Source organism: Phalangium opilio, unplaced genomic scaffold, assembly GCF_054372755.1.
Source record: "Phalangium opilio isolate 3A_F unplaced genomic scaffold, DU_Popi_V2 ptg000003l_1, whole genome shotgun sequence".
NCBI classification, from domain to species: Eukaryota; Metazoa; Arthropoda; class Arachnida; order Opiliones; family Phalangiidae; genus Phalangium; species Phalangium opilio.
The window spans coordinates 774030-846118 of NW_028324145.1; the positions used below are offsets into that span (position 1 = coordinate 774030).

At 39.6% G+C, this 72089-nt stretch overlaps 4 non-coding genes across 4 annotated transcripts; all 4 read right to left on the reverse strand.

Moving 5' to 3' along the window:
- Positions 1-12904: 12904 nt before the first annotated feature.
- TRNAD-GUC (transfer RNA aspartic acid (anticodon GUC)) lies at positions 12905-12977 on the reverse strand. Its single transcript has one exon. It is a non-coding gene; the product is annotated as a tRNA-Asp (tRNA).
- Positions 12978-13933: 956 nt separating this feature from the next.
- On the reverse strand, positions 13934-14006 carry TRNAD-GUC (transfer RNA aspartic acid (anticodon GUC)). The gene has a single exon. It is a non-coding gene; the product is annotated as a tRNA-Asp (tRNA).
- A 2131-nt stretch (positions 14007-16137) lies between these two features.
- On the reverse strand, positions 16138-16210 carry TRNAN-AUU (transfer RNA asparagine (anticodon AUU)). Its single transcript has one exon. It is a non-coding gene; the product is annotated as a tRNA-Asn (tRNA).
- Positions 16211-17601: 1391 nt separating this feature from the next.
- On the reverse strand, positions 17602-17674 carry TRNAD-GUC (transfer RNA aspartic acid (anticodon GUC)). Its single transcript has one exon. It is a non-coding gene; the product is annotated as a tRNA-Asp (tRNA).
- Positions 17675-72089: the final 54415 nt, after the last annotated feature.

The following is a 72089-nucleotide window of genomic DNA, read 5'->3' on the forward strand; positions in this document are numbered from 1 at the left end:
CAACCTATTGGTTAACAGCCGAACGCGCTAAACATTGCGCCACGGAAGCCCAAAAGTTAAATGCTCGTCAGGTATTGTGTAAACACCTTGACTTTTTACGTCACATCTGAGACCTCACAACACCGCTCCCGGATGGGCTCGAACCACCAACCTATTGGTTAACAGCCAAACGCGCTAAACATTGCGCCACGGAAGCCCAAATGTTAAATGCTCGTCAGGTATTGTGTAAAAACCTTGACTTTTTACGTCACATCTGAGACCTCACAACACCGCTCCCGGATGGGCTCGAACCACCAACCTATTGGTTAACAGCCGAACGCGCTAACCATTGCGCCACGGAAGCCCAAAAGTTTAATGCTCGTCAGGTATTGTGTAAAAAACTTGACTTTTTACGTCACATCTGAGACCTCACAACACCGCTCCCGGATGGGCTCGAACCACCAACCTATTGGTTAACAGCCGAACGCGCTAACCATTGCGCCACGGAAGCCCAAAAGTTAAATGCTCGACAGGTATTGTGTAAAAACCTTGACTTTTTACGTCACATCTGAGACCTCACAACACCGCTCCCGGATGGGCTCGAACCACCAACCTATTGGTTAACAGCCGAACGCGCTAACTATTGAGCCACGGAAGCTCAGAAATTAAATGGTTGTCAGGTATTGTGGAAAACCTTGACTTTTTACGTCACATCTGAGACCTCACAACACCGCTCCCGGATGGGCTCGAACCACCAACCTATTGGTTAACAGCCGAACGTGCTAACCATTGCGCCACGGAAGCCCAAAAATTAAATGGTCGTCAGGTATTGTGGAAAAATTTTGGCTTTCTACGTTACATTTGAGATCACACAACACCGCTCCCGGGTGGGCTCGAACCACCAACCTATTGGTTAACAGCCGAACGCGCTAACCATTGCGCCAAGGAAGCCCAAAATTTAAATGCTCGTCAGGTATTGTGTAAAAACCTTGACTTTTTACGTCACATCTGAGACCTCACAACACCGCTCCCGGATGGGCTCGAACCACCAACCTATTGCTTAACAGCCGAACGCGCTAACCATTGCGCCACGGAAGCCCAAAACCTAAATGCTCGTCAGGTATTGTGCAAAAAACTTGACTTTTTACGTCACATCTGAGACCTCACAACACCGCTCCCGGATGGGCTCGAACCACCAACCTATTGGTTAACAGCCGAACGCGCTAACCATTGCGCCACGGAAGCCCAAAAGTTAAATGCTCGTCAGGTATTGTGTAAAAACCTTGACTTTTTACGTCACATCTGTGACCTCACAACACCGCTCCCGGATGGGCTCGAACCACCAACCTATTGGTTAACAGCCGAACGCGCTAACAATTGAGCCACGGAAGCTCAGAAATTAAATGGTTGTCAGGTGTTGTGGAAAAACTTTGGCTTTCTACGTTACATTTGAGACCCCACAACACCTCTCCCGGGTGGGCTCGAACCACCAACCTTTCGATTAACAGCTGAACGCGCTAATCATTGCGCCACGGAATCCCAAAAATTAAATGCTCGTCAGGTATTGTGTAAAAACCTTGACTTTTTACGTCACATCTGAGAACTCACAACACCGCTCCCGGATGGGCTCGAACCACCAACCTATTGGTTAACAGCCGAACGCGCTAAACATTGCGCCACGGAAGCCCAAATGTTAAATGCTCGTCAGGTATTGTGTAAAAACCTTGACTTTTTACGTCACATCTGAGACCTCACAACACCGCTCCCGGATGGGCTCGAACCACCAACCTATTGCTTAACAGCCGAACGCGCTAACCATTGCGCCACGGAAGCCCAAAACCTAAATGCTCGTCAGGTATTGTGCAAAAAACTTGACTTTTTACGTCACATCTGAGACCTCACAACACCGCTCCCGGATGGGCTCGAACCACCAACCTATTGGTTAACAGCCGAACGCGCTAACCATTGCGCCACGGAAGCCCAAAAGTTAAATGCTCGTCAGGTATTGTGTAAAAACCTTGACTTTTTACGTCACATCTGTGACCTCACAACACCGCTCCCGGATGGGCTCGAACCACCAACCTATTGGTTAACAGCCGAACGCGCTAACAATTGAGCCACGGAAGCTCAGAAATTAAATGGTTGTCAGGTGTTGTGGAAAAACTTTGGCTTTCTACGTTACATTTGAGACCCCACAACACCTCTCCCGGGTGGGCTCGAACCACCAACCTTTCGATTAACAGCTGAACGCGCTAATCATTGCGCCACGGAATCCCAAAAATTAAATGCTCGTCAGGTATTGTGTAAAAACCTTGACTTTTTACGTCACATCTGAGAACTCACAACACCGCTCCCGGATGGGCTCGAACCACCAACCTATTGGTTAACAGCCGAACGCGCTAAACATTGCGCCACGGAAGCCCAAATGTTAAATGCTCGTCAGGTATTGTGTAAAAACCTTGACTTTTTACGTCACATCTGAGACCTCACAACACCGCTCCCGGATGGGCTCGAACCACCAACCTATTGGTTAACAGCCGAACGCGCTAACCATTGCGCCACGGAAGCCCAAAAGTTTAATGCTCGTCAGTTATTGTGTAAAAAACTTGACTTTTTACGTCACATCTGAGACCTCACAACACCGCTCCCGGATGGGCTCGAACCACCAACCTATTGGTTAACAGCCGAACGCGCTAACCATTGCGCCACGGAAGCCCAAAAGTTAAATGCTCGACAGGTGTTGTGTAAAAACCTTGACTTTTTACGTCACATCTGAGACCTCACAACACCGCTCCCGGATGGGCTCGAACCACCAACCTATTGGTTAACAGCCGAACGCGCTAACCATTGAGCCACGGAAGCCCAAAAGTTTAATGCTCGTCAGTTATTGTGTAAAAAACTTGACTTTTTACGTCACATCTGAGACCTCACAACACCGCTCCCGGATGGGGTCGAACCACCAACCTATTGGTTAACAGCCGAACGCGCTAACCATTGCGCCACGGAAGCCCGAAAATTAAATGGTCGTCATTTATTGTGCAAAAACTTTGGCTTTCTACGTTACATTTCAGATCCCACAACACCGCTCCCGGGTGGGCTCGAACCACCAACCTTTCGATTAACAGCTGAACGCGCTAATCATTGCGCCACGGAAGCCCAAAAATTAAATGTTCGTCAGGTATTGTAAAAAACTCTGACATTTTACGTTACATCTGAGACCTCACAACACCGCATCCCGGATGGGCTCGAACCACAAACCTATTGGTTAACAGCCGAACGCGCTAATCATTGAGCCACGGAAGCCCAGAAATTAAATGGTTGTCACGTATTGTGGAAAAGTTTTGACTTTTTACGCTACATCTGAGACCCCACAACACCTCTCCCGGGTGGGCTCGTACCACCAACCTCTCGATTAACAGCTGAACGCGCTAACCATTGCGCCACGGAAGCCCAAAAATTCAATGTTCGACAGGTATTGTGGAAAAACTCTGACATTTTATGTTACATTTGAGACGTCACAACACCGCTCCCGGGAGAGCTCAAACCACCAGTCTTTTGAATAGCAGCTGAACGCGCTAACCATTGCGCCACGGAAGCCCAAAAGTTAAATGCTCGTCAGGTATTATGTAAAAACCTTGACTTTTTACGTCACATCTGAGACCTCACAACACCGCTCCCGGATGGGGTCGAACCACCAACCTATTGGTTAACAGCCGAACGCGCTAACCATTGCGCCACGGAAGCCCAAAAATTAAATGGTCGTCATTTATTGTGCAAAAACTTTGGCTTTCTACGTTACATTTCAGATCCCACAACACCGCTCCCAGGTGGGCTCGAACCACCAACCTATTGGTTAACAGCCGAACGCGCTAACCATTGAGCCACGGAAGCTCAGAAATTAAAGGGTTGTCAGGTATTGTGGAAAACCTTGACTTTTTACGTCACATCTGAGACCTCACAACACCGCTCCCGGATGGGCTCGAACCACCAACCTATTGGTTAACAGCCGAACGCGCTAACCATTGCGCCACGGAAGCCCAAAAGTTAAATGCTCGACAGGTATTGTGTAAAAACCTTGACTTTTTACGTCACATCTGAGACCTCACAACACCGCTCCCGGATGGGCTCGAACAACCAACCTATTGGTTAACAGCCGAACGCGCTAACCATTGCGCCACGGAAGCCCAAAAGTTAAATGCTCGTCAGGTATTGTGTAAAAACCTTGACTTTTTACGTCACATCTGAGACCTCACAACACCGCTCCCGGATGGGCTCGAACCACCAACCTATTGGTTAACAGCCGAACGCGCTAACCATTGCGCCAAGGAAGCCCAAAATTTAAATGCTCGTCAGGTATTGTGTAAAAACCTTGACTTTTTACGTCACATCTGAGACCTCACAACACCGCTCCCGGATGGGCTCGAACCACCAACCTATTGCTTAACAGCCGAACGCGCTAACCATTGCGCCACGGAAGCCCAAAACCTAAATGCTCGTCAGGTATTGTGCAAAAAACTTGACTTTTTACGTCACATCTGAGACCTCACAACACCGCTCCCGGATGGGCTCGAACCACCAACCTATTGGTTAACAGCCGAACGCGCTAACCATTGCGCCACGGAAGCCCAAAAGTTAAATGCTCGTCAGGTATTGTGTAAAAACCTTGACTTTTTACGTCACATCTGAGACCTCACAACACCGCTCCCGGATGGGCTCGAACCACCAACCTATTGGTTAACAGCCGAACGCGCTAAGCATTGCGCCACGGAAGCCCAAAAGTTAAATGCTCGACAGGTATTGTGTAAAAACCTTGACTTTTTACGTCACATCTGAGACCTCACAACACCGCTCCCGGATGGGCTCGAACCACCAACCTATTGGTTAACAGCCGAACGCGCTAACCATTGAGCCACGGAAGCCCAAATGTTAAATGCTCGTCAGGTATTGTGTAAAAACCTTGACTTTTTACGTCACATCTGAGACCTCACAACACCGCTCCCGGATGGGCTCGAACCACCAACCTATTGGTTAACAGCCGAACGCGCTAACCATTGCGCCACGGAAGCCCAAAAGATTAATGCTCGTCAGGTATTGTGTAAAAAACTTGACTTTTTACGTCACATCTGAGATCTCACAACACCGCTCCCGGATGGGCTCGAACCACCAACCTATTGGTTAACAGCCGAACGCGCTAACCATTGCGCCACGGAAGCCCAAAAATTAAATGGTCGTCATTTATTGTGCAAAAACTTTGGCTTTCTACGTTACATTTCAGATCCCACAACACCCCTCCCGGGTGGGCTCGAACCACCAACCTATTGGTTAACAGCCGAACGCGCTAACCATTGAGCCACGGAAGCTCAGAAATTAAATGGTTGTCAGGTATTGTGGAAAACCTTGACTTTTAACGTCACATCTGAGACCTCACAACACCGCTCCCGGATGGGCTCGAACCACCAACCTATTGGTTAACAGCCGAACGTGCTAACCATTGCGCCACGGAAGCCCAAAAATTAAATGGTCGTCAGGTATTGTGGAAAAATTTTGGCTTTCTACGTTACATTTGAGATCACACAACACCGCTCCCGGGTGGGCTCGAACCACCAACCTATTGGTTAACAGCCGAACGCGCTAACCATTGCGCCACGGAAGCCCAAAAGTTAAATGCTCGTCAGGTATTATGTAAAAACCTTGACTTTTTACGTCACATCTGAGACCTCACAACACCGCTCCCGGATGGGGTCGAACCACCAACCTATTGGTTAACAGCCGAACGCGCTAACCATTGCGCCACGGAAGCCCAAAAATTAAATGGTCGTCATTTATTGTGCAAAAACTTTGGCTTTCTACGTTACATTTCAGATCCCACAACACCGCTCCCAGGTGGGCTCGAACCACCAACCTATTGGTTAACAGCCGAACGCGCTAACCATTGAGCCACGGAAGCTCAGAAATTAAAGGGTTGTCAGGTATTGTGGAAAACCTTGACTTTTTACGTCACATCTGAGACCTCACAACACCGCTCCCGGATGGGCTCGAACCACCAACCTATTGGTTAACAGCCGAACGCGCTAACCATTGCGCCACGGAAGCCCAAAAGTTAAATGCTCGACAGGTATTGTGTAAAAACCTTGACTTTTTACGTCACATCTGAGACCTCACAACACCGCTCCCGGATGGGCTCGAACAACCAACCTATTGGTTAACAGCCGAACGCGCTAACCATTGCGCCACGGAAGCCCAAAAGTTAAATGCTCGTCAGGTATTGTGTAAAAACCTTGACTTTTTACGTCACATCTGAGACCTCACAACACCGCTCCCGGATGGGCTCGAACCACCAACCTATTGGTTAACAGCCGAACGCGCTAACCATTGCGCCAAGGAAGCCCAAAATTTAAATGCTCGTCAGGTATTGTGTAAAAACCTTGACTTTTTACGTCACATCTGAGACCTCACAACACCGCTCCCGGATGGGCTCGAACCACCAACCTATTGCTTAACAGCCGAACGCGCTAACCATTGCGCCACGGAAGCCCAAAACCTAAATGCTCGTCAGGTATTGTGCAAAAAACTTGACTTTTTACGTCACATCTGAGACCTCACAACACCGCTCCCGGATGGGCTCGAACCACCAACCTATTGGTTAACAGCCGAACGCGCTAACCATTGCGCCACGGAAGCCCAAAAGTTAAATGCTCGTCAGGTATTGTGTAAAAACCTTGACTTTTTACGTCACATCTGAGACCTCACAACACCGCTCCCGGATGGGCTCGAACCACCAACCTATTGGTTAACAGCCGAACGCGCTAAGCATTGCGCCACGGAAGCCCAAAAGTTAAATGCTCGACAGGTATTGTGTAAAAACCTTGACTTTTTACGTCACATCTGAGACCTCACAACACCGCTCCCGGATGGGCTCGAACCACCAACCTATTGGTTAACAGCCGAACGCGCTAACCATTGAGCCACGGAAGCCCAAATGTTAAATGCTCGTCAGGTATTGTGTAAAAACCTTGACTTTTTACGTCACATCTGAGACCTCACAACACCGCTCCCGGATGGGCTCGAACCACCAACCTATTGGTTAACAGCCGAACGCGCTAACCATTGCGCCACGGAAGCCCAAAAGATTAATGCTCGTCAGGTATTGTGTAAAAAACTTGACTTTTTACGTCACATCTGAGATCTCACAACACCGCTCCCGGATGGGCTCGAACCACCAACCTATTGGTTAACAGCCGAACGCGCTAACCATTGCGCCACGGAAGCCCAAAAATTAAATGGTCGTCATTTATTGTGCAAAAACTTTGGCTTTCTACGTTACATTTCAGATCCCACAACACCCCTCCCGGGTGGGCTCGAACCACCAACCTATTGGTTAACAGCCGAACGCGCTAACCATTGAGCCACGGAAGCTCAGAAATTAAATGGTTGTCAGGTATTGTGGAAAACCTTGACTTTTAACGTCACATCTGAGACCTCACAACACCGCTCCCGGATGGGCTCGAACCACCAACCTATTGGTTAACAGCCGAACGTGCTAACCATTGCGCCACGGAAGCCCAAAAATTAAATGGTCGTCAGGTATTGTGGAAAAATTTTGGCTTTCTACGTTACATTTGAGATCACACAACACCGCTCCCGGGTGGGCTCGAACCACCAACCTATTGGTTAACAGCCGAACGCGCTAACCATTGCGCCACGGAAGCCCAAAAGTTAAATACTCGTCAGGTATTGTGTAAAAACCTTGACTTCTTACGTCACATCAGAGACCTCACAACACCGCTCCCGGATGGGCTCGAACCACCAACCTATTGGTTAACAGCCGAACGCGCTAACCATTGAGCCACGGAAGCTCAGAAATTAAATGGTTGTCAGGTGTTGTGGAAAAACTTTGGCTTTCTACGTTACATTTGAGACCCCACAACACCTCTCCCGGGTGGGCTCGAACCACCAACCTTTCGATTAACAGCTGAACGCGCTAACCATTGCGCCACGGAATCCCAAAAATTAAATGCTCGTCAGGTATTGTGTAAAAACCTTGACTTTTTACGTCACATCTGAGACCTCACAACACCGCTCCCGGATGGGCTCGAACCACCAACCTATTGGTTAACAGCCGAACGCGCTAACCATTGCGCCACGGAAGCCCAAAAGTTTAATGCTCGTCAGGTATTGTGTAAAAAACTTGACGTTTTACGTCACATCTGAGACCTCACAACACCGCTCCCGGATGGGCTCGAACCACCAACCTATTGGTTAACAGCCGAACGCGCTAAGCATTGCGCCACGGAAGCCCAAAAGTTAAATGCTCGACAGGTATTGTGTAAAAACCTTGACTTTTTACGTCACATCTGAGACCTCACAACACCGCTCCCGGATGGGCTCGAACCACCAACCTATTGGTTAACAGCCGAACGCGCTAACCTTTGAGCCACGGAAGCCCAAATGTTAAATGCTCGTCAGGTATTGTGTAAAAACCTTGACTTTTTACGTCACATCTGAGACCTCACAACACCGCTCCCGGATGGGCTCGAACCACCAACCTATTGGTTAACAGCCGAACGCGCTAACCATTGCGCCACGGAAGCCCAAAAGATTAATGCTCGTCAGGTATTGTGTAAAAAACTTGACTTTTTACGTCACATCTGAGATCTCACAACACCGCTCCCGGATGGGCTCGAACCACCAACCTATTGGTTAACAGCCGAACGCGCTAACCATTGCGCCACGGAAGCCCAAAAATTAAATGGTCGTCATTTATTGTGCAAAAACTTTGGCTTTCTACGTTACATTTCAGATCCCACAACACCGCTCCCGGGTGGGCTCGAACCACCAACCTATTGGTTAACAGCCGAACGCGCTAACCATTGAGCCACGGAAGCTCAGAAATTAAATGGTTGTCAGGTATTGTGGAAAACCTTGACTTTTAACGTCACATCTGAGACCTCACAACACCGCTCCCGGATGGGCTCGAACCACCAACCTATTGGTTAACAGCCGAACGTGCTAACCATTGCGCCACGGAAGCCCAAAAATTAAATGGTCGTCAGGTATTGTGGAAAAATTTTGGCTTTCTACGTTACATTTGAGATCACACAACACCGCTCCCGGGTGGGCTCGAACCACCAACCTATTGGTTAACAGCCGAACGCGCTAACCATTGCGCCACGGAAGCCCAAAAGTTAAATACTCGTCAGGTATTGTGTAAAAACCTTGACTTCTTACGTCACATCAGAGACCTCACAACACCGCTCCCGGATGGGCTCGAACCACCAACCTATTGGTTAACAGCCGAACGCGCTAACCATTGAGCCACGGAAGCTCAGAAATTAAATGGTTGTCAGGTGTTGTGGAAAAACTTTGGCTTTCTACGTTACATTTGAGACCCCACAACACCTCTCCCGGGTGGGCTCGAACCACCAACCTTTCGATTAACAGCTGAACGCGCTAACCATTGCGCCACGGAATCCCAAAAATTAAATGCTCGTCAGGTATTGTGTAAAAACCTTGACTTTTTACGTCACATCTAAGACCTCACAACACCGCTCCCGGATGGGCTCGAACCACCAACCTATTGGTTAACAGCCGAACGCGCTAACCATTGCGCCACGGAAGCCCAAAAGTTAAATGTTCGTCTGGTGTTGTGGAAAAACTCTGACATTTTACGTTACATCTGAGACGTCACAACACCACTCCTGGGAGGGCTCGAACCACCAACCTTTCGGTTAACAGCTGAACGCGCTGACCATTGCGCCACTGAAGCCCAAAAATTAGATTTTCGTCAGGTATTGAGGTAAAACCTTGACTTTTTACTTCTCATCTGAGACCTCACAACACCGCTCCCGGATGGGCTCGAACCACCAACCTTTCGGTTAACAGCCGAACGCGCTAACCATTCGCCACGGACGCCCAAAAATTAAATGGTCGTCAGGTATTGTGGAAAAACTTTGGCTATTTACGTTACATTTGAGATCCAAAAACACCGCTCCCGGGTGGGCTCGAACCACCAACCTATTGGTTATCAGCCGAACGCGCTAACCATTGAGCCACGGAAGATCAGAAATTAAATGGTTGTCACGTATTGTGGAAAAGTTTTGACTTTTAACGCTACATCTGAGACCCCACAACACCTCTTCCGGGTGGGCTCAAACCACCAACCTTTCGATTAAGAGCTGGACGCGCTAATTACTGCGCCAAGGAAGCCCAAAAATTAAATGTTCGTCAGGTATTGTGAAAAAACTCTGACATTTTACGTAACATCTGAGACGTCACAACACCGCTCCCGGATGGGCTCGAACCACCAACCTTTCGGTTAACAGCCGAACGCGCTAGCCATTGCGCCACGGACGCCCAAAAATTAAATGGTTGTCAGGTATTGTTGAAAAGTTACGACTTTTCACGCTACATCTGAGACCCCACAAATCCTCTCTCGTTTGGGCTCGAACCACCAACCTTTCGGTTAACAGCTGAACGCACTAACCATTGCGCCACGGAAGCCCAAAAAATAAATGGTCGTCAGATATTGTAGAAAAACTTTGGCTATTTACGTTACATTTGAGATCCAAAAACACCGCTCCCGGGTGGGCTCGAACCACCAAGCTATTGGTTAACAGCCGAACGCGCTAACCATTGAGCCACGGAAGCTCAGAAATTAAATGGTTGTCACGTATTGTGGAAAAGTTTTGACTTTTTACGCTACATCTGAGACCCCACAACACCTCTTCCGGGTGGGCTCGAACCACCAACCTTTCGATTAACAGCTGAACGCGCTAACCATTGCGCCACGGAAGCCCAAAAATTAAATTTTCGTCAGGTATTGTGGAAAAACTCTGACATTTTACGTTACATCTGAGACATCACAGCACCGCTCCCGGATGGGCTAGAACCTCCAACCTATTGGTCAACAGCCGAACGCGCTAACCATTGAGCCACGGAAGCTCAGAAATTAAATGGTTGTCAGGTATTGTTGAAAAGTTACGACTTTTCAACCTACATCTGAGACCCCACAAAACCTCCCTCGTTTGGGCTCGAACCACCAACCTTTCGGTTAACAGCTGAACGCGCTGACCATTGCGCCACTGAAGCCCAAAAATTAAATGTTCGTCAGGTATTGTGGAAAAACTCTGACATTTTACGTTACATCTGAGGCGTCACAACACTTCTCCCGGATGTGCTCGAACCACCAACCTATTGGTTAATAGCCGAACGCGCTAACCATTGCGCCACTGAAGCCCAAAAATTAAATTTTCGTCAGGTATTGAGGTAAAACTTTGACTTTTTACTTCACATCTGAGGCCTCACAACACCGCTCCCGGATGGGCTCGAACCACCAACCTTTCGGTTAACAGCCGAACGCGCTAACCATTCGCCACGGACGCCCAAAAATTAAATGGTCGTCAGGTATTGTGGAAAAACTTTGGCTATTTACGTTACATTTGAGATCCAAAAACACCGCTCCCGGGTGGGCTCGAACCACCAACCTATTGGTTAACAGCCGAACGCGCTAACCATTGAGCCACGAAAGCTCAGAAAATAAATGGTTGTCACGTATTGTGGAAACGTTTTGACTTTTAACGCTACATCTGAGACCCCACAACACCTCTTCCGGGTGGGCTCGAACCACCAACCTTTCGATTAAGAGCTGGACGCGCTAATTACTGCGCCACGGAAGCCCAAAAATTAAATGTTCGTCAGGTATTGTGGAAAAACTCTGACATTTTACGTAACATCTGAGACGTCACAACACCGCTCCCGGATGGGCTCGAACCACCAACCTTTCGGTTAACAGCCGAACGCGCTAGCCATTGTGCCACGGACGCCCAAAAATTAAATGGTTGTCAGGTATTGTTGAAAAGTTACGACTTTTCACGCTACATCTGAGACCCCACAAATCCTCTCTCGTTTGGGCTCGAACCACCAACCTTTCGGTTAACAGCTGAACGCTCTAACCATTGCGCCACGGAAGCCCAAAAATTAAATGGTCGTCAGGTATTGTAGAAAAACTTTGGCTATTTACGTTACATTTGAGATCCAAAAACACCGCTCCCGGGTGTGCTCGAACCACCAACCTATTGGTTAACAGCCGAACGCGCTAACCATTGAGCCACGAAAGTTCAGAAAATAAATGGTTGTCACGTATTGTGGAAAAGTTTTGACTTTTTACGCTACATATGAGACCCAATAACACCTCTCCCGGGTGGGCTCGAACCACCAACCTTTCGATTAACAGCTGAACGCGCTAACCATTGCGCCACGCAAGCCCAAAAATTAAATGTTCGTCAGGTATTGTGGAAAAACTCTGACATTTTACGTTACATCTGAGACGTCACAACACTTCTCCCGAATAGGCTCGAACCACCAACCAATTGGTTAACAGCCGAACGCGCTAACCATTGAGCCACAGAAGCTCAGAAATTAAATGGTTGTTAGGTTTTGTGGTTAAGTTATGACTTTTTACGTTACATCTGAGACCCTACAACACCTCTCCCAGGTGGGCTCGAACCACCATCCTTTCGGTTAACAGCCGAACGCGCTAACCATTGCGCCAAGGAAGCCCAAAAATTAAATGGTTGTCACGTATTGTGGAAAAGTTTTGACTTTTAACGCTACATCTGAGACCCCACAACACCTCTTCCGGGTGGGCTCGAACCACCAACCTTTCGATTAACAGCTGAACGCGCTAACCATTGCGCCACGGAAGCCCAAAAATTAAATGTTCGTCAGGTATTGTGGAAAAACTCTCACATTTTACGTTACATCTGAGACGTCACAACACCGCTCCCGGGAGGGCTCGAACCACCAACCTTTCGGTTAACAGCTGAACGCGCTGACCATTGCGCCACTGAAGCCCAAAAATTAAATTTTCGTCAGGTATTGAGGTAAAACTTTGACTTTTTACTTCACATCCGAGACCTCACAACACCGCTCCCGGATGGGATCGAACCACCAACCTTTCGATTGACAGCCGAACGCGCTAACCATTGAGCCACGGAAGCTCAGAAATTAAATGGTTGTCACGTATTGTGGAAAAGTTTTGACTTTTTACGCTACATCTGAGACCCCACAACACCTCTTCCGGGTGGGCTCGAACCACCAACCTTTCGATTAACAGCTGAACGCGCTAACCATTGCGCCACGGAAGCCCAAAAATTAAATGTTCGTCAGGTATTGTGGAAAAACTCTGACATTTTACGTTACATCTGAGACATCACAACACCGCTCCCGGATGGGCTAGAACCTCCAACCTATAGGTTAACAGCCGAACGCGCTAACCATTGAGCCACGGAAGCTCAGAAATTAAATGGTTGTCAGGTATTGTTGAAAAGTTACGACTTTTCAAGCTACATCTGAGACCCCACAAAACCTCTCTCGTTTGGGCTCGAACCACCAACCTTTCGGTTAACAGCTGAACGCGCTGACCATTGCGCCACTGAAGCCCAAAAATTAAATGGTCGTCAGGTATTGTAGAAAAACTTTGGCTATTTACGTTACATTTGAGATCCAAAAACACCGCTCCCGGATGGGCTCGAACCACCAAGCTATTGGTTAACAGCCTAACGCGCTAACCATTGAGCCACGAAAGATCAGAAAATAAATGGTTATCACGTATTATGGAATAATTTTAACTTTTCCCGCTACATCTGAGACCTCACAACACCTCTCCCGGGTGTGCTCGAACTACCAACCTTTCGATTAACAGCTGAACGCGCTAACCATTGCGCCACGGAAGCCCAAAAATTAAATGCTCGTCAGGTATTGTGGAAAAACTCTGACATTTTACGTTACATCTGAGACGTCACAACACCGCTCCCGGGAGGGCTCGAACCACCAACCTTTCGGTTAACAGCTGAACGCGCTGACCATTGCGCCACTGAAGCCCAAAAATTTAATTTTCGTCAGGTATTGAGGTAAAACTTTGACTTTTTACTTCACATCCGAGACCTCACAACACCGCTCCCGGAAGGGCTCGAACCACCAACCTTTCGATTGACAGCCGAACGCGCTAACCATTGAGCCACGGAAGCTCAGAAATTAAATGGTTGTCACGTATTGTGGAAAAGTTTTGACTTTTTACGCTACATCTGAGACCCCACAACACCTCTTCCGGGCGGGCTCGAACCACCAACCCTTCGATTAACAGCTGAACGCGCTAACCATTGCGCCACGGAAGCCCAAAAGTTAAATGTTCGTCAGGTGTTGTGGAAAAACTCTGACATTTTACGTTACATCTGAGACGTCACAACACCGCTCCCGGGAGGGTTCGAACCACCAACCTTTCGGTTAACAGCTGAACGCGCTGACCATTGCGCCACTGAAGCCCAAAAATTAAATTTTCGTCAGGTATTGAGGTAAAACCTTGACTTTTTACTTCTCATCTGAGACCTCACAACACCGCTCCCGGATGGGCTCGAACCACCAACCTTTCGGTTAACAGCCGAACGCGCTAACCATTCGCCACGGACGCCCAAAAATTAAATGGTCGTCAGGTATTGTGGAAAAACTTTGGCTATTTACGTTACATTTGAGATCCAAAAACACCGCTCCCGTGTGGGCTCGAACCACCAACCTATTGGTTAACAGCCGAACGCGCTAACCATTGAGCCACGGAAGATCAGAAATTAAATGGTTGCCACGTATTGTGGAAAAGTTTTGACTTTTAACGCTACATCTGAGATCCCACAACACCTCTTCCGGGTGGGCTCAAACCACCAACCTTTCGATTAAGAGCTGGACGCGCTAATTACTGCGCCACGGAAGCCCAAAAATTAAATGTTCGTCAGGTATTGTGGAAAAACTCTGACATTTTACGTAACATCTGAGACGTCACAACACCGCTCCCGGATGGGCTCGAACCACCAACCTTTCGGTTAACAGCCGAACGCGCTAGCCATTGCGCCACGGACGCCCAAAAATTAAATGGTTGTCAGGTATTGTTGAAAAGTTACGACTTTTCACGCTACATCTGAGACCCCACAAATCCTCTCTCGTTTGGGCTCGAACCACCAACCTTTCGGTTAACAGCTGAACGCACTAACCATTGCGCCACGGAAGCCCAAAAATTAAATGGTCGTCAGGTATTGTAGAAAAACTTTGGCTATTTACGTTACATTTGAGATCCAAAAACACCGCTCCCGGGTGGGCTCGAACCACTAAGCTATTGGTTAACAGCCGAACGCGCTAACCATTGAGCCACGAAAGATCAGAAAATAAATGGTTATCACGTATTATGGAAAAAGTTTGACTTTTCACGCTACATCTGAGACCTCACAACACCTCTCCCGGGTGGGCTCGAACCACCAACCTTTCGATTAACAGCTGAACGCGCTAACCATTGCGCCACGGAAGCCCAAAAATTAAATGCTCGTCAGGTATTGTGGAAAAACTCTCACATTTTACGTTACATCTGAGACGTCACAACACCGCTCCCGGGAGGGCTCGAACCACCAACCTTTCGGTTAACAGCTGAACGAGCTGACCATTGCGCCACTGAAGCCCTAAAATTAAATTTTCGTCAGGTATTGAGGTAAAATTTTGACTTTTTACTTCACATCCGAGACCTCACAACACCGCTCCCGGATGGGCTCGAACCACCAACCTTTCGATTGACAGCCGAACGCGCTAACCATTGAGCCAGGGAAGCTCAGAAATTAAATGGTTGTCACGTATTGTGGAAAAGTTTTCACTTTTTACGCTACATCTGAGACCCCACAACACCTCTTCCGGGTGGGCTCGAACCACCAACCTTTCGATTAACAGCTGAACGCGCTAACCATTGCGCCACGGAAGCCCAAAAATTATATGTTCGTCAGGTATTGTGGAAAAACTCTGACATTTTACGTTACATCTGAGACATCACAACACCGCTCCCGGATGGGCTAGAACCTCCAACCTATAGGTTAACAGCCGAACGCGCTAACCATTGAGCCACGGAAGCTCAGAAATTAAATGGTTGTCAGGTATTGTTGAAAAGTTACGACTTTTCAAGCTACATCTGAGACCCCACAAAACCTCTCTCGTTTGGGCTCGAACCACCAACCTTTCGGTTAACAGCTGAACGCGCTGACCATTGCGCCACTGAAGCCCAAAAATTAAATGTTCGTCAGGTATTGTGGAAAAACTCCGACATTTTACGTTACATCTGAGACGTCACAACACTTCTCCCGGATGGGCTCGAACCACCAACCTATTGGTTAATAGCCGAACGCGCTAACCATTGCGCCACGGAAGCTCAGAAATTACATGGTTGTCACGTATTGTGGAAAAGTTTTCACTTTTTACGCTACATCTGAGACCCCACAACACCTCTTCCGGGTGGGCTCGAACCACCAACCTTTCGATTAACAGCTGAACGCACTAACCATTGCGCCACGGAAGCCCAAAAATTAAATGGTCGTCAGGTATTGTAGAAAAACTTTGGCTATTTACGTTACATTTGAGATCCAAAAACACCGCTCCCGGGTGGGCTCGAACCACTAAGCTATTGGTTAACAGCCGAACGCGCTAACCATTGAGCCACGAAAGATCAGAAAATAAATGGTTATCACGTATTATGGAAAAAGTTTGACTTTTCACGCTACATCTGAGACCTCACAACACCTCTCCCGGGTGGGCTCGAACCACCAACCTTTCGATTAACAGCTGAACGCGCTGACCATTGCGCCACTGAAGCCCAAAAATTAAATGTTCGTCAGGTATTGTGGAATAACTCTGACATTTTACGTTACATCTGAGACGTCACAACACTTCTCCCGGATGGGCTCGAACCACCAACCTATTGGTTAATAGCCGAACGCGCTAACCATTGCGCCACTGAAGCCCAAAAATTAAATTTTCGTCAGGTATTGAGGTAAAACTTTGACTTTTTACTTCACATCTGAGGCCTCACAACACCGCTCCCGGATGGGCTCGAACCACCAACCTTTCGGTTAACAGCCGAACGCGCTAACCATTGCGCCACGGACGCCCAAAAAAAATGGTCGTCAGGTATTGCGGAAAAACTCTGACATTTTACGTTACTTTTGAGATCCAAAAACACCGCTCCCGGGTGGGCTCGAACCACCAAGCTATTGGTTAACAGCCGAACGCGCTAACCATTGAGCCACGAAAGATCAGAAAATAAATGGTTATCACGTATTTTGGAAAAGTTTGACTTTTCACGCTTCATCTGAGACATCACAACACCTCTCCCGGGTGGGCTCGAATACCAACCTTTCGAATAACAGCTGAACGCGCTAACCATTGCGCCACGGAAGCCCAAAAATTAAATGCTCGTCAGGTATTGTGGAAAAACTCTGACATTTTACGTTACATCTGAGACGTCACAACACCGCTCCCGGATGGGCTCGAACCACCAACCTTTCGGTTAACAGCCGAACGCGCTAGCCATTGCGCCACGGACGCCCAAAAATTAAATGGTTGTCAGGTTTTGTTGAAAAGTTACGACTTTTCACGCTACATCTGAGACCCCACAAAACCTCTCTTTTGGGCTCGAACCACCAACCTTTCGGTTAACAGCTGAACGCGCTAACCATTTCGCCACGGAAGCCCAAAAATTTAATTTTCGTCAGGTATTGAGGTAAAACTTTGACTTTTTACTTCACATCCGAGACCTCACAACACCGTTCCCGGGAGGGCTCGAACCACCAACCTTTCGATTGACAGCCGAACGCGCTAACCATTGAGCCACGGAAGCCCAGAAATTAAATGGTTGTCACGTATTGTGGAAAAGTTTTGACTTTTTACGCTACATCTGAGACCACACAACACCTCTTCCGGGCGGGCTCGAACCACCAACCCTTCGATTAACAGCTGAACGCGCTAACCATTGCGCCACGGAAGCCCAAAAGTTAAATGTTCGTCAGGTGTTGTGGAAAAACTCTGACATTTTACGTTACATCTGAGACGTCACAACACCGCTCCCGGGAGGGCTCGAACCACCAACCTTTCGGTTAACAGCTGAACGCGCTGACCATTGCGCCACTGAAGCCCAAAAATTAAATTTTCGTCAGGTATTGAGGTAAAACCTTGACTTTTTACTTCTCATCTGAGACCTCACAACACCGCTCCCGGATGGGCTCGAACCACCAACCTTTCGGTTAACAGCCGAACGCGCTAACCATTCGCCACGGACGCCCAAAAATTAAATGGTCGTCAGGTATTGTGGAAAAACTTTGACTTTTTACTTCACATCCGAGACCTCACAACACCGCTCCCGGATGGGCTCGAACCACCAACCTTTCGATTAACAGCCGAACGCACTAACCATTGAGCCACGGAAGCTCAGAAATTAAATGGTTGTCACGTATTGTGGAAAAGTTTTGACTTTTTACGCTACATCTGAGACCCCACATCACCTTTTCCGGGTGGGCTCGAACCACCAACCTTTCGATTAACAGCTGAACGCGCTAACCATTGCGCCACGGAAGCCCAAAAAATAAATGTTCGTCAGGTATTGTGGAAAAACTCTGACATTTTACGTTACATCTGAGACATCACAACACCGCTCCCGGATGGGCTAGAACCACCAACCTATTGGTTAACAGCCGAACGCGCTAACCATTGAGCCACGGAAGCTCAGAAATTAAATGGTTGTCAGGTATTGTTGAAAAGTTACGACTTTTCACGCTACATCTGAGACCCCACAAAACCTCTCTCGTTTGGGCTCGAACCACCAACCTTTCGGTTAACAGCTGAACGCGCTGACCATTGCGCCACTGAAGCCCAAAAATTAAATGTTCGTCAGGTATTGTGGAAAAACTCTGACATTTTACGTTACATCTGAGACGTCACAACACTTCTCCCGGATGGGCTCGAACCACCAACCTATTGGTTAATAGCCGAACGCGCTAACCATTGCGCCACTGAAGCCCAAAAATTAAATTTTCGTCAGGTATTGAGGTAAAACTTTGACTTTTTACTTCACATCTGAGGCCTCACAACACCGCTCCCGGATGGGCTCGAACCACCAACCTTTCGGTTAACAGCCGAATGCGCTAACCATTCGCCACGGACGCCCAAAAATTAAATGGTCGTCAGGTATTGTGGATAAACTTTGGCTATTTACGTTACATTTGAGATCCAAAAACACCGCTCCCGGGTGGGCTCGAACCACCAACCTATTGGTTAACAGCCGAACGCGCTAACCATTGAGCCACGAAAGCTCAGAAAATAAATGGTTGTCACGTATTGTGGAAAAGTTTTGACTTTTTACGCTACATATGAGACCCAACAACACATCTCCCGGGTGGGCTCGAACCACCAACCTTTCGATTAACAGCTGAACGCGCTAACCATTGCGCCACGCAAGCCCAAAAATTAAATGTTCGTCAGGTATTGTGGAAAAACTCTGACATTTTACGTTACATCTGAGACGTCACAACACTTCTCCCGGATAGGCTCGAACCACCAACCAATTGGTTAACAGCCGAACGCGCTAACCATTGAGCCACAGAAGCTCAGAAATTAAATGGTTGTTAGGTTTTGTGGATAAGTGTGACATTATGCTTTGTATTATTAGTAGGCCAGTTTATGAACAGCCCCATATTAGCTTAATGTCTATTATTTATCTAATCTCTCGTGTATAAAAAGGCCCCCTCTCTGTGTTAAAAATTCAGTCTATCTCGGACCTCGATCATGTATAAATCATTGTAAATAAAACCATAGTTTTAAAGTATCAACTCCTGTGTAGTCGTACAAACACACAACATGGTGTCAGAAGTTCGTTAATGTGGTATTTAGTCGCGCGATATCACGGTTAGCTTTAATTCGTTAATCAGTAATCGACTAGATTTGCGGTCTACCTCGACACGGAAAATGCAGAACGCCGCAGCCTTTCAAGTGCAACCGCCTTGCCAATTCAACTTTTCGAATTCCAATGAGTGGCCCCGATGGAGGAGGAGGTTTGAGAGATTCAGATCCGCGTCCGGTCTTAGTTCCAAGACAGGAGAGGAACAAGTCAACGCGTTAATATACATGATGGGCGACAAAGCTGATGACGTATTCTTGTCATTTACGTTTGCCACCGATGCAGAGAAGTCTGACTTCAATGTCGTTATGAATAAATTCGAAGGACATTTCATTCTCCGGAGGAACGTTATCTACGAGCGAGCAACCTTCAACTCACGAGTTCAGCAAGATGGCGAACCGGTAGAAGAGTTTATCACCGCGTGTCGAGCCCAGATTGAGAAATGTGCCTACGGAACTCTCCAAGACGAATTGCTGAGAGACCGAATAGTAGTCGGGGTGCGAGACAAAGCCCTGTCGGAAAAAATGCAATTAGACGGAAACCTTACACTGGAGAAAGCGATCTCAACCGCCCGCCGTGCCGAAGAAGTTCGCCGACAACAACAAGAATTAAACGCAGGAAGTTATAAAAACGGAACTCCGGCTGTTGTCGAAAAGCTTGGCTCTCGAAACACCTCTCAGACGAAGGAGAACTGGCGACCAAGAGCAACTCATCCTTCAAGACCAATTCAACGCGATCAAAAGGTTACTTCAGATACCTGCAAGAAATGCGGAATGTTCGAGAAACACAATCGAGAGCGATACCCAGCATATAGAGCAGTTTGCAGGAAGTGTAAGAAGATTGGCCACTACGAGCGTGTGTGTCAAAGGTCAACCACCAACTACAATCGTGAGGTCACATCGCAAATGATCTCTGTGGATGATGATGACTCAACGCCAATGGATACGTTCTTGGGAAAAGTCAGCAGCGACGAGATACAAGATCGTTGGATGGTAAACATTAGGATTAATGCAAAACAAGTTCAATTCAAGATAGATACCGGCGCGGACGTTTGCGTATTACCAGACTCGCTGTACAAGGCGAAATTTCAAGACTTAGCACTGAATAAATCTGACCGACGTCTGTTTGGACCAGGGAAGACCTTGATTAACTGCAAAGGTTTCATTGAAGCCTACCTGTCAAGTAGAGATACCACCATCCATGACAAGGTCTATGTCATCGACCAATTGCAAGTTCCACTTCTAAGCCTCAGAGCAAGTGAAGACCTGAAAATAGTTCAAAGAATCGATGAGCTGCAACTCACGGAGACGAGTATAAGACCAAAGGACCATTATCCTCAACTATTTACCGGCTTAGGACGAGTCAAACGAAGCTACAAACTGAAGCTGAAACCGAACGCAGTACCGTATGCAGTGACGACTCCACGTCGAGTTGCGATTCCTTTGATGTCACAAGTCGAAGATGAATTGAAACGAATGGTGGACTTGGGAGTAATCCGGAGAGTCGAGGACCCCACAGACTGGTGCGCTCCCATGGTGGTCGTGAGAAAGGATTCTGGTGAATTAAGGATATGCGTGGATTATACGCAACTGAATAACTACGTACAACGTGAACGGTACCAGATACCGGCTGTAGACCATACGCTTGGACGACTGGCTGGAGCCGAGATCTTCTCAAAACTTGATTGTAATTCCGGTTATTGGCAGATACCGCTACATCCGGACTCCATATTACTAACGACTTTCATGACGCCATTTGGAAGATATTGCTGCAATTGCCTGCCCTTTGGTTTAACATCTGCATCCGAGCACTACCAAAGCCAAATGTCTTCGTATATTGAAGGCGTCAAGAACACAGTTTGTCATCAGGACGACATTCTAGTATGGGGCAAGGACATGGCCGAACATGATGAAAACCTAAAGGAAGTTCTCGAAAGATTGAAAGACCAAGGAGTCACGCTCAATGAAAGGAAATGCCTCATTGGAGTCAAAAGGATCAAGTTTTTGGGGCACGTAATAGACAGTGCCGGGATCAGTCCAGACGAGGAGAAGGTTCGAGCCATAGTCGCGATGAAATCACCATCTGATGTCGCAGAGCTACGTCGTCTATTAGGAATGGTAAATTATCTTGGAAAGTTCATTCCCCGAATGGCCGAGCAGCTTAAACCACTAAGTAGTCTATTGAGCACCAAGAACAGCTGGATTTGGGGCCCAAGTCAAGAAATGGCCTTCAAATACCTCAAGACGACGCTCACAAGCAAGCCTGTTTTGGGTATCTTCGATCCGAGGAAGCCAACAGTAGTATCCGCCGATGCGTCAAGCTATGGGATTGGAGCAATACTTCGACAAGAACAAGCCAATGGAACTTACAAAGTCATTGCCTATGCCTCGAAGACGTTATCCTCGACAGAACAACGCTATGCGCAGATCGAGAAGGAGGCGTATGCATTAACGTGGGCATGCCAGCGATTTGAGGATTTCATAACGGGTATAACAATAAAGCTAGAAACTGATCATCAGCCCCTTGTTTCCATATTGCATTCGAAACAACTGGACGATTTATCTCCGAGACTGCAAAGGCTACGTCTACGCATGATGAGATACTCGTACAAGGTCTCCTACGTGCCTGGAAAATCCTTAGTTGCCGCTGATACATTGTCTAGAGCTCCGTTGATAGACGTTGACGACAACGAGCTACAACAAGAAATTTCTGCTCACGTACAGTTAGTAATGATGAACCTACCCACTACAGATCCAAAGCTTGCGGAAATTCTTCATAAACAACAGGAAGATGCTACATGCAGAACATTACCACGTTACCTCGAACATGGATGGCCGGAGAAAAAACGCGTACACAGTAGTTGTAATGACTACTTCAGCTACAGGCATGAAATCACCATCCAAGACGGAATCATCATGAAAGGCAGCAGACTGCTCATTCCAAGTTCCATGCGTCCAGAAATAATGGATCGAATTCATCAAGGTCACATGGGAATCGTCACATGTCGAGAAAGAGCCAAACAATCCGTCTGGTGGCCTGGAATTTCACGGGAAATCGAAGATAAGGTGAAAAGATGCGAACGATGTCTCAAAGAATCAGTCAACTTTCATGAGCCCTTAAAGCCAACAAGCTTACCCGAACGAAGATGGCAAGCAGTTGCCATAGATATGCTACATCATGGGGGAAAATGGTACCTGGTCATGATGGACTACTACTCAAAATATCTGGAATTGGCTCGAATGAAAGATCAAACTACAAAAACTGTCATCGAGATCATCGAAGATATATTTGCACGACACGGAATTCCAGAGGTGGTCCGCAGCGATAATGGCACTAATTTATCAGCGACAAGAACCTTGGAATTCATCGCATTCTCCAAGAAATATGGATTTCGATCTATCACGAGCAGCCCAAGATATCCTCAAAGTAATGGGTTCGCAGAAGCAGCAGTAAAGACAGCGAAATCCATTTTAAAGAAATCTGACAACATCCCTTTGGCACTCTTGGCGTACCGATCTACACCGACGTCCAATGGTTTCAGTCCAGCACAAATGCTTATGAGTCGCCATCTCCGAACAACGCTCCCATTACCGTCAAACATGCTTGTCCCGACGATCTTATCAGCAGAACGTATCAAAGAAACATCACTAACGCAGAAAAAAACTCAGAAACGAAATTACGACCAACGCCATAGAGTCAGAGAGCTACACAAATTAGATCTTGGGAAAAGGGTATGGAAAACCGATTTACGCAAAGAAGGAACCGTTGTCGAGAAAGCAGAGGAGCCCCGATCATATATAATCGAGACGTCTAAAGGAAGGATTCGAAGAAACCGGTTCCATCTAGTTCCCCTACCGGACAGTCATCAAAATCACGGAATCAAGTCTTTCACTCCGGAATCAAGTATTGGCCCAGAGGACGTCATAGATCCACCAAACATCATTGATCGAGAGGAACCTGTCTCTGAGCCAGCCCACGACAATCATCCATGCAATGCTGAAACCATTCAAAATACCGACAGAGAGAACTTGCGAGCTTATCCATCTGAGTCCAATACCACGAGGTCACCGGAAAGTACGAATAAGAGAAAGACAAGAAGCAAATTGCCAAAAGACGACAAAGGGACAGTAACACGATCCGGAAGAATCTCAAAGCCATCGACTAAGTTAAATTTATAAAACGCATTCTTATTTGTATAAAAAAAGGGGATGTGACATTATGCTTTGTATTATTAGTAGGCCAGTTTATGAACAGCCCCGTATTAGCTTAATGTCTATTATTTATCTAATCTCTCGTGTATAAAAAGGCCCCCTCTCTGTGTTAAAAATTCAGTCTATCTCGGACCTCGATCATGTATAAATCATTGTAAATAAAACCATAGTTTTAAAGTATCAACTCCTGTGTAGTCGTACAAACACACAACAATAAGTTATGACTTTTTACGTTACATCTGAGACCCTACAACACCTCTCCCAGGTGGGCTCGAACCACCATCCTTTCGGTTAACAGCCGAACGCGCTAACCATTGCGCCATGGAAGCCCAAAAATTAAATGGTAGTCAGGTATTGTGGAAAAACTTTGGCTTTCTACGTTACATTTGAGATCCCACAACACCGCTCCCGGGTGGGCTCGAACCATCAACCTTTCGATTGACAGCTGGACGCGCTAATTATTGCGCCACGGAAGCCCAAAAATTAAATGTTCGTCAGGTATTGTGGAAAAACTCTGACATTTTACGTAACATCTGAGACGTCACAACACCGCTCCCGGATGGGCTCGAACCACCAACCTTTCGGTTAACAGCCGAACGCGCTAACCATTGCGCCACGGACGCCCAAAAAAAAATGGTCGTCAGGTATTGTGGAAAAACTTTGGCTTTTTACGTTACATTAGAGATCCCACAACACCGCTCCCGGGTGGGCTCGAACCACCAACCTTTCGGTTAACAGCCGAACGCGCTAACCATTGCGCAACGGAAGCCCAAATATTAAATGGTCGTCAGGTATTGAGGTAAAACTTTGTCTTTTTACTTCACATCTGAGACCTCACAACACCAATCCCGGCTGGGCTCGAACCACCACCTTTCGGTTAACAGCCGAACGCGCTAACCATTGCGCCACGGACGCCCAAAAATTAAATGGTCGTCAGGTATTGTGGAAAAACTTTGGCTATTTACGTTACATTTAAGATCCCAAAACACCGCTCCCGGATGGGCTCGAACCACCAACCTTTCGATTAACAGCCGAACGCGCTAACATTGAGCCACGGAAGCCCAAAAATTAAATGTTCGTCAGGACAATAAATAAAAATGTACCTCGATTTTTAATAACATTTTCAAAATCGACGTTTCACGGCCAAAGAAGCATATTTTGAGTATTTCTACACTATTTTCAAATATAACCACTGAAACCATTATTTTTATACTTTTTGCTTTAATTCAAGCAATGTAACGATATTCATTCAAAAAACTGTTAAAATTCAATTTTCAATAAGAAATCGTATTCACGGATTTTGTGTCTTGAAGAAGAAAAACCTGCGATTTTTTCGGTACTTTTTTGAATGCATTTTTTTCTGGAGAAATTTTTGACCGAATTCAGCTTAATTCCCTATAAAACACTCATTAAAAGTGATTGAACAATAAATAAAAATGTACCTCGATTTTTAATAACATTTTCAAAATCGACGTAACTCGGCCTAAGATATGGCCGTTGCCGAGAGTGCTAGTTAAAAATTCGAATTTAAATTAAGTGAGACAAATTAACCTTCATCTTTATAACCTTGACTTTTTACGTCACATCTGAGACCTCACAACACCGCTCCGGGATGGGGTCGAACCACCAACCTACTGGTTAACAGCCGAACGCGCTAACCATTGCGCCACGGAAGCCCAAAAGTTAAATGCTCGTTAGGTATTGTGTATAAACCTTGACTTTTTACGTCACATCTGAGACCTCACAGCACCGCTCCCGGATGGGGTCGAACCACCAACCTATTGGTTAACAGCCGAACGCGCTAACCATTGCGCCACGGAAGCCCAAAAATTAAATGGTCGTCATTTATTGTGCAAAAACTTTGGCTTTCTACGTTACATTTCAGATCCCACAACACCGCTCCCGGGTGGGCTCGAACCACCAACCTATTGGTTAACAGCCGAACGCGCTAACCATTGAGCCACGGAAGCTCCGAAATTAAATGGTTGTCAGGTATTGTGGAAAACCTTGACTTTTTACGTCACATCTGAGACCTCACAACACGGCTCCCGGATGGGCTCGAACCACAAACCTATTGGTTAACAGCCGAACGTGCTAACCATTGCGCCACGGAAGCCCAAAAATTAAATGGTCGTCAGGTATTGTGGAAAAACTTTGGCTTTCTACGTTACATTTGAGATCACACAACACCGCTCCCGGATGGGCTCGAACCACCAACCTATTGGTTAACAGCCGAACGCGCTAACCATTGAGCCACGGAAGCTCAGAAATTAAATGGTTGTCAGCTATTGTGGAAAAACTTTAGCTTTCTACGTTACATTTGAGACCCCACAACACCTTTCCCGGGTGGGCTCGAACCACCAACCTTTCGATTAACAGCTGAACGCGCTAACCATTGCGCCACGGGAGCCGAAAAATTAAATGCTCGTCAGGTATTGTGTAAAAACCTTGACTTTTTACGTCACATCTGAGACCTCACAACACCGCTCCCGGATGGGCTCGAACCACCACCTTTCGGTTAACAGCCGAACGCGCTAACCATTGCGCCACGGACGCCCAAAAATTAAATGGTCGTCAGGTATTGTGGAAAAACTTTGGCTATTTACGTTACTATTAAGATCCCAAAACACCGCTCCCGGATGGGCTCGAACCACCAACCTTTCGATTAACAGCCGAACGCGCTAACATTGAGCCACGGAAGCCCAAAAATTAAATGTTCGTCAGGACAATAAATAAAAATGTACCTCGATTTTTAATAACATTTTCAAAATCGACGTTTCACGGCCAAAGAAGCATATTTTGAGTATTTCTACACTATTTTCAAATATAACCACTGAAACCATTATTTTTATACTTTTTGCTTTAATTCAAGCAATGTAACGATATTCATTCAAAAAACTGTTAAAATTCAATTTTCAATAAGAAATCGTATTCACGGATTTTGTGTCTTGAAGAAGAAAAACCTGCGATTTTTTCGGTACTTTTTTGAATGCATTTTTTTCTGGAGAAATTTTTGACCGAATTCAGCTTAATTCCCTATAAAACACTCATTAAAAGTGATTGAACAATAAATAAAAATGTACCTCGATTTTTAATAACATTTTCAAAATCGACGTAACTCGGCCTAAGATATGGCCGTTGCCGAGAGTGCTAGTTAAAAATTCGAATTTAAATTAAGTGAGACAAATTAACCTTCATCTTTATAACCTTGACTTTTTACGTCACATCTGAGACCTCACAACACCGCTCCGGGATGGGGTCGAACCACCAACCTACTGGTTAACAGCCGAACGCGCTAACCATTGCGCCACGGAAGCCCAAAAGTTAAATGCTCGTTAGGTATTGTGTAAAAACCTTGACTTTTTACGTCACATCTGAGACCTCACAGCACCGCTCCCGGATGGGGTCGAACCACCAACCTATTGGTTAACAGCCGAACGCGCTAACCATTGCGCCACGGAAGCCCAAAAATTAAATGGTCGTCATTTATTGTGCAAAAACTTTGGCTTTCTACGTTACATTTCAGATCCCACAACACCGCTCCCGGGTGGGCTCGAACCACCAACCTATTGGTTAACAGCCGAACGCGCTAACCATTGAGCCACGGAAGCTCCGAAATTAAATGGTTGTCAGGTATTGTGGAAAAACTTTGGCTTTCTACGTTACATTTGAGATCACACAACACCGCTCCCGGATGGGCTCGAACCACCAACCTATTGGTTAACAGCCGAACGCGCTAACCATTGAGCCACGGAAGCTCAGAAATAAAATGGTTGTCAGCTATTGTGGAAAAACTTTAGCTTTCTACGTTACATTTGAGACCCCACAACACCTTTCCCGGGTGGGCTCGAACCACCAACCTTTCGATTAACAGCTGAACGCGCTAACCATTGCGCCACGGGAGCCCAAAAATTAGATGCTCGTCAGGTATTGTGTAAAAACCTTGACTTTTTACGTCACATCTGAGACCTCACAACACCGCTCCCGGATGGGCTCGAACCACCAACCTATTGGTTAACAGCCGAACGCGCTAACCATTGCGCCACGGAAGCCCAAAGGTTAAATGCTCGTCAGGTATTATGTAAAAACCTTGACTTTTTACGTCACATCTGAGACCTCACAACACCGCTCCCGGATGGGCTCGAACCACCAACCTATTGGTTAACAGCCGAACGCGCTAACCATTGCGCCACGGAAGCCCAAAAATTAAATGGTCGTCATTTATTGTGCAAAAACTTTGGCGTTCTACGTTACATTTCAGATCCCACAACACCGCTCCCGGGTGGGCTCGAACCACCAACCTATTGGTTAACAGCCGAACGCGCTAACCATTGAGCCACGGAAGCTCCGAAATTAAATGGTTGTCAGGTATTGTGGAAAACCTTGACTTTTTACGTCACATCTGAGACCTCACAACACGGCTCCCGGATGGGCTCGAACCACAAACCTATTGGTTAACAGCCGAACGTGCTAACCATTGCGCCACGGAAGCCCAAAAATTAAATGGTCGTCAGGTATTGTGGAAAAACTTTGGCTTTCTACGTTACATTTGAGATCACACAACACCGCTCCCGGATGGGCTCGAACCACCAACCTATTGGTTAACAGCCGAACGCGCTAACCATTGAGCCACGGAAGCTCAGAAATTAAATGGTTGTCAGCTATTGTGGAAAAACTTTAGCTTTCTACGTTACATTTGAGACCCCACAACACCTTTCCCGGGTGGGCTCGAACCACCAACCTTTCGATTAACAGCTGAACGCGCTAACCATTGCGCCACGGGAGCCGAAAAATTAAATGCTCGTCAGGTATTGTGTAAAAACCTTGACTTTTTACGTCACATCTGAGACCTCACAACACCGCTCCCGGATGGGCTCGAACCACCACCTTTCGGTTAACAGCCGAACGCGCTAACCATTGCGCCACGGACGCCCAAAAATTAAATGGTCGTCAGGTATTGTGGAAAAACTTTGGCTATTTACGTTACTATTAAGATCCCAAAACACCGCTCCCGGATGGGCTCGAACCACCAACCTTTCGATTAACAGCCGAACGCGCTAACATTGAGCCACGGAAGCCCAAAAATTAAATGTTCGTCAGGACAATAAATAAAAATGTACCTCGATTTTTAATAACATTTTCAAAATCGACGTTTCACGGCCAAAGAAGCATATTTTGAGTATTTCTACACTATTTTCAAATATAACCACTGAAACCATTATTTTTATACTTTTTGCTTTAATTCAAGCAATGTAACGATATTCATTCAAAAAACTGTTAAAATTCAATTTTCAATAAGAAATCGTATTCACGGATTTTGTGTCTTGAAGAAGAAAAACCTGCGATTTTTTCGGTACTTTTTTGAATGCATTTTTTTCTGGAGAAATTTTTGACCGAATTCAGCTTAATTCCCTATAAAACACTCATTAAAAGTGATTGAACAATAAATAAAAATGTACCTCGATTTTTAATAACATTTTCAAAATCGACGTAACTCGGCCTAAATATATGGCCGTTGCCGAGAGTGCTAGTTAAAAATTCGAATTTAAATTAAGTGAGACAAATTAACCTTCATCTTTATAACCTTGACTTTTTACGTCACATCTGAGACCTCACAACACCGCTCCGGGATGGGGTCGAACCACCAACCTACTGGTTAACAGCCGAACGCGCTAACCATTGCGCCACGGAAGCCCAAAAGTTAAATGCTCGTTAGGTATTGTGTAAAAACCTTGACTTTTTACGTCACATCTGAGACCTCACAGCACCGCTCCCGGATGGGGTCGAACCACCAACCTATTGGTTAACAGCCGAACGCGCTAACCATTGCGCCACGGAAGCCCAAAAATTAAATGGTCGTCATTTATTGTGCAAAAACTTTGGCTTTCTACGTTACATTTCAGATCCCACAACACCGCTCCCGGGTGGGCTCGAACCACCAACCTATTGGTTAACAGCCGAACGCGCTAACCATTGTGCCACGGAAGCTCCGAAATTAAATGGTTGTCAGGTATTGTGGAAAAACTTTGGCTTTCTACGTTACATTTGAGATCACACAACACCGCTCCCGGATGGGCTCGAACCACCAACCTATTGGTTAACAGCCGAACGCGCTAACCATTGAGCCACGGAAGCTCAGAAATTAAATGGTTGTCAGCTATTGTGGAAAAACTTTAGCTTTCTACGTTACATTTGAGACCCCACAACACCTTTCCCGGGTGGGCTCGAACCACCAACCTTTCGATTAACAGCTGAACGCGCTAACCATTGCGCCACGGGAGCCCAAAAATTAGATGCTCGTCAGGTATTGTGTAAAAACCTTGACTTTTTACGTCACATCTGAGACCTCACAACACCGCTCCCGGATGGGCTCGAACCACCAACCTATTGGTTAACAGCCGAACGCGCTAACCATTGCGCCACGGAAGCCCAAAGGTTAAATGCTCGTCAGGTATTATGTAAAAACCTTGACTTTTTACGTCACATCTGAGACCTCACAACACCGCTCCCGGATGGGCTCGAACCACCAACCTATTGGTTAACAGCCGAACGTGCTAACCATTGCGCCACGGAAGCCCAAAAATTATATGGTCGTCACGTATTGTGGAAAAACTTTGGCTTTCTACGTTACATTTGAGATCACACAACACCGCTCCCGGATGGGCTCGAACCAACAACCTTTCGATTAACAGCTGAACGCGCTAACCATTGCGCCACGGGAGCCCAAAAATTAAATGCTCGTCAGGTATTGTGTAAAAACCTTGACTTTTTACGTCACATCTGAGACCTCACAACACCGCTCCCGGATGGGCTCGAACCACCAACCTATTGGTTAACAGCCGAACGCGCTAAACATAGCGCCACGGAAGCCCAAAAGTTAAATGCTCGTCAGGTATTGTGTAAAAACCTTGACTTTTTACGTCACATCTGAGACCTCACAACACGGCTCCCGGATGGGCTCGAACCACCAACCTATTGGTTAACAGCCGAACGTGCTAACCATTGCGCCACGGAAGCCCAAAAATTATATGGTCGTCACGTATTGTGGAAAAACTTTGGCTTTCTACGTTACATTTGAGATCACACAACACCGCTCCCGGATGGGCTCGAACCAACAACCTATTGGTTAACAGCCGAACGCGCTAATCATTGAGCCACGGAAGCTCAGAAATTAAATGGTTGTCAGCTATTGTGGAAAAACTTTAGTTTTCTACGTTACATTTGAGACCCCACAACACCTTTCCCGGGTGGGCTCGAACCACCAACCTTTCGATTAACAGCTGAACGCGCTAACCATTGCGCCACGGGAGCCCAAAAATTAAATGCTCGTCAGGTATTGTGTAAAAACCTTGACTTTTTACGTCACATCTGAGACCTCACAACACCGCTCCCGGATGGGCTCGAACCACCAACCTATTGGTTAACAGCCGAACGCGCTAAACATAGCGCCACGGAAGCCCAAAAGTTAAATGCTCGTCAGGTATTGTGTAAAAACCTTGACTTTTTACGTCACATCTGAGACCTCACAACACGGCTCCCGGATGGGCTCGAACCACCAACCTATTGGTTAACAGCCGAACGTGCTAACCATTGCGCCACGGAAGCCCAAAAATTAAATGGTCGTCACGTATTGTGGAAAAACTTTGGCTTTCTACGTTACATTTGAGATCACACAACACCGCTCCCGGATGGGCTCGAACCACCAACCTATTGGTTAACAGCCGAACGCGCTAACCATTGAGCCACGGAAGCTCAGAAATTAAATGGTTGTCAGCTATTGTGGAAAAACTTTAGCTTTCTACGTTACATTTGAGACCCCACAACACCTTTCCCGGGTGGGCTCGAACCACCAACCTTTCGATTAACAGCTGAACGCGCTAACCATTGCGCCACGGGAGCCCAAAAATTAAATGCTCGTCAGGTATTGTGTAAAAACCTTGACTTTTTACGTCACATCTGAGACCTCACAACACCGCTCCCGGATGGGCTCGAACCACCAACCTATTGGTTAACAGCCGAACGCGCTAAACATAGCGCCACGGAAGCCCAAAAGTTAAATGCTCGTCAGGTATTGTGTAAAAACCTTGACTTTTTACGTCACATCTGAGACCTCACAACACCGCTCCCGTATGGGCTCGAACCACCAACCTATTGGTTAACAGCCGAACGCGCTAACCATTGCGCCACGGTAGCCCAAAAGTTAAAAGCTCGTCAGGTATTGTGTAAAAACCTTGACTTTTTACGTCAAATCTGAGACCTCAAAACACCGCTCCCGGATGGGGTCGAACCACCAACCTATGGGTTAACAGCCGAACGCGCTAACCATTGCGCCACGGAAGCCCAAAAATTAAATGGTTGTCATTTATTGTGCAAAAACTTTGGCTTTCTACGTTACATTTGAGATCCCACAACACCGCTCCCGGGTGGGCTCGAACCACCAACCTATTCGTTAACAGCCGAACGCGCTAACCATTGAGCCACGGAAGCTCAGAAATTAAATGGTTGTCAGGTATTGTGGAAAAACTTTGGCTTTCTACATTACATTTGAGATCACACAACACCGCTCCCGGGTGGGCTCGAACCACCAACCTATTGGTTAACAGCCGAACGCGCTAACCATTGCGCCACGGAAGCCCAAAAGCTAAATGCTCGTCAGGTATTGTGCAAAAAACTTGACTTTTTACGTCACATCTGAGACCTCACAACACCGCTCCCGGATGGGTTCGAACCACCAACCTATTGGTTAACCGCCGAACGCGCTAACCATTGCGCCACGGAAGCCCAAAAGTTAAATGCTCGTCAGGTATTGTGTAAAAACCTTGACTTTTTACGTCACATCTGAGACCTCACAACACCGCTCCCGGATGGGCTCGAACCGCCAACCTATTGGTTAACAGCCGAACGCGCTAACCATTGAGCCACGGAAGCTCAGAAATAAATTGTTGTCAGGTATTGTGGAAAAACTTTGGCTTTCTACGTTACATTTGAGACCCCACAACACCTCTCCCGGGTGGGCTCGAACCACCAGCCTTTCGATTAACAGCTGAACGCGGTAACCATTGTGCCACGGAAGCCCAAAAATTAAATGCTCGTCAGGTATTGTGTAAAAACCTTGACTTTTTACGTCACATCTGAGACCTCACAACACCGCTCCCGGATGGGCTCGAACCACCAACCTATTGGTTAACAGCCGAACGCGCTAACCATTGCGCCACGGAAGCCCAAAAATTAAATGGTCGTCAGGTATTGTGGAAAAACTTTGGCTTTCTACGTTACACTTGAGATCACACAACACCGCTCCCGGGTGGGCTCGAACCACCAACCTATTGGTTAACAGCTGAACGCGCTAACCATTGAGCCACGGAAGCTCAGAAATTAAACGGTTGTCAGGTATTGTGGAAAAACTTTGGCTTTTTACTTCACATCTGAGACCTCACAACACCGCTCCCGGATGGGCTCGAACCACCAACCTTTCGGTTAACAGCCGAACGCGCTAACCAAAGCGCCACGGACGCCCAAAAAAAATGGTCGTCAGGTATTGCGGAAAAACTTTGGCTATTTACGTTACATTTGAGATCCAAAAACACCGCTCCCGGGTGGGCTCGAACCACCAAGCTATTGGTTAACAGCCGAACGCGCTAACCATTGAGCCACGGAAGCTCAGAAATTAAATGGTTGTCAGGTATTGTGGAAAAACTTTGGCTTTCTACATTACATTTGAGATCACACAACACCGCTCCCGGGTGGGCTCGAACCACCAACCTATTGGTTAACAGCCGAACGCGCTAACCATTGCGCCACGGAAGCCCAAAAGCTAAATGCTCGTCAGGTATTGTGCAAAAAACTTGACTTTTTACGTCACATCTGAGACCTCACAACACCGCTCCCGGATGGGCTCGAACCACCAACCTATTGGTTAACCGCCGAACGCGCTAACCATTGCGCCACGGAAGCCCAAAAGTTAAATGCTCGTCAGGTATTGTGTAAAAAACTTGACTTTTTACGTCACATCTGAGACCTCACAACACCGCTCCCGGATGGGCTCGAACCACCAACCTATTGGTTAACCGCCGAACGCGCTAACCATTGCGCCACGGAAGCCCAAAAGTTAAATGCTCGTCAGGTATTGTGTAAAAACCTTGACTTTTTACGTCACATCTGAGACCTCACAACACCGCTCCCGGATGGGCTCGAACCGCCAACCTATTGGTTAACAGCCGAACGCGCTAACCATTGAGCCACGGAAGCTCAGAAATTAAATTGTTGTCAGGTATTGTGGAAAAACTTTGGCTTTCTACGTTACATTTGAGACCCCACAACACCTCTCCCGGGTGGGCTCGAACCACCAACCTTTCGATTAACAGCTGAACGCGGTAACCGTTGTGCCACGGAAGCCCAAAAATTAAATGCTCGTCAGGTATTGTGTAAAAACCTTGACTTTTTACGTCACATCTGAGACCTCACAACACCGCTCCCGGATGGGCTCGAACCACCAACCTATTGGTTAACAGCCGAACGCGCTAACCATTGCGCCACGGAAGCCCAAAAATTAAATGGTCGTCAGGTATTGTGGAAAAACTTTGGCTTTCTACGTTACACTTGAGATCACACAACACCGCTCCCGGGTGGGCTCGAACCACCAACCTATTGGTTAACAGCTGAACGCGCTAACCATTGAGCCACGGAAGCTCAGAAATTAAACGGTTGTCAGGTATTGTGGAAAAACTTTGGCTTTTTACTTCACATCTGAGACCTCACAACACCGCTCCCGGATGGGCTCGAACCACCAACCTTTCGGTTAACAGCCGAACGCGCTAACCATAGCGCCACGGACGCCCAAAAAAAATGGTCGTCAGGTATTGCGGAAAAACTTTGGCTATTTACGTTACATTTGAGATCCAAAAACACCGCTGCCGGGTGGGCTCGAACCACCAAGCTATTGGTTAACAGCCGAACGCGCTAACCATTGAGCCACGAAAGATCAGAAAATAAATGGTTATCACGTATTATGGAAAAAGTTTGACTTTTCACGCTACATCTGAGACCTCACAACACCTCTCCCGGGTGGGCTTGAACCACCAAACTTTCGATTAACAGCTGAACGCGCTAACCATTGCGCCACGGAAGCCCAAAAGTTAAATGCTCGTCAGGTATTGTGGAAAAACTCTGACATTTTACGTTACATCTGAGACATCACAACACCGCTCCCGGAGGGGCTAGAACCACCAACCTATTGGTTAACAGCCGAACGCGCTAACCATTGAGCCACGGAAGCTCAGAAATTAAATGGTTGTCAGGTATTGTTGAAAAGTTACGACTTTTCACGCTACATCTGAGACCCCACAAAACCTCTCTCGTTTGGGCTCGAACCACCAACCTTTCGGTTAACAGCTGAACGCGCTGACCATTGCGCCACTGAAGCCCAAAAATTAAATGTTCGTCAGGTATTGTGGAAAAACTCTGACATTTTACGTTACATCTGAGTCGTCACAACACTTCTCCCGGATGGGCTCGAACCACCAACCTATTGGTTAATAGCCGAACGCGCTAACCATTGCGCCACTGAAGCCCAAAAATTAAATTTTCGTCAGGTATTGAGGTAAAACTTTGACTTTTTACTTCACATCTGAGGCCTCACAACACCGCTCCCGGATGGGCTCGAACCACCAACCTTTCGGTTAACAGCCGAACGCGCTAACCATTGCGCCACGGAAGCCCAAAAATTAAATGGTCGTCAGGTATTGTGGAAAAACTTTGGCTTTCTACGTTACATTTGAGATCACACAACACCGCTCCCGGGTGGGCTCGAACCACCAACCTTTTGGTTAACAGCTGAACGCGCTAACCATTGAGCCACGGAAGCTCAGAAATTAAACGGTTGTCAGGTATTGTGGAAAAACTTTGGCTTTCTACGTTACATTTGAGACCCCACAACACCTCTCCCGGGTGGGCTCGAAGTACCAACCTTTCGATTAACAGCTGAACGCGCTAACCATTGCGCCACGGAAGCCCAAAAATTAGATGCTCGTCAGATATTGTGTAAAAACCTTGACTTTTTACGTCACATCTAAGACCTCACAACACCGCTCCCGGATGGGCTCGAACCACCAACCTATTGGTTAACAGCCGAACGCGCTAACCATTGCGCCACGGACGCCCAATAATTAAATGGTTGTCAGGTATTGTTGAAAAGTTACGACTTTTCACGCTACTTCTGAGACCCCACAAATCCTCTCTCGTTTGGGCTCGAACCACCAACCTATTGCTTAACAGCTGAACGCGCTAACCATTGAGCCACGGAAGCTCAGAAATTAAACGGTTGTCAGGTATTGTGGAAAGACTTTGGCTTTCTACGTTACATTTGAGACCCCACAACACCTCTCCCGGGTGGGCTCGAACCACCAACCTTTCGGTTAACAGCTGAACGCGCTAACCATTGCGCCACTGAGGCCCAAAAATTAAATGGTCGTCAGGTATTGTGGAAAAACTTTGGCTATTTACGTTACATTTGTGATCCCAAAACACAGCTCCCGGGTGGGCTCGAACCACCAACCTATTGGTTAACAGCCGAACGCGCTAACCATTGAGCCACGGAAGCTCAGAAAATAAATGGTTATCACGTATTATGGAAAAAGTTTGACTTTTCACGCTACATCTGAGACCTCACAACACCGCTCCCGGATGGGCTCGAACCACCAACCTTTCGATTAACAGCCGAACGCGCTAACCATTGAGCCACGGAAGCTGAGAAATTAAATGGTTGTCACGTATTGTGGAAAAGTTTTGACTTTTTACGCTACATCTGAGACCACACAATACCTCTTCCGGGCGGGCTCGAACCACCAACCTTTCGATTAACAGCTGAACGCGCTAACCATTGCGCCACGGAAGCCCAAAAGTTAAATGTTCGTCAGGTGTTTTGGAAAAACTCTGACATTTTACGTTACATCTGAGACGTCACAACACCGCTCCCGGGAGGGCTCGAACCACCAACCTTTCGGTTAACAGCTGAACGCGCTGACCATTGCGCCACTGTAGCCCAAAAATTAAATTTTCGTCAGGTATTGAGGTAAAACCTTGACTTTTTACTTCACATCTGAGACCTCACAACACCGCTCCCGGATGGGCTCGAACCACCAACCTTTCGGTTAACAGCCGAACGCGCTAACCATTCGCCACTGAGGCCCAAAAATTAAATGGTCGTCAGGTATTGTGGAAAAACTTTGGCTATTTACGTTACATTTGAGATCCAAAAACACCGCTCCCGGGTGGGCTCGAACCACCAACCTATTGGTTAACAGCCGAACGCGCTAACCATTGAGCCACGGAAGATCAGAAATTAAATGGTTGTCACGTATTCTGGAAAAGTTTTGACTTTTAACGCTACATCTGAGACCCCACAACACCTCTTCCGGGTGGGCTCGAACCACCAACCTTTCGATTAAGAGCTGGACGCGCTAATTACTGCGCCACGGAAGCTCCGAAATTAAATGGTTGTCAGGTATTGTGGAAAAACTCTGACATTTTACGTAACATCTGAGACGTCACAACACCGCTCCCGGGTGGGCTCGAACCACCAACCTATTGGTTAACAGCCGAACGCGCTAACCATTGCGCCACGGAAGCCCAAAAGCTAAATGCTCGTCAGGTATTGTGCAAAAAACTTGACTTTTTACGTCACATCTGAGACCTCACAACACCGCTCCCGGATGGGCTCGAACCACCAACCTATTGGTTAACCGCCGAACGCGCTAACCATTGCGCCACGGAAGCCCAAAAGTTAAATGCTCGTCAGGTATTGTGTAAAAAACTTGACTTTTTACGTCACATCTGAGACCTCACAACACCGCTCCCGGATGGGCTCGAACCACCAACCTATTGGTTAACCGCCGAACGCGCTAACCATTGCGCCACGGAAGCCCAAAAGTTAAATGCTCGTCAGGTATTGTGTAAAAACCTTGACTTTTTACGTCACATCTGAGACCTCACAACACCGCTCCCGGATGGGCTCGAACCGCCAACCTATTGGTTAACAGCCGAACGCGCTAACCATTGAGCCACGGAAGCTCAGAAATTAAATTGTTGTCAGGTATTGTGGAAAAACTTTGGCTTTCTACGTTACATTTGAGACCCCACAACACCTCTCCCGGGTGGGCTCGAACCACCAACCTTTCGATTAACAGCTGAACGCGGTAACCATTGTGCCACGGAAGCCCAAAAATTAAATGCTCGTCAGGTATTGTGTAAAAACCTTGACTTTTTACGTCACATCTGAGACCTCACAACACCGCTCCCGGATGGGCTCGAACCACCAACCTATTGGTTAACAGCCGAACGCGCTAACCATTGCGCCACGGAAGCCCAAAAATTAAATGGTCGTCAGGTATTGTGGAAAAACTTTGGCTTTCTACGTTACACTTGAGATCACACAACACCGCTCCCGGGTGGGCTCGAACCACCAACCTATTGGTTAACAGCTGAACGCGCTAACCATTGAGCCACGGAAGCTCAGAAATTAAACGGTTGTCAGGTATTGTGGAAAAACTTTGGCTTTTTACTTCACATCTGAGACCTCACAACACCGCTCCCGGATGGGCTCGAACCACCAACCTTTCGGTTAACAGCCGAACGCGCTAACCATAGCGCCACGGACGCCCAAAAAAAATGGTCGTCAGGTATTGCGGAAAAACTTTGGCTATTTACGTTACATTTGAGATCCAAAAACACCGCTGCCGGGTGGGCTCGAACCACCAAGCTATTGGTTAACAGCCGAACGCGCTAACCATTGAGCCACGAAAGATCAGAAAGTAAATGGTTATCACGTATTATGGAAAAAGTTTGACTTTTCACGCTACATCTGAGACCTCACAACACCTCTCCCGGGTGGGCTTGAACCACCAAACTTTCGATTAACAGCTGAACGCGCTAACCATTGCGCCACGGAAGCCCAAAAGTTAAATGCTCGTCAGGTATTGTGGAAAAACTCTGACATTTTACGTTACATCTGAGACATCACAACACCGCTCCCGGAGGGGCTAGAACCACCAACCTATTGGTTAACAGCCGAACGCGCTAACCATTGAGCCAAGGAAGCTCAGAAATTAAATGGTTGTCAGGTATTGTTGAAAAGTTACGACTTTTCACGCTACATCTGAGACCCCACAAAACCTCTCTCGTTTGGGCTCGAACCACCAACCTTTCGGTTAACAGCTGAACGCGCTGACCATTGCGCCACTGAAGCCCAAAAATTAAATGTTCGTCAGGTATTGTGGAAAAACTCTGACATTTTACGTTACATCTGAGTCGTCACAACACTTCTCCCGGATGGGCTCGAACCACCAACCTATTGGTTAATAGCCGAACGCGCTAACCATTGCGCCACTGAAGCCCAAAAATTAAATTTTCGTCAGGTATTGAGGTAAAACTTTGACTTTTTACTTCACATCTGAGGCCTCACAACACCGCTCCCGGATGGGCTCGAACCACCAACCTTTCGGTTAACAGCCGAACGCGCTAACCATTGCGCCACGGAAGCCCAAAAATTAAATGGTCGTCAGGTATTGTGGAAAAACTTTGGCTTTCTACGTTACATTTGAGATCACACAACACCGCTCCCGGGTGGGCTCGAACCACCAACCTTTTGGTTAACAGCTGAACGCGCTAACCATTGAGCCACGGAAGCTCAGAAATTAAACGGTTGTCAGGTATTGTGGAAAAACTTTGGCTTTCTACGTTACATTTGAGACCCCACAACACCTCTCCCGGGTGGGCTCGAAGTACCAACCTTTCGATTAACAGCTGAACGCGCTAACCATTGCGCCACGGAAGCCCAAAAATTAGATGCTCGTCAGATATTGTGTAAAAACCTTGACTTTTTACGTCACATCTAAGACCTCACAACACCGCTCCCGGATGGGCTCGAACCACCAACCTATTGGTTAACAGCCGAACGCGCTAACCATTGCGCCACGGACGCCCAATAATTAAATGGTTGTCAGGTATTGTTGAAAAGTTACGACTTTTCACGCTACTTCTGAGACCCCACAAATCCTCTCTCGTTTGGGCTCGAACCACCAACCTATTGCTTAACAGCTGAACGCGCTAACCATTGAGCCACGGAAGCTCAGAAATTAAACGGTTGTCAGGTATTGTGGAAAGACTTTGGCTTTCTACGTTACATTTGAGACCCCACAACACCTCTCCCGGGTGGGCTCGAACCACCAACCTTTCGGTTAACAGCTGAACGCGCTAACCATTGCGCCACTGAGGCCCAAAAATTAAATGGTCGTCAGGTATTGTGGAAAAACTTTGGCTATTTACGTTACATTTGTGATCCCAAAACACAGCTCCCGGGTGGGCTCGAACCACCAACCTATTGGTTAACAGCCGAACGCGCTAACCATTGAGCCACGGAAGCTCAGAAAATAAATGGTTATCACGTATTATGGAAAAAGTTTGACTTTTCACGCTACATCTGAGACCTCACAACACCGCTCCCGGATGGGCTCGAACCACCAACCTTTCGATTAACAGCCGAACGCGCTAACCATTGAGCCACGGAAGCTGAGAAATTAAATGGTTGTCACGTATTGTGGAAAAGTTTTGACTTTTTACGCTACATCTGAGACCACACAATACCTCTTCCGGGCGGGCTCGAACCACCAACCTTTCGATTAACAGCTGAACGCGCTAACCATTGCGCCACGGAAGCCCAAAAGTTAAATGTTCGTCAGGTGTTTTGGAAAAACTCTGACATTTTACGTTACATCTGAGACGTCACAACACCGCTCCCGGGAGGGCTCGAACCACCAACCTTTCGGTTAACAGCTGAACGCGCTGACCATTGCGCCACTGTAGCCCAAAAATTAAATTTTCGTCAGGTATTGAGGTAAAACCTTGACTTTTTACTTCACATCTGAGACCTCACAACACCGCTCCCGGATGGGCTCGAACCACCAACCTTTCGGTTAACAGCCGAACGCGCTAACCATTCGCCACTGAGGCCCAAAAATTAAATGGTCGTCAGGTATTGTGGAAAAACTTTGGCTATTTACGTTACATTTGAGATCCAAAAACACCGCTCCCGGGTGGGCTCGAACCACCAACCTATTGGTTAACAGCCGAACGCGCTAACCATTGAGCCACGGAAGCTCCGAAATTAAATGGTTGTCAGGTATTGTGGAAAAACTCTGACATTTTACGTAACATCTGAGACGTCACAACACCGCTCCCGGATGGGCTCGAACCACCAGCCTTTCGGTTAACAGCCGAACGCGCTAGCCATTGCGCCACGGACGCCCAAAAATTAAATGGTTGTCAGGTATTGTTGAAAAGTTACGACTTTTCACGCTACATCTGAGACCCCACAAAACCTCTCTCGTTTGGGCTCGAACCTCCAACCTTTCGGTTAACAGCTGAACGCGCTGACCATTGCGCCACTGAAGCCCAAAAATTAAATGTTCGTCAGGTATTGTGGAAAAACTCCGACATTTTACGTTACATCTGAGACGTCACAACACTTCTCCCGAATGGGCTCGAACCACCAACCTATTGGTTAATAGCCGAACGCGCCAACCATTGCGCCACTGAAGCAGAAAAATTAAATTTTCGTCAGGTATTGAGGTAAAACTTTGACTTTTTACTTCACATCTGAGGCCTCACAACACCGCTCCCGGATGGGCTCGAACCACCAACCTTTCGGTTAACAGCCGAACGCGCTAACCATTGCGCCACGGAAGCCCAAAAATTAAATGGTCGTCAGGTATTGTGGAAAAACTTTGGCTTTCTACGTTACATTTGAGAACACACAACACCGCTCCCGGGTGGGCTCGAACCACCAACCTATTGGTTAACAGCTGAACGCGCTAACCACTGAGCCACGGAAGCTCAGAAATTAAACGGTTGTCAGGTATTGTGGAAAAACTTTGGCTTTCTACGTTACATTTGAGACCCCACAACACCTCTCCCGGGTGGGCTCGAACCACCAACCTTTCGATTAACAGCTGAACGCGCTAACCATTGCGCCACGAAAGCCCAAAAATTAGATGCTCGTCAGATATTGTGTAAAAACCTTGACTTTTTACGTCACATCTAAGACCTCACAACACCGCTCCCGGATGGGCTCGAACCACCAACCTATTGGTTAACAGCCGAACGCGCTAACTATTGCGCCACGGACGCCCTATAATTAATTGGTTGTCAGGTATTGTTGAAAAGTTACTTTTCACGCTACTTCTGAGACCCCACAAATCCTCTCTCGTTTGGGCTCGAACCACCAACCTTTCGGTTAACAGCTGAACGCGCTAACCATTGCGCCACTGAGGCCCAAAAATTAAATGGTCGTCAGGTATTGTGGAAAAACTTTGGCTATTTACGTTACATTTGAGATCCCAAAACACCGCTCCCGGGTGGGCTCGAACCACCAACCTATTGGTTAACAGCCGAACGCGCTAACCATTGAGCCACGGAAGCTCAGAAATTAAATGGTTGTCACGTATTGTGGAAAAGTTTTGACTTTTAACGCTACATCTGAGACCCCACAACACCTCTTCCGGGTGGGCTCGAACCACCAACCTTTCGATTAAGAGCTGGACGCGCTAATTACTGCGCCACGGAAGCCCAAAAATTAAATGTTCGTCAGGTATTGTGGAAAAACTCTGACATTTTACGTAACATCTGAGACGTCACAACACCGCTCCCGGATGGGCTCGAACCACCAACCTTTCGGTTAACAGCCGAACGCGCTAGCCATTGCGCCACGGACACCCAAAAATTAAATGGTTGTCAGGTATTGTTGAAAAGTTACGAATTTTCACGCTACATCTGAGACCCCACAAAACCTCTCTCGTTTGGGCTCGAACCACCAACCTTTCGGTTAACAGCTGAACGCGCTGACCATTGCGCCACTGAAGCCCAAAAATTAAATGTTCGTCAGGTATTGTGGAAAACCTCCGACATTTTACGTTACATCTGAGACGTCACAACACTTCTCCCGAATGGGCTCGAACCACCAACCTATTGGTTAACAGCCGAACGCGCTAACCATTGAGCCACGGAAGCTCAGAAAATAAATGGTTATCACGTATTATGGAAAAAGTTTGACTTTTCACGCTACATCTGAGACCTCACAATACCGCTCCCGGATGGGCTCGAACCACCAACCTTTCGATTAACAGCCGAACGCGCTAACCATTGAGCCACGGAAGCTCAGAAATTAAATGGTTGTCACGTATTGTGGAAAAGTTTTGACTTTTTACGCTACATCTGAGACCACACAATACCTCTTCCGGGCGGGCTCGAACCACCAACCTTTCGATTAACAGCTGAACGCGCTAACCATTGCGCCACGGAAGCCCAAAAGTTAAATGTTCGTCAGGTGTTTTGGAAAAACTCTGACATTTTACGTTACATCTGAGACGTCACAACACCGCTCCCGGGAGGGCTCGAACCACCAACCTTTCGGTTAACAGCTGAACGCGCTGACCATTGCGCCACTGTATCCCAAAAATTAAATTTTCGTCAGGTATTGAGGTAAAACCTTGACTTTTTACTTACCATCTGAGACCTCACAACACCGCTCCCGGATGGGCTCGAACCACCAACCTTTCGGTTAACAGCCGAACGCGCTAACCATTCGCCACTGAGGCCCAAAAATTAAATGGTCGTCAGGTATTGTGGAAACACTTTGGCTATTTACGTTACATTTGAGATCCAAAAACACCGCTCCCGGGTGGGCTCGAACCACCAACCTATTGGTTAACAGCCGAACGCGCTAACCATTGAGCCACGGAAGATCAGAAATTAAATGGTTGTCACGTATTGTGGAAAAGTTTTGACTTTTAACGCTACATCTGAGACCCCACAACACCTCTTCCGGGTGGGTTCGAACCACCAACCTTTCGATTAAGAGCTGGACGCGCTAATTACTGCGCCACGGAAGCCCAAAAATTAAATGTTCGTCAGGTATTGTGGAAAAACTCTGACATTTTACGTAACATCTGAGACGTCACAACACCGCTCCCGGATGGGCTCGAACCACCAACCTTTCGGTTAACAGCCGAACGCGCTAGCCATTGCGCCACGGACACCCAAAAATTAAATGGTTGTCAGGTATTGTTGAAAAGTTACGAATTTTCACGCTACATCTGAGACCCCACAAAACCTCTCTCGTTTGGGCTCGAACCACCAACCTTTCGGTTAACAGCTGAACGCGCTGACCATTGCGCCACTGAAGCCCAAAAATTAAATGTTCGTCAGGTATTGTGGAAAAACTCCGACACTTTACGTTACATCTGAGACGTCACAACACTTCTCCCGAATGGGCTCGAACCACCAACCTATTGGTTAATAGCCGAACGCGCTAACCATTGCGCCACTGAAGCCCAAAAATTAAATTTTCGTCAGGTATTGAGGTAAAACTTTGACTTTTTACTACACATCTGAGGCCTCACAACACCGCTCCCGGATGGGCTCGAACCACCAACCTTTCGGTTAACAGCCGAACGCGCTAACCATTGCGCCACGGACGCCCAAAAAAAATGGTCGTCAGGTATGGCGGAAAAACTTTGGCTATTTACGTTACATTTGAGATCCAAAAACACCGCTCCCGGGTGGGCTCGAACCACCAAGCTATGGGTTAACAGCCGAACGCGCTAACCATTGAGCCACGAAAGATCAGAAAATAAATGGTTATCACGTATTATGGAAAAAGTTTGACTTTTCACGTTACATCTGAGACCTCACAACACCTCTCTCGGGTGGGCTCGAACCACCAACCTTTCGATTAACAGCTGAACGCGCTAACCATTGCGCCACGGAAGCCCAAAAATTAAATGCTCGTCAGGTATTGTGGAAAAACTCTGACATTTTACGTTACATCTGAGACGTCACAACACCGCTCCTGGGAGGGCTCGAACCACCAACCTTTCGGTTAACAGCTGAAAGCGCTGACCATTGCGCCACTGAAGCTCAGAAATTAAATGGTTGTCACGTATTGTGGAAAAGTTTTGACTTTTTACGCTGAGACCCCACATCACCTCTTCCGGGTGGGCTCGAACCACCAATTAAAAATCGAGGTACATTTTTATTTATTGTTCAATCGAGATGAAATCACTTTCAATGAGTGTTTTATAGGGAATTAAGCTGAATTCGGTCAAAAATTTCTCCAGAAAAAAATGCATTCAAAAAAGTACCGCAAAAAATCGCATGTTTTTCTTCTTCAAGATACAAAATCCGTGACAACGATTTCTTATTGAAAAATTGAATTTTAACAGTTTTTTGAATGAATATCGTTACATTTGCTTGAATTAAAGCAAAAAGTATAAAAATAATGGTTTCAGTGAATATATTTGTAAATAGTGAAGAAATACTCAAAATATGCTTCGTTGGCGGTGAAACGTCGATTTTTAAAATGTTATTAAAAATCGAGGTACATTTTTAATTATTGTTCAATCGAGATGAAATCACTTTTAATGAGTGTTTTATAGGGAATTAAGCTGAATTCGGTCAAACATTTCTCCAGAAAAAAATGCATTTAAAAGTGTACCGAAAAAATCGCATGTTTTTTTTCTTCAAGATACAAAATCCGTGACAACGATTTCTTACTTAAAATTGAATTTTAACAGTTTGTTGAATGAATATCGTTACATTTGCTTGAATTAACGCAAAAATTACAAAAATAATGGTTTCAGTGGTTATATTTGAAAACAGTGAATAAATACTCATAATGTTTTTCTTAGGCCGAGTTACGTCGATTTTGAAAATGTTATTAAAAATCGAGGTACTTTTTTATTTATTGTTCAATCGAGATGAAATCACTTTTATTGAGTGTTTTATAGGGAATTAAGCTGAATTCGGTCAAAAATTTCTCCAGAAAAAAATGCATTCAAAAGTGTACCGAAAAAATCGCATGTTTTTTTTCTTCAAGATACAAAATCCGTGACAACGATTTCTTATTAAAATTGAATTTTAACAGTTTGTTGAATGAATATCGTTACATTTGCTTGAATTAAAGCAAAAAGTATAAAAATAATGGTTTCAGTGGTTATTTTTGAAAATAGTGAAGAAATACTCAAAGTATGCTTCTTTGGCCGTGAAACGTCGATTTTGAAAATGTTATTAAAAATCGAGGTAAATTTTTAATTATTGTTCAATCAAGATGAAATCACTTTCAAAGAGTGTTTTATAGGGAATTAAGCTGAATTCGGTCAAACATTTCTCCAGAAAAAAATGCATTTAAAAGTGTACCGAAAAAATCGCATGTTTTTTTTCTTCAAGATACAAAATCCGTGACAACGATTTCTTATTTAAAATTGAATTTTAACAGTTTGTTGAATGAATATCGTTACATTTGCTTGAATTAACGCAAAAATTACAAAAATAATGGTTTCAGTGGTTATATTTGAAAACAGTGAACAAATACTCATAATGGTTTTCTTAGGCCGAGTTACGTCGATTTTGAAAATGTTATTAAAAATTGAGGTACATTTTTATTTATTGTTCAATCGAGATGTAATCACTTTTATTGAGTGTTTTATAGGGAATTAAGCTGAATTCGGTCAAAAATTTCTCCAGAAAAAAATGCATTCAAAAGTGTACCGAAAAAATCGCATGTTTTTTTTCTTCAAGATACAAAATCCGTGACAACGATTTCTTATTTAAAATTGAATTTTAACAGTTTGTTGAATGAATATCGTTACATTTGCTTGAATTAAAGCAAAAAGTATAAAAATAATGGTTTCAGTGGTTATTTTTGAAAATAGTGAAGAAATACTCAAAATATGCTTCTTTGGCCGTGAAACGTCGATTTTGAAAATGTTATTAAAAATCGAGGTACATTTTTATTTATTGTTCAATCGAGATGAAATCACTTTTAATGAGTGTTTTATAGGGAATTAAGCTGAATTCGGTCAAAAATTTCTCCAGAAAAAAATTCATTCAAAAAAGTACCGAAAAAATCGCAGGTTTTTCTTCTTCAAGACACAAAATCCGTGATTACGATTTCTTACTGAAAATTGAATTTTAACAGTTTTTTGAATGAATATCGTTACATTGCTTGAATTAAAGCAAAAAGTATAAAAATAATGGTTTCAGTGAACATATTTGAAAATAGTGAAGAAATACTCAAAGTATGCTTCTTTGGCCGTGAAACGTCGATTTTGAAAATGTTATTAAAAATCGAGGTAAATTTTTAATTATTGTTCAATCAAGATGAAATCACTTTCAAAGAGTGTTTTATAGGGAATTAAGCTGAATTCGGTCAAACATTTCTCCAAAAAAAAATGCATTCAAAAGTGTACCGAAAAAATCGCATGTTTTTTTTCTTCAAGATACAATATCCGTGACAACGATTTCTTATTGAAAATTGAATTTTAACAGTTTTTTGAATGAATATCGTTACATTGCTTGAATAAGAAGCAAAAAGTATAAAAATAATGGTTTCAGTGGTTATATTTGAAAATAGTGAAGAAATACTCAAAATAAGCTTCTTTGGCCGTGAAACGTCGATTTTGAAAATGTTATTAAAAATCGAGGTACATTTTTATTTATTGTTCAATCGAGATGAAATCACTTTTAATGAGTGTTTTATAGGGAATTAGGCTGAATTCGGTCAAACATTTCTCCAGAAAAAAATGCATTCAAAAGTGTACCGAAAAAATCGCATGTTTTTTTTCTTCAAGATACAAAATCCGTGACAACGATTTCTTATTTAAAATTGAATTTTAACAGTTTGTTGAATGAATATCGTTACATTTGCTTGAATTAACGCAAAAATTACAAAAATAATGGTTTCAGTGGTTATATTTGAAAATAGTGAACAAATACTAAAAATGTTTTTCTTAGGCCGAGTTACGTCGATTTTGAAAATGTAATTAAAAATCGAGGTACATTTTTATTTATTGTTCAATCGAGATGAAATCACTTTTATTGAGTGTTTTATAGGGAATTAAGCTGAATTCGGTCAAAAATTTCTCCAGAAAAAAATGCATTCAAAAAAGTACCGAAAAAATCGCATGTTTTTCTTCTTCAAGATACAAAATCCGTGACAACGATTTCTTATTGAAAAATTTAATTTTAACAGTTTTTTGATTGAATATCGTTACATTTGCTTGAATTAAAGCAAAAAGTATAAAAATAATGGTTTCACTGAACATATTTGAAAATAGTGAAGAAATACTCAAAGTAAGCTTCTTTGGCCGTGAAACGTCGATTTTGAAAATGTTATTAAAAATCGAGGTAAATTTTTAATTATTGTTCAATCGAGATGAAATCACTTTCAATGAGTGTTTTATAGGGAATTAAGCTGAATTCGGTCAAACATTTCTCCAGAAAAAAATGCATTCAAAAGTGTACCGAAAAAATCGCATGTTTTTTTTTTCAAGATTCAAAATCCGTGACAACGATTTCTTATTTAAAATTGAATTTTAACAGTTTGTTGAATGAATATCGTTACATTTGCTTGAATTAACGCAAAAATTACAAGAATAATGGTTTCAGTGGTTATATTTGAAAATAGTGAACAAATACTCAAAATGTTTTTCTTAGGCCGAGTTACGTCGATTTTGAAAATGTTATTAAAAATCGAGGTAAATTTTTAATTATTGTTCAATCAAGATGAAATCACTTTCAAAGAGTGTTTTATAGGGAATTAAGCTGAATTCGGTCAAACATTTCTCCAAAAAAAAATGCATTCAAAAGTGTACCGAAAAAATCGCATGTTTTTTTTCTTCAAGATACAATATCCGTGACAACGATTTCTTATTGAAAATTGAATTTTAACAGTTTTTTGAATGAATATCGTTACATTGCTTGAATTAAAGCAAAAAGTATAAAAATAATGGTTTCAGTGAACATATTTGAAAATAGTGAAGAAATACTCAAAGTATGCATCTTTGGCCGTGAAACGTCGATTTTGAAAATGTTATTAAAAATCGAGGTAAATTTTTAATTATTGTTCAATCGAGATGAAATCACTTTCAATGAGTGTTTTATAGGGAATTAAGCTGAATTCGGTCAAACATTTCTCCAGAAAAAAATGCATTCAAAAGTGTACCGAAAAAATCGCATGTTTTTTTTCTTCAAGATTCAAAATCCGTGACAACGATTTCTTATTTAAAATTGAATTTTAACAGTTTGTTGAATGAATATCGTTACATTTGCTTGAATTAACGCAAAAATTACAAGAATAATGGTTTCAGTGGTTATATTTGAAAATAGTGAACAAATACTCAAAATGTTTTTCTTAGGCCGAGTTACGTCGATTTTGAAAATGTTATTAAAAATCGAGGTAAATTTTTAATTATTGTTCAATCGAGATGAAATCACTTTTAATGAGTGCTTTATAGGGAATTAAGCTGAATTCGGTCAAACATTTCTCCAGAATAAAATGCATTTAAAACTGTACCGAAAAAATCGCATGTTTTTTTTCTTCAAGATACAAAATCCGTGACAACGATTTCTTATTTAAAATTGAATTTTAACAGTTTGTTGAATGAATATAGTTACATTTGCTTGAATTAACGCAAAAATTACAAAAATAATGGTTTCAGTGGTTATATTTGAAAACAGTGAACAAATACTCAAAATGTTTTTCTTAGGCCGAGTTACGTCGATTTTGAAAATGTAATTAAAAATCGAGGTACATTTTTATTTATTGTTCAATCGAGATGAAATCACTTTTAATGAGTGTTTTATAGGGAATTAGGCTGAATTCGGTCAAACATTTCTCCAGAAAAAAATGCATTTAAAAGTGTACCGAAAAAATCGCATGATTTTTTTCTTCAAGATACAAAATCCGTGACAACGATTTCTTATTTAAAATTGAATTTTAACAGTTTGTTGAATGAATATAGTTACATTTGCTTGAATTAACGCAAAAATTACAAAAATAATGGTTTCAGTGGTTATATTTGAAAACAGTGAACAAATACTCAAAATGTTTTTCTTAGGCCGAGTTACGTCGATTTTGAAAATGTAATTAAAAATCGAGGTACATTTTTATTTATTGTTCAATCGAGATGAAATCACTTTTAATGAGTGTTTTATAGGGAATTAGGCTGAATTCGGTCAAACATTTCTCCAGAAAAAAATGCATTTAAAAGTGTACCGAAAAAATCGCATGATTTTTTTCTTCAAGATACAAAATCCGTGACAACGATTTCTTATTTAAAATTGAATTTTAACAGTTTGTTGAATGAATATAGTTACATTTGCTTGAATTAACGCAAAAATTACAAAAATAATGGTTTCAGTGGTTATATTTGAAAACAGTGAACAAATACTCAAAATGTTTTTCTTAGGCCGAGTTACGTCGATTTTGAAAATGTTATTAAAAATCGAGGTAAATTTTTAATTATTGTTCAATCAAGATGAAATCACTTTCAAAGAGTGTTTTATAGGGAATTAAGCTGAATTCGGTCAAACATTTCTCCAAAAAAAAATGCATTCAAAAGTGTACCGAAAAAATCGCATGTTTTTTTTCTTCAAGATACAATATCCGTGACAACGATTTCTTATTGAAAATTGAATTTTAACAGTTTTTTGAATGAATATCGTTACATTGCTTGAATTAAAGCAAAAAGTATAAAAATAATGGTTTCAGTGAACATATTTGAAAATAGTGAAGAAATACTCAAAGTATGCATCTTTGGCCGTGAAACGTCGATTTTGAAAATGTTATTAAAAATCGAGGTAAATTTTTAATTATTGTTCAATCGAGATGAAATCACTTTCAATGAGTGTTTTATAGGGAATTAAGCTGAATTCGGTCAAACATTTCTCCAGAAAAAAATGCATTCAAAAGTGTACCGAAAAAATCGCATGTTTTTTTTCTTCAAGATTCAAAATCCGTGACAACGATTTCTTATTTAAAATTGAATTTTAACAGTTTGTTGAATGAATATCGTTACATTTGCTTGAATTAACGCAAAAATTACAAGAATAATGGTTTCAGTGGTTATATTTGAAAATAGTGAACAAATACTCAAAATGTTTTTCTTAGGCCGAGTTACGTCGATTTTGAAAATGTTATTAAAAATCGAGGTAAATTTTTAATTATTGTTCAATCGAGATGAAATCACTTTTAATGAGTGCTTTATAGGGAATTAAGCTGAATTCGGTCAAACATTTCTCCAGAATAAAATGCATTTAAAACTGTACCGAAAAAATCGCATGTTTTTTTTCTTCAAGATACAAAATCCGTGACAACGATTTCTTATTTAAAATTGAATTTTAACAGTTTGTTGAATGAATATAGTTACATTTGCTTGAATTAACGCAAAAATTACAAAAATAATGGTTTCAGTGGTTATATTTGAAAACAGTGAACAAATACTCAAAATGTTTTTCTTAGGCCGAGTTACGTCGATTTTGAAAATGTAATTAAAAATCGAGGTACATTTTTATTTATTGTTCAATCGAGATGAAATCACTTTTAATGAGTGTTTTATAGGGAATTAGGCTGAATTCGGTCAAACATTTCTCCAGAAAAAAATGCATTTAAAAGTGTACCGAAAAAATCGCATGATTTTTTTCTTCAAGATACAAAATCCGTGACAACGATTTCTTATTTAAAATTGAATTTTAACAGTTTGTTGAATGAATATAGTTACATTTGCTTGAATTAACGCAAAAATTACAAAAATAATGGTTTCAGTGGTTATATTTGAAAACAGTGAACAAATACTCAAAATGTTTTTCTTAGGCCGAGTTACGTCGATTTTGTAAATGTTATTAAAAATCGAGGTAAATTTTTAATTATTGTTCAATCAAGATGAAATCACTTTCAAAGAGTGTTTTATAGGGAATTAAGCTGAATTCGGTCAAACATTTCTCCAAAAAAAAATGCATTCAAAAGTGTACCGAAAAAATCGCATGTTTTTTTTCTTCAAGATACAATATCCGTGACAACGATTTCTTATTGAAAATTGAATTTTAACAGTTTTTTGAATGAATATCGTTACATTGCTTGAATTAAAGCAAAAAGTATAAAAATAATGGTTTCAGTGAACATATTTGAAAATAGTGAAGAAATACTCAAAATATGCTTCTTTGGCCGTGAAACGTCGATTTTGAAAATGTTATTAAAAATCGAGGTAAATTTTTAATTATTGTTCAATCGAGATGAAATCACTTTCAATGAGTGTTTTATAGGGAATTAAGCTGAATTCGGTCAAACATTTCTCCAGAAAAAAATGCATTCAAAAGTGTACCGAAAAAATCGCATGTTTTTTTTCTTCAAGATTCAAAATCCGTGACAACGATTTCTTATTTAAAATTGAATTTTAACAGTTTGTTGAATGAATATCGTTACATTTGCTTGAATTAACGCAAAAATTACAAGAATAATGGTTTCAGTGGTTATATTTGAAAATAGTGAACAAATACTCAAAATGTTTTTCTTAGGCCGAGTTACGTCGATTTTGAAAATGTTATTAAAAATCGAGGTAAATTTTTAATTATTGTTCAATCGAGATGAAATCACTTTTAATGAGTGCTTTATAGGGAATTAAGCTGAATTCGGTCAAACATTTCTCCAGAATAAAATGCATTTAAAAGTGTACCGAAAAAATCGCATGTTTTTTTTCTTCAAGATACAAAATCCGTGACAACGATTTCTTATTTAAAATTGAATTTTAACAGTTTGTTGAATGAATATAGTTACATTTGCTTGAATTAACGCAAAAATTACAAAAATAATGGTTTCAGTGGTTATATTTGAAAACAGTGAACAAATACTCAAAATGTTTTTCTTAGGCCGAGTTACGTCGATTTTGAAAATGTTATTAAAAATCGAGGTAAATTTTTAATTATTGTTCAATCAAGATGAAATCACTTTCAAAGAGTGTTTTATAGGAAATTAAGCTGAATTCGGTCAAACATTTCTCCAAAAAAAAATGCATTCAAAAGTGTACCGAAAAAATCGCATGTTTTTTTTCTTCAAGATACAATATCCGTGACAACGATTTCTTATTGAAAATTGAATTTTAACAGTTTTTTGAATGAATATCGTTACATTGCTTGAATTAAAGCAAAAAGTATAAAAATAATGGTTTCAGTGGTTATATTTGAAAATAGTGAAGAAATACTCAAAATATGCTTCTTTGGCCGTGAAACGTCGATTTTGAAAATGTTATTAAAAATCGAGGTACATTTTTATTTATTGTTCAATCGAGATGAAATCACTTTTAATGAGTGTTTTATAGGGAATTAGGCTGAATTCGGTCAAACATTTCTCCAGAAAAAAATGCATTTAAAAGTGTACCGAAAAAATCGCATGATTTTTTTCTTCAAGATACAAAATCCGTGACAACGATTTCTTATTTAAAATTGAATTTTAACAGTTTGTTGAATGAATATCGTTACATTTGCTTGAATTAACGCAAAAATTACAAAAATAATGGTTTCAGTGGTTATATTTGAAAATAGTGAACAAATACTAAAAAAGTTTTTCTTAGGCCGAGTTACGTCGATTTTGAAAATGTAATTAAAAATCGAGGTACATTTTTATTTATTGTTCAATCGAGATAAAATCACTTTTAATGAGTGTTTTATAGGGAATTAGGCTGAATTCGGTCAAACATTTCTTAAGAAAAAAATGCATTTAAAAGTGTACCGAAAAAATCGCATGATTTTTTTCTTCAAGATACAAAATCCGTGACAACGATTTCTTATTTAAAATTGAATTTTAACAGTTTGTTGAATGAATATCGTTACATTTGCTTGAATTAACGCAAAAATTACAAAAATAATGGTTTCAGTGGTTATATTTGAAAATAGTGAACAAATACTAAAAATGTTTTTCTTAGGCCGAGTTACGTCGATTTTGAAAATGTAATTAAAAATCGAGGTACATTTTTATTTATTGTTCAATCGAGATGAAATCACTTTTATTGAGTGCTTTATAGGGAATTAAGCTGAATTCGGTCAAACATTTCTCCAGAATAAAATGCATTTAAAAGTGTACCGAAAAAATCGCATGTTTTTTTTCTTCAAGATACAAAATCCGTGACAACGATTTCTTATTTAAAATTGAATTTTAACAGTTTGTTGAATGAATATAGTTACATTTGCTTGAATTAACGCAAAAATTACAAAAATAATGGTTTCAGTGGTTATATTTGAAAACAGTGAACAAATACTCAAAATGTTTTTCTTAGGCCGAGTTACGTCGATTTTGAAAATGTTATTAAAAATCGAGGTAAATTTTTAATTATTGTTCAATCAAGATGAAATCACTTTCAAAGAGTGTTTTATAGGAAATTAAGCTGAATTCGGTCAAACATTTCTCCAAAAAAAAATGCATTCAAAAGTGTACCGAAAAAATCGCATGTTTTTTTTCTTCAAGATACAATATCCGTGACAACGATTTCTTATTGAAAATTGAATTTTAACAGTTTTTTGAATGAATATCGTTACATTGCTTGAATTAAAGCAAAAAGTATAAAAATAATGGTTTCAGTGGTTATATTTGAAAATAGTGAAGAAATACTCAAAATATGCTTCTTTGGCCGTGAAACGTCGATTTTGAAAATGTTATTAAAAATCGAGGTACATTTTTATTTATTGTTCAATCGAGATGAAATCACTTTTAATGAGTGTTTTATAGGGAATTAGGCTGAATTCGGTCAAACATTTCTCCAGAAAAAAATGCATTTAAAAGTGTACCGAAAAAATCGCATGATTTTTTTCTTCAAGATACAAAATCCGTGACAACGATTTCTTATTTAAAATTGAATTTTAACAGTTTGTTGAATGAATATCGTTACATTTGCTTGAATTAACGCAAAAATTACAAAAATAATGGTTTCAGTGGTTATATTTGAAAATAGTGAACAAATACTAAAAAAGTTTTTCTTAGGCCGAGTTACGTCGATTTTGAAAATGTAATTAAAAATCGAGGTACATTTTTATTTATTGTTCAATCGAGATAAAATCACTTTTAATGAGTGTTTTATAGGGAATTAGGCTGAATTCGGTCAAACATTTCTCCAGAAAAAAATGCATTTAAAAGTGTACCGAAAAAATCGCATGATTTTTTTCTTCAAGATACAAAATCCGTGACAACGATTTCTTATTTAAAATTGAATTTTAACAGTTTGTTGAATGAATATCGTTACATTTGCTTGAATTAACGCAAAAATTACAAAAATAATGGTTTCAGTGGTTATATTTGAAAATAGTGAACAAATACTAAAAATGTTTTTCTTAGGCCGAGTTACGTCGATTTTGAAAATGTAATTAAAAATCGAGGTACATTTTTATTTATTGTTCAATCGAGATGAAATCACTTTTATTGAGTGTTTTATAGGGAATTAAGCTGAATTCGGTCAAAAATTTCTCCAGAAAAAAATGCATTCAAAAAAGTACCGAAAAAATCGCATGTTTTTCTTCTTCAAGATACAAAATCCGTGACAACGATTTCTTATTGAAAAATTTAATTTTAACAGTTTTTTGATTGAATATCGTTACATTTGCTTGAATTAAAGCAAAAAGTATAAACATAATGGTTTCAGTGAACATATTTGAAAATAGTGAAGAAATACTCAAAGTAAGCTTCTTTGGCCGTGAAACGTCGATTTTGAAAATGTTATTAAAAATCGAGGTAAATTTTTAATTATTGTTCAATCGAGATGAAATCACTTTCAATGAGTGTTTTATAGGGAATTAAGCTGAATTCGGTCAAACATTTCTCCAGAAAAAAATGCATTCAAAAGTGTACCGAAAAAATCGCATGTTTTTTTTCTTCAAGATTCAAAATCCGTGACAACGATTTCTTATTTAAAATTGAATTTTAACAGTTTGTTGAATGAATATCGTTACATTTGCTTGAATTAACGCAAAAATTACAAGAATAATGGTTTCAGTGGTTATATTTGAAAATAGTGAACAAATACTCAAAATGTTTTTCTTAGGCCGAGTTACGTCGATTTTGAAAATGTTATTAAAAATCGAGGTAAATTTTTAATTATTGTTCAATCGAGATGAAATCACTTTTAATGAGTGTTTTATAGGGAATTAAGCTGAATTCGGTCAAACATTTCTCCAGAATAAAATGCATTTAAAAGTGTACCGAAAAAATCGCATGTTTTTTTTCTTCAAGATACAAAATCCGTGACAACGATTTCTTATTTAAAATTGAATTTTAACAGTTTGTTGAATGAATATAGTTACATTTGCTTGAATTAACGCAAAAATTACAAAAATAATGGTTTCAGTGGTTATATTTGAAAACAGTGAACAAATACTCAAAATGTTTTTCTTAGGCCGAGTTACGTCGATTTTGAAAATGTTATTAAAAATCGAGGTAAATTTTTAATTATTGTTCAATCGAGATGAAATCACTTTCAATGAGTGTTTTATAGGGAATTAAGCTGAATTCGGTCAAAAATTTCTCCAGAAAAAAATGCATTCAAAAAAGCACCGAAAAAATCGCATGTTTTTCTTCTTCAAGATACAAAATCCGTGACAACGATTTCTTATTGAAAAATTGAATTTTAACAGTTTTTTGAATGAATATCGTTACATTTGCTTGAATTAAAGCAAAAAGTATAAAAATAATGGTTTCAGTGAATATAATTGTAAATAGTGAAGAAATACTCAAAATATGCTTCGTTGGCGGTGAAACGTCGATTTTGAAAATGTTATTAAAAATCGAGGTAAATTTTTAATTATTGTTCAATCGAGATGAAATCACTTTTAATGAGTGTTTTATAGGGAATTAAGCTGAATTCGGTCAAACATTTCTCCAGAAAAAAATGCATTCAAAAAAGTACCGAAAAAATCGCATGTTTTTCTTCTTCAAGATACAAAATCCGTGACAACGATTTCTTATTTAAAATTGAATTTTAACAGTTTGTTGAATGAATATCGTTACATTTGCTTGAATTAGCGCAAAAATTACAAAAATAATGGTTTCAGTGGTTATATTTGAAAACAGTGAACAAATACTCAAAATGTTTTTCTTAGGCCGAGTTACGTCGATTTTGAAAATGTTATTAAAAATCGAGGTACATTTTTATTTATTGTTCAATCGAGATGAAATCACTTTTATTGAGTGTTTTATAGGGAATTAAGCTGAATTCGGTCAAAAATTTCTCCAGAAAAAAATGCATTCAAAAAAGTACCGAAAAAATCGCATGTTTTCTTCTTCAAGATACAAAATCCGTGACAACGATTTCTTATTGAAAATTGAATTTTAACAGTTTTTTGAATGAATATCGTTACATTGCTTGAATTAAAGCAAAAAGTATAAAAATAATGGTTTCAATGAATATATTTGAAAATAGTGAAGAAATACTCAAAGTATGCTTCTTTGGCCGTGAAACGTCGATTTTGAAAATGTTATTAAAAATCGAGGTAAATTTTTAATTATTGTTCAATCGAGGTGAAATCACTTTCAATGAGTGTTTTATAGGGAACTAAGCTGAATTCGGTCAAAAATTTCTCCAGAAAAAAATGCATTCAAAAAAGTACCGAAAAAATCGCATGTTTTTCTTCTTCAAGATACAAAATCAGTGACAACGATTTCTTATTGAAAAATTTAATTTTAACAGTTTTTTGATTGAATATCGTTACATTTGCTTGAATTAAAGCAAAAAGTATAAAAATAATGGTTTCAGTGAATATATTTGTAAATAGTGAAGAAATACTCAAAATATGCTTCGTTGGCGGTGAAACGTCGATTTTTAAAATGTTATTAAAAATCGAGGTACATTTATAATTATTGTTCAATCGAGTTGAAATCACTTTTAATGAGTGTTTTGTAGGGAACTAAGCTGAATTCGGTCAAAAATTTCTCCAGAAAAAAATGCATTCAAAAAAGTCCCGAATAAATCGCATGTTTTTTTTCTTCAAGATACAAAATCCGTGACAACGATTTCTTATTTAAAATTGAATTTTAACAGTTTGTTGAATGAATATCGTTACATTTGCTTGAATTAAAGCAAAAAGTATAAAAATAATGGTTTCAATGATAATATATTTGAATATAGTGAAGAAATACTCAAAGTATGCTTCTTTGGCCGTGAAACGTCGATTTTGAAAATGTTATTAAAAATCGAGGTAAATTTTTAATTATTGTTCAATCGAGATGAAATCACTTTCAATGAGTGTTTTATAGGGAATTAAGCTGAATTCGGTCAAAAATTTCTCCAGAAAAAAATGCATTCAAAAAAGTACCGAAAAAATCGCATGTTTTTCTTCTTCAAGATACAAAATCCGTGACAACGATTTCTTATTGAAAAATTGAATTTTAACAGTTTTTTGAATGAATATCGTTACATTTGCTTGAATTAAAGCAAAAAGTATAAAAATAATGGTTTCAGTGAATATATTTGTAAATAGTGAAGAAATACTCAAAATATGCTTCGTTGGCGGTGAAACGTCGATTTTTAAAATGTTATTAAAAATCGAGGTACATTTTTAAAAATTGTTCAATCGAGATGAAATCACTTTTAATGAGTGTTTTATAGGGAACTAAGCTGAATTCGGTCAAATATTTCTCCAGAAAAAAATGCATTCAAAAAAGTACCGAAAAAATCGCATGTTTTTCTTCTTCAAGATACAAAATCCGTGACAACGATTTCTTATTTAAAATTGAATTTTAACAGTTTGTTGAATGAATATCGTTACATTTGCTTGAATTAACGCAAAAATTACAAAAATAATGGTTTCAGTGGTTATATTTGAAAACAGTGAACAAATACTCAAAATGTTTTTCTTAGGCCGAGTTACGTCGATTTTGAAAATGTTATTAAAAATCGAGGTACATTTTTATTTAATGTTCAATCGAGATGAAATCACTTTTATTGAGTGTTTTATAGGGAATTAAGCTGAATTCGGTCAAAAATTTCTCCAGAAAAAAATGAATTCAAAAAAGTACCGAAAAAATCGCATGTTTTTCTTCTTCAAGATACAAAATCCGTGACAACGATTTCTTATTGAAAATTAAATTTTAACAGTTTTTTGAATGAATATCGTTACATTGCTTGAATTAAAGCAAAAAGTATAAAAATAATGGTTTCAATGAATATATTTGAAAATAGTGAAGAAATACTCAAAGTATGCTTCTTTGGCCGTGAAACGTCGATTTTGAAAATGTTATTAAAAATCGAGGTAAATTTTTAATTATTGTTCAATCGAGATGAAATCACTTTCAATGAGTGTTTTATAGGGAATTAAGCTGAATTCGCTCAAAAATTTCTCCAGAAAAAAATGCATTCAAAAAAGTACCGAAAAAATCGCATGTTTTTCTTCTTCAAGATACAAAATCAGTGACAACGATTTCTTATTGAAAAATTGAATTTTAACAGTTTTTTGAATGAATATCGTTACATTAGCTTGAATTAAAGCAAAAAGTATAAAAATAATGGTTTCAGTGGTTATATTTGAAAATAGTGAAGAAATACTCAAAATATGCTTCTTTGGCCGTGAAACGTCGATTTTGAAAATGTTATTAAAAATCGAGGTAAATTTTTAATTATTGTTCAATCGAGATGAAATCACTTTTATTGAGTGTTTTATAGGGAATTAAGCTGAATTCGGTCAAAAAGTTCTCCAGAAAAAAATGAATTCAAAAAAGTACCGAAAAAATCGCATGTTTTTCTTCTTCAAGATACAAAATCCGTGACAACGATTTCTTATTGAAAATTAAATTTTAACAGTTTTTTGAATGAATATCGTTACATTGCTTGAATTAAAGCAAAAAGTATAAAAATAATGGTTTCAATGAATATATTTGAAAATAGTGAAGAAATACTCAAAGTATGCTTCTTTGGCCGTGAAACGTCGATTTTGAAAATGTTATTAAAAATCGAGGTAAATTTTTAATTATTGTTCAATCGAGATGAAATCACTTTCAATGAGTGTTTTATAGGGAATTAAGCTGAATTCGCTCAAAAATTTCTCCAGAAAAAAATGCATTCAAAAAAGTACCGAAAAAATCGCATGTTTTTCTTCTTCAAGATACAAAATCAGTGACAACGATTTCTTATTGAAAAATTGAATTTTAACAGTTTTTTGAATGAATATCGTTACATTAGCTTGAATTAAAGCAAAAAGTATAAAAATAATGATTTCAGTGGTTATATTTGAAAATAGTGAAGAAATACTCAAAATAAGCTTCTTTGGCCGTGAAACGTCGATTTTGAAAATGTTATTAAAAATCGAGGTAAATTTTTAATTATTGTTCAATCGAGATGAAATCACTTTCAATGAGTGTTTTATAGGGAATTAAGCTGAATTCGGTCAAACATTTCTCCAGAAAAAAATACATTCAAAAGTGTACCGAAAAAATCGCATGTTTTTTTTCTTCAAGATACAAAATCCGTGACAACGATTTCTTATTTAAAATTGAATTTTAACAGTTTGTTGAATGAATATCGTTACATTTGCTTGAATTAACGCAAAAATTACAAAAATAATGGTTTCATTGGTTATATTTGAAAACAGTGAACAAATACTCAAAATGTTTTTCTTAGGTCGAGTTACGTCGATTTTGAAAATGTTATAAAAAATCGAGGTACATTTTTATTTATTGTTCAATCGAGATGAAATCACTTTTATTGAGTGTTTTATAGGGAATTAAGCTGAATTCGGTCAAAAAGTTCTCCAGAAAAAAATGAATTCAAAAAAGTACCAAAAAAATCGCATGTTTTTCTTCTTCAAGATACAAAATCCGTGACAACGATTTCTTTAAGAAAATTGAATTTTAACAGTTTTTTGAATGAATATCGTTACATTGCTTGAATTAAAGCAAAAAGTATAAAAATAATGGTTTCAATGAATATATTTGAAAATAGTGAAGAAATACTCAAAGTATGCTTCTTTGGCCGTGAAACGTCGATTTTGAAAATGTTATTAAAAATCGAGGTAAATTTTTAATTATTGTTCAATCGAGATGAAATCACTTTCAATGAGTGTTTTATAGGGAATTAAGCTGAACTCGGTCAAAATTTCTCCAGAAAAAAATGCATTCAAAAAAGTACCGAAAAAATCGCATGTTTTTCCTCTTCAAGATACAAAATCAGTGGCAACGATTTCTTATTGAAAAATTGAATTTTAACAGTTTTTTGAATGAATATCGTTACATTTGCTTGAATTAAAGCAAAAAGTATAAAAATAATGGTTTCAGTGGTTATATTTGAAAATAGTGAAGAAATACTCAAAATATGCTTCTTTGACCGTGAAACGTCGATTTTGAAAATGTTATTAAAAATCGAGGTACATTTTTATTTATTGTTCAATCGAGATGAAATCACTTTTATTGAGTGTTTTATAGGGAATTAAGCTGAATTCGGTCAAAAAGTTCTCCAGAAAAAAATGAATTCAAAAAAGTACCGAAAAAATCGCATGTTTTTCTTCTTCAAGATACAAAATCCGTGACAACGATTTCTTATTGAAAATTAAATTTTAACAGTTTTTTGAATGAATATCGTTACATTGCTTGAATTAAAGCAAAAAGTATAAAAATAATGGTTTCAATGAATATATTTGAAAATAGTGAAGAAATACTCAAAGTATGCTTCTTTGGCCGTGAAACGTCGATTTTGAAAATGTTATTAAAAATCGAGGTAAATTTTTAATTATTGTTCAATCGAGATGAAATCACTTTCAATGAGTGTTTTATAGGGAATTAAGCTGAATTCGCTCAAAAATTTCTCCAGAAAAAAATGCATTCAAAAAAGTACCGAAAAAATCGCATGTTTTTCTTCTTCAAGATACAAAATCAGTGACAACGATTTCTTATTGAAAAATTGAATTTTAACAGTTTTTTGAATGAATATCGTTACATTTGCTTGAATTAACGCAAAAATTACAAAAATAATGGTTTCATTGGTTATATTTGAAAACAGTGAACAAATACTCAAAATGTTTTTCTTAGGTCGAGTTACGTCGATTTTGAAAATGTTATAAAAAATCGAGGTACATTTTTATTTATTGTTCAATCGAGATGAAATCACTTTTATTGAGTGTTTTATAGGGAATTAAGCTGAATTCGGTCAAAAAGATCTCCAGAAAAAAATGAATTCAAAAAAGTACCGAAAAAATCGCATGTTTTTCTTCTTCAAGATACAAAATCCGTGACAACGATTTCTTTAAGAAAATTGAATTTTAACAGTTTTTTGAATGAATATCGTTACATTGCTTGAATTAAAGCAAAAAGTATAAAAATAATGGTTTCAATGAATATATTTGAAAATAGTGAAGAAATACTCAAAGTATGCTTCTTTGGCCGTGAAACGTCGATTTTGAAAATGTTATTAAAAATCGAGGTAAATTTTTAGTTATTGTTCAATCGAGATGAAATCACTTTCAATGAGTGTTTTATAGGGAATTAAGCTGAATTCGGTCAAAAATTTCTCCAGAAAAAAATGCATTCAAAAAAGTACCGAAAAAATCGCATGTTTTTCTTCTTCAAGATAGAAAATCAGTGACAACGATTTCTTATTGAAAAATTGAATTTTAACAGTTTTTTGAATGAATATCGTTACATTTGCTTGAATTAAAGCAAAAAGTATAAAAATAATGGTTTCAGTGGTTATATTTGAAAATAGTGAAGAAATACTCAAAATATGCTTCTTTGACCGTGAAACGTCGATTTTGAAAATGTTATTAAAAATCGAGGTACATTTTTATTTATTGTTCAATCGAGATGAAATCACTTTTAATGAGTGTTTTATAGGGAATTAAGCTGAATTCGGTCAAAAATTTCTCCTGAAAAAAATGCATTCAAAAAAGTACCGAAAAAATCGCATGTTTTTCTTCCTCAAGATACAAAATCCGTGACAACGATTTCATATTGAAAAATTTAATTTTAACAGTTTTTTGATTGAATATCGTTACATTTGCTTGAATTAAAGCATAAAGTATAAAAATAATGGTTTCAGTGAACATATTTGAAAATAGTGAAGAAATACTCAAAGTATGCATCTTTGGCCGTGAAACGTCGATTTTGAAAATGTTATTAAAAATCGAGGTAAATTTTTAATTATTGTTCAATCGAGATGAAATCACTTTCAATGAGTGTTTTATAGGGAATTAAGCTGAATTCGGTCAAAAATTTCTCCAGAAAAAAATGCATTCAAAAAAGTACCGAAAAAATCGCATGTTTTTCTTCTTCAAGATACAAAATCAGTGACAACGATTTCTTATTGAAAAATGAATTTTAAGAGTTTTTTGAATGAATATCGTTACATTTGCTTGAATTAAAGCAAAAAGTATAAAAATAATGGTTTCAGTGGTTATATTTGAAAATAGTGAAGTAATACTCAAAATATGCTTCTTTGGCCGTGAAACGTCGATTTTGAAAATGTTATTAAAAATCGAGGTACATTTTTATTTATTGTTCAATCGAGATGAAATCACTTTTAATGAGTGTTTTATAGGGAATTAAGCTGAATTCGGTCAAAAATTTCTCCTAAAAAAATGCATTCAAAAAAGTACCGAAAAAATCGCATGTTTTTCTTCTTCAAGATACAAAATCCGTGACAACGATTTCATATTGAAAAATTTAATTTTAACAGTTTTTTGATTGAATATCGTTACATTTGCTTGAATTAAAGCAAAAAGTATAAAAATAATGGTTTCAGTGAACATATTTGAAAATAGTGAAGAAATACTCAAAGTATGCATCTTTGGCCGTGAAACGTCGATTTTGAAAATGTTATTAAAAATCGAGGTAAATTTTTAATTATTGTTCAATCGAGATGAAATCACTTTCAATGAGTGTTTTATAGGGAATTAAGCTGAATTCGGTCAAACATTTCTCCAGAAAAAAATGCATTCAAAAGTGTACCGAAAAAATCGCATGTTTTTTTTCTTCAAGATACAAAATCCGTGACAACGATTTCTTATTTAAAATTGAATTTTAACAGTTTGTTGAATGAATATCGTTACATTTGCTTGAATTAACGCAAAAATTACAAAAATAATGGTTTCATTGGTTATATTTGAAAACAGTGAACAAATACTCAAAATGTTTTTCTTAGGTCGAGTTACGTCGATTTTGAAAATGTTATAAAAAATCGAGGTACATTTTTATTTATTGTTCAATCGAGATGAAATCACTTTTATTGAGTGTTTTATAGGGAATTAAGCTGAATTCGGTCAAAAAGTTCTCCAGAAAAAAATGAATTCAAAAAAGTACCGAAAAAATCGCATGTTTTTCTTCTTCAAGATACAAAATCCGTGACAACGATTTCTTTAAGAAAATTGAATTTTAACAGTTTTTTGAATGAATATCGTTACATTGCTTGAATTAAAGCAAAAAGTATAAAAATAATGGTTTCAATGAATATATTTGAAAATAGTGAAGAAATACTCAAAGTATGCTTCTTTGGCCGTGAAACGTCGATTTTGAAAATGTTATTAAAAATCGAGGTAAATTTTTAATTATTGTTCAATCGAGATGAAATCACTTTCAATGAGTGTTTTATAGGGAATTAAGCTGAATTCGGTCAAAAATTTCTCCAGAAAAAAATGCATTCAAAAAAGTACCGAAAAAATCGCATGTTTTTCTTCTTCAAGATACAAAATCAGTGACAACGATTTCTTATTGAAAAATTGAATTTTAACAGTTTTTTGAATGAATATCGTTACATTTGCTTGAATTAAAGCAAAAAGTATAAAAATAATGGTTTCAGTGGTTATATTTGAAAATAGTGAAGAAATACTCAAAATATGCTTCTTTGACCGTGAAACGTCGATTTTGAAAATGTTATTAAAAATCGAGGTACATTTTTATTTATTGTTCAATCGAGATGAAATCACTTTTAATGAGTGTTTTATAGGGAATTAAGCTGAATTCGGTCAAAAATTTCTCCTGAAAAAAATGCATTCAAAAAAGTACCGAAAAAATCGCATGTTTTTCTTCCTCAAGATACAAAATCCGTGACAACGATTTCATATTGAAAAATTTAATTTTAACAGTTTTTTGATTGAATATCGTTACATTTGCTTGAATTAAAGCAAAAAGTATAAAAATAATGGCTTCAGTGAACATATTTGAAAATAGTGAAGAAATACTCAAAGTATGCCTCTTTGGCCGTGAAACGTCGATTTTGAAAATGTTATTAAAAATCGAGGTAAATTTTTAATTATTGTTCAATCGAGATGAAATCACTTTCAATGAGTGTTTTATAGGGAATTAAGCTGAATTCGGTCAAACATTTCTCCAGAAAAAAATGCATTCAAAAGTGTACCGAAAAAATCGCATGTTTTTTTTCTTCAAGATACAAAATCCGTGACAACGATTTCTTATTTAAAATTGAATTTTAACAGTTTGTTGAATGAATATCGTTACATTTGCTTGAATTAACGCAAAAATTACAAAAATAATGGTTTCATTGGTTATATTTGAAAACAGTGAACAAATACTCAAAATGTTTTTCTTAGGTCGAGTTACGTCGATTTTGAAAATGTTATTAAAAATCGAGGTACATTTTTATTTATTGTTCAATCGAGATGAAATCACTTTTATTGAGTGTTTTATAGGGAATTAAGCTGAATTCGGTCAAAAATTTCTCCAGAAAAAAATGAGTTCAAAAAAGTACCGAAAAAATCGCATGTTTTTCTTCTTCAAGATACAAAATCCGTGACAACGATTTCTTTAAGAAAATTGAATTTTAACAGTTTTTTGAATGAATATCGTTACATTGCTTGAATTAAAGCAAAAAGTATAAAAATAATGGTTTCAATGAATATATTTGAAAATAGTGAAGAAATACTCAAAGTATGCTTCTTTGGCCGTGAAACGTCGATTTTGAAAATGTTATTAAAAATCGAGGTAAATTTTTAATTATATTTCAATCGAGGTGAAATCACTTTCAATGAGTGTTTTATAGGGAACTAAGCTGAATTCGGTCAAAAATTTCTCCAGAAAAAAATGCATTCAAAAAAGTACCGAAAAAATCGCATGTTTTTCTTCTTCAAGATACAAAATCAGTGACAACGATTTCTTATTGAAAAATGAATTTTAACAGTTTTTTGAATGAATATCGTTACATTTGCTTGAATTAAAGCAAAAAGTATAAAAATAATGGTTTCAGTGGTTATATTTGAAAATAGTGAAGTAATACTCAAAATATGCTTCTTTGGCCGTGAAACGTCGATTTTGAAAATGTTATTAAAAATCGAGGTACATTTTTATTTATTGTTCAATCGAGATGAAATCACTTTTAATGAGTGTTTTATAGGGAATTAAGCTGAATTCGGTCAAAAATTTCTCCTGAAAAAAATGCATTCAAAAAAGTACCGAAAAAATCGCATGTTTTTCTTCTTCAAGATACAAAATCCGTGACAACGATTTCATATTGAAAAATTTAATTTTAACAGTTTTTTGATTGAATATCGTTACATTTGCTTGAATTAAAGCAAAAAGTATAAAAATAATGGTTTCAGTGAACATATTTGAAAATAGTGAAGAAATACTCAAAGTATGCTTCGTTGGCGGTGAAACGTCGATTTTTAAAATGTTATTAAAAATCGAGGTACATTTATAATTATTGTTCAATCGAGTTGAAATCACTTTTAATGAGTGTTTTGTAGGGAATTAAGCTGAATTCGGTCAAAAATTTCTCCAGAAAAAAATGCATTCAAAAAAGTCCCGAATAAATCGCATGTTTTTTTTCTTCAAGATACAAAATCCGTGACAACGATTTCTTATTTAAAATTGAATTTTAACAGTTTGTTGAATGAATATCGTTACATTTGCTTGAATTAACGCAAAAATTACAAAAATAATGGTTTCAGTGGTTATATTTGAAAATAGTGAACAAATACTCAAAATGTTTTTCTTAGGCCGAGTTACGTCGATTTTGAAAATGTTATTAAAAATCGAGGTACATTTTTATTTATTGTTCAATCGAGATGAAATCACTTTTAATGAGTGTTTTATAGGGAATTAAGCTGAATTCGGTCAAAAATTTCTCCAGAATAAAATTCATTCAAAAAAGTACCGAAAAAATCGCAGGTTTTTCTACTTCAAGACACAAAATCCGTGAATACGATTTCTTATTGAAAATTGAATTTTAACAGTTTTTGAATGAATATCGTTACATTGCTTGAATTAAAGCAAAAAGTATAAAAATAATGGTTTCAATGAATATATTTGAATATAGTGAAGAAATACTCAAAGTATGCTTCTTTGGCCGTGAAACGTCGATTTTGAAAATGTTATTAAAAATCGAGGTAAATTTTTAATTATTGTTCAATCGAGATGAAATCACTTTCAATGAGTGTTTTATAGGGAATTAAGCTGAATTCGGTCAAAAATTTCTCCAGAAAAAAATGCATTCAAAAAAGTACCGAAAAAATCGCATGTTTTTCTTCTTCAAGATACAAAATCCGTGACAACGATTTCTTATTGAAAAATTGAATTTTAACTGTTTTTTGAATGAATATCGTTACATTTGCTTGAATTAAAGCAAAAAGTATAAAAATAATGGTTTCAGTGAATATATTTGTAAATAGTGAAGAAATACTCAAAATATGCTTCGTTGGCGGTGAAACGTCGATTTTTAAAATGTTATTAAAAATCGAGGTACATTTTTAATTATTGTTCAATCGAGATGAAATCACTTTTAATGAGTGTTTTATAGGGAACTAAGCTGAGTTCGGTCAAATATTTCTCCAGAAAAAAATGCATTCAAAAAAGTACCGAAAAAATCGCATGTTTTTCTTCTTCAAGATACAAAATCCGTGACAACGATTTCTTATTTAAAATTGAATTTTAACAGTTTGTTGAATGAATATCGTTACATTTGCTTGAATTAACGCAAAAATTACAAAAATAATGGTTTCAGTGAATATATTTGTAAATAGTGAAGAAATACTCAAAATATGCTTCGTTGGCGGTGAAACGTCGATTTTTAAAATGTTATTAAAAATCGAGGTACATTTTTAATTATTGTTCAATCGAGATGAAATCACTTTCAATGAGTGTTTTATAGGGAACTAAGCTGAATTCGGTCAAACATTTCTCCAGAAAAAAAGGCATTCAAAAGTGTACCGAAAAAATCGCATGTTTTTTTTCTTCAAGATACAAAATCCGTGACAACGATTTCTTATTTAAAATTGAATTATAACAGTTTGTTGAATGAATATCGTTACATTTGCTTGAATTAACGCAAAAATTACAAAAATAATGGTTTCATTGGTTATATTTGAAAACAGTGAACAAATACTCAAAATGTTTTTCTTAGGTCGAGTTACGTCGATTTTGAAAATGTTATTAAAAATCGAGGTACATTTTTATTTATTGTTCAATCGAGATGAAATCACTTTTATTGAGTGTTTTATATGGAATTAAGCTGAATTCGGTCAAAAATTTCTCCAGAAAAAAATGAATTCAAAAAAGTACCGAAAAAATCGCATGTTTTTCTTCTTCAAGATACAAAATCCGTGACAACGATTTCTTTAAGAAAATTGAATTTTAACAGTTTTTTGAATGAATATCGTTACATTGCTTGAATTAAAGCAAAAAGTATAAAAATAATGGTTTCAATGAATATATTTGAAAATAGTGAAGAAATACTCAAAGTATGCTTCTTTGGCCGTGAAACGTCGATTTTGAAAATGTTATTAAAAATCGAGGTAAATTTTTAATTATTGTTCAATCGAGATGAAATCACTTTCAATGAGTGTTTTATAGGGAATTAAGCTGAATTCGGTCAAAAATTTCTCCAGAAAAAAATGCATTCAAAAAAGTACCGAAAAAATCGCATGTTTTTCTTCTTCAAGATACAAAATCAGTGACAACGATTTCTTATTGAAAAATTGAATTTTAACAGTTTTTTGAATGAATATCGTTACATTTGCTTGAATTAAAGCAAAAAGTATAAAAATAATGGTTTCAGTGGTTATATTTGAAAATAGTGAAGAAATACTCAAAATATGCTTCTTTGGCCGTGAAACGTCGATTTTGAAAATGTTATTAAAAATCGAGGTACATTTTTATTTATTGTTCAATCGAGATGAAATCACTTTTAATGAGTGTTTTATAGGGAATTAAGCTGAATTCGGTCAAAACTTTCTCCTGAAAAAAATGCATTCAAAAAAGTACCGAAAAAATCGCATGTTTTTCTTCTTCAAGATACAAAATCCGTGAAAACGATTTCATATTGAAAAATTTAATTTTAACAGTTTTTTGATTGAATATCGTTACATTTGCTTGAATTAAAGCAAAAAGTATAAAAATAATGGTTTCAGTGAACATATTTGAAAATAGTGAAGAAATACTCAAAGTAAGCATCTTTGGCCGTGAAACGTCGATTTTGAAAATGTTATTAAAAATCGAGGTAAATTTTTAATTATTGTTCAATCGAGATGAAATCACTTTCAATGAGTGTTTTATAGGGTCAAACATTTCTCCAGAAAAAAATGCATTCAAAAGTGTACCGAAAAAATCGCATGTTTTTTTTCTTCAAGATACAAAATCCGTGACAACGATTTCTTATTTAAAATTGAATTTTAACAGTTTGTTGAATGAATATCGTTACATTTGCTTGAATTAACGCAAAAATTACAAAAATAATGGTTTCATTGGTTATATTTGAAAACAGTGAACAAATACTCAAAATGTTTTTCTTAGGTCGAGTTACGTCGATTTTGAAAATGTTATTAAAAATCGAGGTACATTTTTATTTATTGTTCAATCGAGATGAAATCACTTTTATTGAGTGTTTTATAGGGAATTAAGCTGAATTCGGTCAAAAATTTCTCCAGAAAAAAATGAATTCAAAAAAGTACCGAAAAAATCGCATGTTTTTCTTCTTCAAGATACAAAATCCGTGACAACGATTTCTTTAAGAAAATTGAATTTTAACAGTTTTTTGAATGAATATCGTTACATTGCTTGAATTAAAGCAAAAAGTATAAAAATAATGGTTTCAATGAATATATTTGAAAATAGTGAAGAAATACTCAAAATATGCTTCTTTGGCCATGAAACGTCGATTTTGAAAATGTTATTAAAAATCGAGGTACATTTTTATTTATTGTTCAATCGAGATGAAATCACTTTTAATGAGTGTTTTATAGGGAATTAAGCTGAATTCGGTCAAAAATTTCTCCTGAAAAAAATGCATTCAAAAAAGTACCGAAAAAATCGCATGTTTTTTTTCTTCAAGATACAAAATCCGTGACAACGATTTCATATTGAAAAATTTAATTTTAACTGTTTTTTGATTGAATATCGTTACATTTGCTTGAATTAAAGCAAAAAGTATAAAAATAATGGTTTCAGTGAATATATTTGTAAATAGTGAAGAAATACTCAAAATATGCTTCGTTGGCGGTGAAACGTCGATTTTTAAAATGTTATTAAAAATCGAGGTACATTTTTAATTATTGTTCAATCGAGATGAAATCACTTTTAATGAGTGTTTTATAGGGAACTAAGCTGAATTCGGTCAAACATTTCTCCAGAAAAAAATGCATTTAAAAGTGTACCGAAAAAATCGCATGTTTTTTTCTTCAAGATACAAAATCCGTGACAACGATTTCATATTGAAAAATTTAATTTTAACAGTTTTTTGATTGAATATCGTTACATTTGCTTGAATTAAAGCAAAAAGTATAAAAATAATGGTTTCAGTGAACATATTTGAAAATAGTGAAGAAATACTCAAAGTATGCATCTTTGGCCGTGAAACGTCGATTTTGAAAATGTTATTAAAAATCGAGGTAAATTTTTAATTATTGTTCAATCGAGATGAAATCACTTTCAATGAGTGTTTTATAGGGAATTAAGCTGAATTCGGTCAAACATTTCTCCAGAAAAAAATGCATTCAAAAGTGTACCGAAAAAATCGCATGTTTTTTTTCTTCAAGATACAAAAACCGTGACAACGATTTCTTATTTAAAATTGAATTTTAACAGTTTGTTGAATGAATATCGTTACATTTGCTTGAATTAACGCAAAAATTACAAAAATAATGGTTTCATTGGTTATATTTGAAAACAGTGAACAAATACTCAAAATGTTTTTCTTAGGTCGAGTTACGTCGATTTTGAAAATGTTATTAAAAATCGAGGTACATTTTTATTTATTGTTCAATCGAGATGAAATCACTTTTATTGAGTGATTTATAGGGAATTAAGCTGAATTCGGTCAAAAATTTCTCCAGAAAAAAATGCATTCAAAAAAGTACCGAAAAAATCGCATGTTTTTCTTCTTCAAGACACAAAATCCGTGACAACGATTTCTTATTGAAAAATTTAATTTAAACAGTTTTTTGATTGAATATCGTTACATTTGCTTGAATTAAAGCAAAAAGTATAAAAATAATGGTTTCAGTGAATATATTTGTAAATAGTGAAGAAATACTCAAAATATGCTTCGTTGGCGGTGAAACGTCGATTTTGAAAATGTTATTAAAAATCGAGGTACATTTTTATTTAATGTTCAATCGAGATGAAATCACTTTTATTGAGTGTTTTATAGGGAATTAAGCTGAATTCGGTCAAAAATGTCTCCAGAAAAAAATGAATTCAAAAAAGTACCGAAAAAATCGCATGTTTTTCTTCTTCAAGATACAAAATCCGTGACAACGATTTCTTATTGAAAATTGAATTTTAACAGTTTTTTGAATGAATATCGTTACATTTGCTTGAATTAACGCAAAAATTACAAAAATAATGGTTTCAGTGAATATATTTGTAAATAGTGAAGAAATACTCAAAATATGCTTCGTTGGCGGTGAAACGTCGATTTTTAAAATGTTATTAAAAATCGAGGTACATTTTTAATTATTGTTCAATCGAGATGAAATCACTTTCAATGAGTGTTTTATAGGGAACTAAGCTGAATTCGGTCAAACATTTCTCCAGAAAAAAAGGCATTCAAAAGTGTACCGAAAAAATCGCATGTTTTTTTTCTTCAAGATACAAAATCCGTGACAACGATTTCTTATTTAAAATTGAATTATAACAGTTTGTTGAATGAATATCGTTACATTTGCTTGAATTAACGCAAAAATTACAAAAATAATGGTTTCATTGGTTATATTTGAAAACAGTGAACAAATACTCAAAATGTTTTTCTTAGGTCGAGTTACGTCGATTTTGAAAATGTTATTAAAAATCGAGGTACATTTTTATTTATTGTTCAATCGAGATGAAATCACTTTTATTGAGTGTTTTATATGGAATTAAG